Below are 71114 nucleotides of genomic sequence, written 5' to 3' on the forward strand. Positions count from 1 at the left end.
TTATGACTCAAATAATATGTGGCGGTTGAATCTTGGAATCAATGAATGTTTTGGATCATCAAAGAATTGATATCTATGAAATAAATCTGATTCAACATACTTTTGAACGTCCCATAAGGGTATATATTTATAATGGATAGTGTTTGGGATGAAAAAAGAATTGAAAAACCAAGTGTTTGAAGGAGAACAGATTTCTGAACGTTGACTCGTCGCTCGAGCGCCAAGCCAACGACAGGTGAGCGAGGGTTGAGCAACTGTCATTATTTTTATTATAATTTTCTTTTCCAACGTCGATTAAAGTAATTAAAAATGCGTTGAAAAGCTAACTCAATATCCTACAATTCTTTTAGAAGTCAGCTTGTCCAAATTCCAAAGTTTTCAGTGTGAAAAATGTATTGCAAGTTGCAAATGAGAATTTGGAGCAGAATTTGTGCAACTCTTTAATACCTTTTAGATTACTAATTGTATTTCCTCGATCATATTTGATCTTATTGGATATCTTTGACATTTTCAACTCTTTCAAGAATTGTACTACCAATTTTTATTTATTTTGACTTTGATTATAACTCGATAAATACCTAATACAATTCAATTGGGACTTGAGATTGATAAGTGTCAAAATTTTAATAGGAATAATCAACTGAAAACAATACCTCTCTATTTGTTTATACCTTGATAGAAATGACTGGACACAAACTTGATTTGAAGTAGAAGGTCCCTTTTTTGTAGTTATTTGTCGATCATTCATTAATTACAGTGGTTTTTTCTATGTATCCAACTATTATAAATTACTCTGCTATCAGCGCTTCTCAAATCTCGAAGTTATTGGAAATTACAAACTATTTTTATAATTTGATCACAGAACTAGAAGTACGGTAAAACAATTATGATACTGCCATACCGGGGCTGCGAAAATGCAATATATGAAAGGTTGAAACTCAACTTTGAAGCCTCTCACCGTCCTGTCCTTGAAGAATCGTGAGGGAGGTAAATCACGAGATGTGTCACAACAAGCCAGAAAACAAGAGCTTGTCTGTACACCGGTATCCACAAAGAATCCAATTTCATATCTCAAGAATTGAACTCTCACACTGCGGTTGCCAACAAGGTTGAAACTATCTCACTCTTGTTTTTTACACTACTGGGTTATGTCCCGAGAGGCCAATATATGTATTTTATAGAATGAGGACAGAGATCAAATGTGCTCAACCTCACAGAAGCTTGAATCTAAAATGGGGTTGATCTAGGATACATCGAAATTTTAAATATCGAACATGTTTGAAAATTAAAAATCTTCAAAAAATTTAACTAAATATTTTAAATATTTGAAATTTTGGATTAGGAACTGTACATCATTATGGACTTTTTTAACTAATAAATAACTTAATTTTTAAGTTTCAAAAAACGATGTACAAAATCATAGATTTAATTCTTATACTGCAATAAAATTGACAAGTGATTTAATGTTAATTAATATAAAAATAAATTACAAGATTAAGGCAAAAGAGGAAAATCTGAAGGGGTCAACCTACTCGTTGGCGTAATTTGCCTCTATCTCTAGCTAACTAAAAATTTCTAAAATTCAAGATTAAAATTATCGTGTTTTGCTTCAAAATTTACTGGTTCCATGATAGATTTTGCTGGTTCTTGTTGCTCAAGAGTAATTTTGGTATGTACATCGTCTCGTAGCATACTTTTATCAAAAAATAACAATTGTGATTGTCATATCATCTAGGTTTAAGCCCTTTGTACAGAAAGGATTGTACAGAATTCCACCACATAACTCACATGATGGGTGGGTGATAAAATAATGCCCAAAAATTATCCACCCACTCCATGTTGTGTGTTGTCTGATCAAATTCTGTGCAATATTCTTCTATACATGTAGCTCTATCGTATCGTCTTACACTTTGTTTCATTTTCGACCAACCTAAGGTTGACAATAGGATTAATTGGTTGGTTTTCCAATGGTCAAAGAGTTCTAGGATTTGACAATGGGATGAAGAAACGTATGAAATACTTCGATAGTTTGAAGGTTTCTAGGAGTGACCTCAAATCTACGCGATACCTTGTCGTGTAAGAAACCTTGCATGAAAATATATACACACAGTATAATTTATATAGAACTGCGATGGCGTATTTATTAGGTCCTCGATTTACGTGAAAATCACCTGTAAAATCCATCTTAAGCGCCTTCAAGAATGGTTATATATATAAAGGTCACTGAACTTCAAGAAAAATTTCAAATTGGTCATTAAAGTTAAATAATATTAAGTAATTGGTCCCCATTTAGCCGCATCCACACCGATCAATCGTCGGCCTATTAAACTTTGACACCAACTAACAATTGTGGTGTAAATTACATACCTTTAAAATAAAACTCAATTCTTAGAAAAATACTTCGCGTGAAGCCAAAAAAACATAAATCGCTTCCTTTATCTCTAACCTTATTTTTCATTGGACGCTAAAAAACACGACAAAGCTAGTACATGAGGCTAGCAAGAAGGAATCTGTCGCTTTATCAGCCACCAGTTCACATGAAGGTTTAACAGAGTACTACATCAGATATGGCACTAGTCTAACTAACAGAGTGACCAATTATGTAACTTTATTTAACTTTAGTAACTAAATGAATCGTAAAAATACTTTAATAACTCATTTAAATTTTTTATTGAACTTCAGTGACCATTAGTGAAATTAACTCCATAGTAAAAATTATAAATTATTGACAGAAATGGAATGAAAATCAAGAAATCTACGATTATTTTATGAATTTCCAGCTTGCTAATGTTGATGAATTTTATGGTGCCGAGGCTCTATATATTGTAGCTCATTTCATTCAGTTGTTACATATAAACTTGGGTGCAATAATACATATAAATTCATATATACTGTTTGCAATCCATATACATCATTGAACTGAAATGGAGAGAGAAGGGTATTTGCTTTTCTCTCTTGTCGTGTTCGTGGGGGTGTTGAGCTTGCATCTGAGCCGTACCGAGGCGGCGATAGGGCTGCCGCCGGACGCGAAATATCTGACACGGAAGTACTACAAGAAGCTAAATACATGTGCAAATGCGGAGGCGTTCGTTAAGCACCAAGTGCAGGTGTATTGGAATAAGGATCACAGCATCACTGCTAAGCTGGTCAAGTTGCTATATGCAGATTGCATGGTTAATGTAGGTTCATTTCCTCACTTAAATGCTTTTATCTCTTCGTTTGACAAATTGCAATTCTGCTTTCTTTTTTAATATGTAAACTTAAAAATGTTGACCTGTTTGGTACGGATTGAGATATGTTGTCTCCATTTCACCATCCTTCTATTGTCGACTTGCTATTTTCTAAGGAAAATGCTAAAGTAACCCAAAATGGTTGACAGAAAGGATGATCGTCTCTCACACGTCATGAGTCCCACTTGAATAAAAAACTATTCCTCCCCTCTATTTGTGGGGCCTGTGTTAGGGAGACTGTCTTCCTCCCAGTTATTGTAGCATGGTTCATTTACCAATGCTCTCTAATGTGAGCAAAATAGGGAAAACGAAAGGAGAACAACAGATGTCAACTTGCTTGGCACAACTCCTTTCTAGTTTATTATTGATGAAAATATTACAATAAATTAAACTCCGTTTTAGCTGTCAATTTAATAATTTATAAATGATTTATAAATTTAGTCACTCAATGTGTTTTCTAAATTTGTCATTAAGATTGTGTTTGGTGCATTAAATTACAGAGGATAAGATGGAGTCAAGTAAGAGAGGTAAGTAATAAAATTTGTAAGTTGTCTTGTTTAGTCGAGAATACAAACCAAAAATGCAAATATAGTTCTAAATTGGACAAGAAAATGAGAATTCTTTTTACCAATCAAGTATTTCCTTACTTCATTATTCTTAATTCTTGAAACCTCCTTAATATACAAAAAAACACATATCCCACATATCATATTTTGTACAACTAGGGTTACATTTGGAAAATTATAAAGTTCAAAACTGATCCTAAATCTAAGCCTCTATGTATGGTATGTTTCAATGCTCGAGGCCATCATTTTCTTCACTTAAAACTTTAATGTTTTTACTTGTTATGATATTAAATTATGCTTAAACCACTTCCCAATCTTAATAAATTAAATTGAATACGAGTTTAAGTGAAAGAGGATGTATATGATCATCTGCTTCTCATGTTCCGTCAATAGTCGGAACATTACGGAATATCCAGAATAGTTAGCATGATGGTTCTTGGCTAACTTGTCCCTTTGAAATCCTTTGCACATGTACTAAAAAAGTCCATTAATCGGGTTTTGATAATGCACTCCAACCATTAAGATTGATCACTACAAGAAATTTCACTTTCGACATCGTCCAAACTCCACATTTGGAGATGTATTATAATACATGCTACATGCAGGGTTGTGATGCATCAATTCTGCTAGATGGTCCACATACGGAGAAAACAGCCCCTCAGAATGCAGGTTTAGGAGCATTTATAATCATTGACAAAATCAAAACTGTCCTCGAAGATCGATGCCCAGGCATCGTCTCTTGCTCCGACATTCTTAACCTTGCCGCCCGGGACGCTCTTCATCTTGTAAGAACTAACCCGCTTAACTCTTTTTCTGTATATGTACACACCTTACAAAAAATTTCACTTTTAACGACAAATTTTTTTCAATATTTCGGTTTCGAAAATTTTTACGACGATCCTTTTTTGACAAAACAACATAAAAATGACTTTTTACAATCAAATTTTCTTTGTCAAAAGTGAAATTTTTTTTTAGCGGTACGCATACATTACGGCGAATGACTGAAATTGAATATGTACTAAATGATTATACAGGCAGGTGCACCATCATATCCAGTGTTATTGGGGAGAAGAGATGGGTTTGAATCAAAAGCTGCATGGGTGGATCTTCCATCACCCTCAATTTCTTGGGAATCTGGATTGGCATATTTCCAATCCAAAGGTTTAGATGTGCAAGATTTTGCAACCCTCCTAGGTATTCTATTTCTCCATTCAATATATGCACCAGCAATATGGTGATTTATTTGATAGACGAATCGATTCTTTTTTAAATCAAATAGTTTAACATGATTTCAGAGCAGGTGCTCATGAGTTCGAGTCTCACCGTCCTTAATTAAATGAATTGTGCACGTGTTAGGTTTTGATAAGAAAAAAGAACCAACTTGCACGTGAGGGAGCTCACCAAAGATAATTTTAATATGTAATCATTGTCCTCTGATACCTTAATATGTGCACTTGTTTATCTTCTTCAGGAGCACATACAATGGGAATAACTCATTGCAACTACATCAGGGATAGGCTGTACAATTTCAACAACACAGGCAAACCAGACCCTACCATGGACACATCCTTGCTAAATAAACTGAGAGAGCAATGCCCACAAAAAATGAACAAGATCCAAGAGCAGAATCAAACGGTTTACTTGACACCAAAAAATGGCCCCAATTATTGGTTCAACACTGCCTATTACAACAATGTACTTTTACACCAATCTGTACTTGGAGTTGATCAACAGCTATTGTTCAATTACGACACGAACCAGTTGACGCTCGAGTATGCAGGCAGCAACGAACAATTCCGCAGGCGATTTTCTCTGTCAATAAGCAGGATGGGATCTCTCAAAGTTTTGACAGGAAACAAGGGGGAAATACGTCGAAACTGCCATTTTACGAATAAGAATAACCCCCACATTAAATAGTACGCGAATTAAGGCCTTCTGTGACGACTAAAAGGGGTCGTAGAAAGTCATCCACGTATGAGTAACAAGCCACCATTTTTTTCCCTTCAGTAGAAGGAGAATAACATTGATTAATAAGACTAAAATCTCATATTTTCTTCGAGTGTATATTAGTTCATATAATGATCTATCATAAGACATTTTATTTTTTTGCAAAAATGCCTGTATAAATTTTTCTTTGTTAATGCATAATACTTATCCAAATATAAAAAAATGTTTGCACAGAAATTCTAGACATGATAATTAAACTGTGATAGGGATTTTGAATTGCATTGAACTAAAATACACATGGAACAATAGGTTGACTCGAGTAAAACAAGAAGAGGAAAAACTTGTCTTCGGCTCGTTAGTGAATTAATTACAAAAATAAACCTCAATTACTTTTCTTCTTGTTCTACCAAAGAGTATCTTTAGTCACAGATTACGCGTTAAGTCATGGCACAATATCGAGAAATGGCCACCATCGCTCATTTTGGGTCACTCTTCGACACACCCTCTCAAGGGTTACTCAATTAGAGTTAATATGTATCTAAAACGAAAATAAATTTATATCAGACAATTTTTTTTATTAAATAAACAATATACATCCTAAATGTTTTTGTATTTTAAACTTATACAAAATTACAGTACACACGGTTTAGGTTACTGTGCATAGAGCATCCTATTTCTTCCAACAACTACAGCGTCAACAATTATTCTATGTGTAGAACCGACAATATGCATATTCAAAAATGGCCCCTTTCTCCAATCCATGTTACTCCATTTTGTCTACTTTGTTTCTCATGCGGGACTCTTGCTGGAATCAACCGTGACAAATCATCAATGCCATCGAAGCTGGATGTGTATGAGTCATTCAGTCAGTAGAAGAAAACCTCTATTAGAATCAGTAAGAAAACCAGGTGATTTAGGTTCCGCAAAGAGATTTATACCTGTGTATAGCAGATCAAGAGCCTCCTGCCATGAAACAATTGCTTCCACCTGAGCTCCCAATGGCACAAGGTATATCACGAACAACAAACTTTACACTGTGAGTGTCCATGAAGTCCAATATTTCGAGGCACTCCTGCAAATCAGAATCATTTACCAACAACACCCATTCCTCTTCATCATCAAGATACTTGATCTGGAAGTGCCCTGTATTTAGTTTGAACCTCTTTGCTATTTCTTCATATAGTTGAAGACATCCAGCAGAAGGCTTGAATTTGAATCGGACTGTATCTTCTTTATAAGTAGCTTTGACTGTAATTTTTGCCCCACTTTCTCCACAGCTTGCCTCAGTCTGAGAATGCTTCCTTTCACCACCACTTCTCGAGCTTGATGAACTCCCTTTCATTGTTAAGCCAGGCCCAGTGGATGAGTCTGTCATTCCGGAGGAAGTGGGCTGGTTATTTTCCAAAACGGCATCACCATCCACCCCAACATCACCTTTAAACTTAGTGTTCATATCATCACCAGCGGCAATGGAGATTGAGCTTCGAGAAGAGAAGTGACACTCAGAAGCCTCTTGTTTCATGCTATTATTTAGCTCCCGTTGATTGCATCCTTCTCCAGTAAGGAAAGGATCTCGTGGAAATTTCCCAAAAGACATCCAAGGCACGGTGTTCAGACTAGCAGGTTGGGACGACCCAGTATCTAGTGCAGCCAATTTGGAGACATCACAGCTTTCTGGCATAAGAACATTTATTCTACGTTCTCCTGTGCTGCAAGAGTTTGGACTGAACACATTTGACCTTGGCACTTTATATTTGTCCACAAAACACCCTTCTTCCATTTTCACGGATGCACTCTCAACATCAGTGCAAGATGGAGGAGCTGGGATTGCACCCTGGATAATCGAATCAGGATTTCTGACAGATTGACTTCTACTGTGGAAGAGAGCACTTTTTTGCGGGTAAAAATCTTGGTTAGAGCTTGCTGCCACAAGCTCCCCAGTGTTTGGATCATACTTCAGTCCACCTTCCACTCCCTGAACAGAGTCGAGGACGCTTTGTATTTTCCTCAAAGAACGATTCACTTTGTTTATCTTGCGGGATGGCCATCTCGAGATGCCATGTTGTCTACATATCCGTTTGAGTGTAGTTGGACACACTGCAGAAACAAGAAACACAATAAAAACTCAGGCTATCCCTTCAAGAGTTCTTCAAACAGCCCTTCATACTGAGTAGGCCAAATCATATATAATTGATGCCACAAGCTTTTCCCATTTAATAATGAATGTGTTCAGTAAAAAGTACCAGTTCGATGTAATATGTACTTCCATTTTCCTTCTGATTTCAGAATAAACAGTTCAATCATATTCCTATTCTGGAATGAATTAACATTTTATTGCACAAGTATAATAATCCAGCAATAATAGTTAAGACAGCAGCCCAAAAGAAGGCAAACAATCATCAGATTACGCTGTATATAGTATTTGAAATTCTCTCAGTGAATGATATAATCTGGCATACGCCCTTTCATAAGAATAATCAGTGTAGTTACCAATCCTTTAGAAGCCAAAATTACCAATTGCTCATATAACACACCACACACACATATAATGATCGGTGTTAGTAAAAGCCTACTATCTCCAAAGTACTAGTATCTGACCCCTTGTTTGGTTCCTTGAATAGATATTGATACCAAAGATAATTCTCTAAAGTGCATGCACTCTCATGATAAACATTTTGTGAAACAAGTTAATGCTAAGACTTACCACCAATGCTTTTGGCTGCATCCTTCAGGCTACCAGAAAAGTATTGATGAAGAACACTTAAACTGACATGCTTCTCAGCTGTGCTTCGTTTCTTCTCCATCCGTCTCCTTGATCCAGCTATTGTCTGCCGTAATTTTAACAAGCTGTAAGAGATCTGTTCTCTTATCTATTGAAGACACTGAACAAGGAGATTCAGAAAATATATTTATAGGGAATAAGAAATCAATGAAAACATCAAAGGAAAATGTATACTATTCGTCCAATAGAGAAGTTTGCATCTTGAGTTCCTTGAACACAAGAGCATGTATGCCATTTTCACTCGTCGTTCTTGTGGCAATTAGCCGAAAGTTCCATTGCTTGAATCATTTTAAGCAGACATAACTCCTCTTATAAAATAATATTGCTTTCTTCATAAAAGAATATCTTCATAAAAGCACAAAGAATGTAACTTTGTTCATTTCTTGACTTCATTCTAGGGTTCATTTAGAAAGGTCAGTTGCATAGGTTCTGAATTTTTTAACCACAAGCATTTACATGTCATCAATTGTTTTTATTTTCCTGGGCCTCAATGGAAGCACAGGCATAAGCTCTAAGACCAATTAATGCCATTTTTTTTCACTGTACATCCAAAAGTTATAGCCGAGGGAAAACCCATAACATATTTTCTTCCAAGCCCAGCGAATCTATTATTTTCTATCAAAATCCATTTATCTTGCAAGTAAGAAATTGAAATGACAATAAACACTCACTTATTTGAAATAATCAGGTAGAGAGTAATAATTCCCAATGTATATTCAAACTGACCGGATAACGGATAACTTACCTCCTCAAGACTGACGATGTATAGTTAATTGGCTCAGTGAACCCCTTAACTAGAGGGATGATAACGTTAGTGGGCCACAACCCTCATCTTCAGCAACGACAACAAAAAAACAACAAACTATGTGAATCCTTCTTCACCACTCTGTTTCTGTTTGTAGCTAGATTCAATGGGAGATCTAAAGCAACTAGATCCTTCATCTATACAAGAAGAAATTTCTCAAAAACCAGAAAGCAGTTGGTAACTTTCCAGTTGTTTTAAACCGAAAACAGAAACCAAGAATACAGTTTTTTTTTTTTTTAAAAAAGGTGAAGTGGGGGCGTATTTGGGGCCTAGACTTTGTGTGATTATGTTACCAATTTAAGGGGAGCTGTATATTCATATTCAGAAAGTATATTTTCGAAATTTTCTGGGCTTACAGGTTATTGCTGTCCTTGGAATTTAGGGGCAATATCTCGTATGGTTTACTGTTAACTTACCAGGACATTATAATGTTGTTAACGTGGCTATAATTTGATGCTGCTTAAAATGACGTACAGTACATCCACTAATTAGAAAAAATAAGAATTTAGTGAAACGCTACTCAAAAACCATGTTCAATGATTAGACGACAAAAAAGAAACAAGCAGCAACAGCAGTTCCTACAAGCACAGTAAAATCACGTGCTATAAAATTTGATGTCTGAAAACTCGCTGTACGCCTAATTGCCTATCAACATAATTCATGGTAATATTGGTACTCTTTGAAGCAAAAATGCTAGAACAGACAGTCATAATGCAGGAAAAAGAGGATCTCAGAAGTCAGATCTCAAAAATGCGGTGTTCGGAAAAAAGGTGAGATTCAATAATAGCAATTTAACAAACATAAATCCAAAAGTACCTGGTCAGGAGGACCATCGGCATCTATTCCAGTAGTCTTTGAATCTGATACATTTAGGGGTACTTGATCACCAGAGTTTAAATTTCCATCTATCAGTGACTGTTCAGAGCTCCTCCTGAATAATGTACTCGGTGGCAAGTTTTGGACTTCATTATTCTGTAGCCCAACCTTAGAATCTAGCCCGAGTAATTCTGCATCTGACACTGTTCTCAAACTCCTGGAGATCCTTTGCATTGTATTGGAGAGATTATTTAGCAAGAGCTGCTGTTCAGTACTCCCTTTCATGTTGACAGGGAGAAATAATTCTAGTATAAAGTCATCATCACCAGTATACGTACTTCTTAACCTAATAGCAACAGCAGCATTTAGGCCGAATTTCCGGGCATGATGAACAAGTGGATACTCACTAATGTGGTATTCCTTTACATCACGGTAAAAAAAGGGGTGATTGGATTGAAGAGCTTTCCCAGCAATACCTTGTCCCTCCTGAAGATAATGTTCCCTACATGCATGCAAAAATCCCTGCATAGCACTGTCATTCACATAACAGGCTGTACTCGCAATGCATAGTATACATTTTTCGTGAGAACTTGAATTGCATCCTCTAACTTGTACTCTTATCGCGTCATCATCTGTCCCCTCTCTATAACTACAGGGAATCCATGTTAGAGCGAGAGGCAGTCTGTGTGCATGGCAAACAGCTCGTAAAACATCAGTTATCTCAGCTAAAGCTGCCCTTTGATTCTTTGAGAGAGACTGCATATTAACAAAAAGAGAATTTCAGATGGAAGCAAACATAAGAACATACATATGACTATTCAACTGTCTATTTTTTCCCATTTTGATATTAGAGATACCTGGGATTGAAGTCGGGGTACAGTGCTCCTTAAATTCACCGCCTGCATATGTTTGTTAAAGTGTCAGTAGTAAGTCATACTGATCTGCAAAATATAATTTTTAATAGGGAATGAAAAGAAATACACGTAGGCAACACTTATATATGTAAACCCTTTCAATGCTAGAAATCAAGGTGGGGGAGGGAGTTTGTGATGAGAAAGAACAAGATCTCAGCTGCAAGCTGATAAGAACTCCTGCACCTCCAAAAAATCTTTAAATAATAATACTATTACAATGGTTTTGCTATCTAGCGCTTGACTATCTTTAACGTCATGGAACATGACATTATTAAAGGTTCAGGTTCCTTGTCAACTGGTAGAACTATCTGATCAAGGGGAGACATATTATTTTAAGCAAGAAACAGTAAAAAGGATGCTGGAAAAGAGTACCAGAAACTGACAAACTGACCTGGAGGGCACGACAAACATTTTCCATCTCTGAATCAAAATTGGGTTTCTCCTCCACAGTGACAAATTCTAGCACTGCACAACAAGAATTTTCAAGTGAATCATCCTCAAAGACAGGTAAGGCAACAGATCCACGGACTTCATGATCAACCGCATATTTTACTCTCAAGTACTCTTCTTTATTGTAGTAGACAACATTGGATGTCCACTCTGGCATCTTCGAGGTAAAGACACGACCAGGAAGCCCTGGGAAAGAACCTGGTCCCGATTCTGCTGCAAAAGTAAACAATCTAGACACTTCACGATATCCAGAAAGTGTCTGGTCAAGTAAATAAGGTTGCTCACAGGTGCTTAAGGTGTACACATCCCCATTCTTTATTGGAACCCAAACTTGTGCCAAAATACCCCCTCCAGACAATTCTTTGAATAGATACAATGCTTTGAGCATTTTCTCAGCCAAGGATTGTGAAGGAAGTCTAGGGATTGTACTGTGCACTATTTCAGCAACCGCATTCTGCTGGCCCGAGCTATTGCTTCTCCTCTGGATCACATCAACCCCGTCATTAACAGAATCCCCTGGGATATGTAATTGGTTATTCATCTGCCTAAAAATCATTCTATCTCCCATGCTAGACAAACTTCCCACAATGTCACCATCTTCCATGGGAACACCGGGACTATACTGCTCTGCGAAGTTCAATCCATCAAAGGGCAAAAAATTTGTAAACATCGAACTATGAGGCGACATGGCAAAAGAGGGAAACAAGTGATCTGACACACTATTGGGGCTGTAGCACCATCCACCGTTCGAATCAACATTCATGAGCTCCGCAATATTACTAAATGAACCATCCAAAGTCGAGCTCTGTGTGCCATTCTCCGTATATGTCATATCCATACCCTCCATCTGACCCCTTGGTGAAGACCAATATTCAGCATCCTTCTCTTTACTCGAAAAAGGGTAATCCATCTTATTTAAAGACCCGAAAACAAATCATCTACTGCCGGAAATTCCTACCATATTGTATTGAGCACCAGCTACCATAATCCCATAATCATTTTCAATTGTTCACATAAACTACCCCTTTCTCCCAATTCTTTTAAACAAAACCCAGCAATACCCATAATATGAAGTTACTCATTCCTTCTTTCACACCCTCAGATAAAAAGATAAACAGGTATATGTATATGTATTAGCGTCAATTATACAGTAGAAATAAAGACAAGAACTTTGAGAACTGACCTCAGAGATTCAGAAAATTTCGCGGCCGTAAGCAGCAGAGAATAATTGCAGAGAATAAGCCAAAAAAGCTAATCAACCAAAAAACGCATCGCCCCACAAAAATCCGAGAATTAACTAACTAGACAGCGAATCAAATCACCAGAAGAACCAAAAACCAAAACCCAGCTCAGATTCATCTCATCATAACCAATTAACATAAAGCTTGTACTTGTATTAAATGAAAATAATAGAAAAGAAAAACCCGTATATCAGCATAAAGGGATAAGTAAAATTTCCAGCGGAAGGTAAACTTTACTGTGTACTTTCTATATATGTTTATTCCCGTCGAAAGGACAGGAGAACTGATCAAACACGTACGGAATCCAAGGACCAAAGGGGACGATAAAAAGATACTTTTTTGAGGGAAATTTTCTATAAATGGAAACCGATGAGACGGAGAGGGATGTGGTCGGATGGGCATGGGCTGGTTTTTAGTGCAACTAAAAATCGATTTGGATAAATTTCAATTCAAATGGATCTAATTCAATCGTTGAAATCAAACGGAATCAAATCAAATCAAATAGATTAGAATCTGTTTGGTTTGGTTTAATCGGTTTGAAACTAGTTCGAGTAAAAGAAAAAAAAATTGTATAGGGTTAAAATTATATATATATGTATATATATTTACGTAATTCATATCAATAATATATATAATGTAAATTGTAAAAAATTAATTTTTTTAAAAATCAAAGTATATATAAATTCGATGGTTATCACTTATCAACAAATAATTACACCAAAATGAAAGCAAAACTACAATCTAAATTCGAAATTTACATTAAACACTTTTTCTTCTTACTTTCTTTTCTTTTGATATTTAGAGTTTTTGTAGAAAAAATATAGACAGTAAACAAATTATTAAGATAAAATCATATTTGTGTTTTTATTATTTTATTATTTATATTTAAAAAGATGGATTTTAAAATACAAAAAAAAATATATTTGCAGATTGGGTTGGTTACTTAAATCGAAACCAATCCAACTCGATTTTTTAATGATTAAAATTAATCGAACCAAACCAAATTTTTTGTTCAAACCAACCCAAATGAACTCGAGTCAGTTTGGTTTGATCAGTTTCGTTGGTTTTTTTGCCCAACCCCAAGGTAATATTGTATGGGGCAGTTTTATTTTATATTATAAATTAGTCTCTCTCTTTTTTCCTTTTTTATTTATTTATTTATTTATTGACCCAAACCTTTTATTTCAAATAGGTATTTTTATCCTAAATCATCATTTTCACAATTCTTAGGGAGATCGATTTGATCCTAACGTCAAACTCTAAATTTTGAAATATTAAGAGTAGTTTCTGATGAACCAATTGAATCTAATTCTTGAAAAATATAATATCATCAAGTGCTCAACGCATATATCAATAGACGAGAGTTATGACTTTATGAGGGTTTGTTTAACTATAAATAAGCCAGAGAGAGAAGGTTTACTTTTTAATTTACTTTGAGATCCTAAGATGGTAACAATAATATTTCCCTCAGTTTCCAAGGCAAACTCCGTTTAAGATGCTTTGAAAAGACTATGCCCCTATTTGACCCCCATTACGTGGAGAAATTAATGTGTGGAATAGTATTTTTTTTTTAAAAATGAGTGGTTGAAAAAGAATGAAAAGATTTCGATTTACGTATAATATTATTTTATGGAAGATTGTGTGGTTGAAAATAGGAGAGAGAAAAATGAAATGTAATGAAATTTAATGTAATGAGGCTCAAACAGGGGCTATTATACACATCGTTGTTTAAAAAAATCATTATTATTCACATATTTTTTAATAAAATAACTTTACATGTAAATAAAAATATATATATTCTTACTTTTTAACAATAAGCCCCCGTTTGGCCTCCATTTTTTGTAATGAAAATGGTAAGAATAGTGTTTTTTCCGAAAAATAAGTGGATGAAAAAGAATGAAAAGTTTTCAGTTTATGTGTAATATTATTTTATTAAAGATAATGAGGTTTAATATAGGAACAAGAAAAATGAAATGAAATTTATGAGGACCAAATGAAAGCTAAATTCTTCAAAAAATTTCTATTCAAAAAATTCATTCCCCCTCACCCTCCCCCCGAAAAAAAAATATAAATAAATAAATAAAATAAAAAATTGACTCAAACAAGGGCCTAACCCTAATGTTAGTTTATGCAAATTGCGAGGCATAATTATATGGCGGCCAACCAACTTTCACTCCAATTGCAAATAGATTATTGAACCTTTTATTGGTAGTTAACACCATGATGACATAATCATTTTAATAATTATATTATTATTGAGATAATTCTTCGTCCTTTAATTCTAACTCAAAAAAAATATAAATAAATAAATAAAATAAAAAATTGACTCAAACAAGGGCCTAACCCTAATGTTAGTTTATGCAAATTGCGAGGCATAATTATATGGCGGCCAACCAACTTTCACTCCAATTGCAAATAGATTATTGAACCTTTTATTGGTAGTTAACACCATGATGACATAATCATTTTAATAATTATATTATTATTGAGATAATTCTTCGTCCTTTAATTCTAACTCTCTATTGCTTTGAAACTAATGGACTACTGATTTGAAAAAAAAAAAAAAAAAAGTCTAAAACCTTGACAAGTAAAGTTTTTCTTTAATAAGCATTTCTTAACCTTGACAAGTAAAGTTTTTCTTTAATAAGCATTTCTTACTTACAATTTTTCTAAGTATTATTTTCGTTTACAGTTATTATGGCATGTAAGTAAATCCACATGGATGGCCATGTTCACGGCCATTAGTTTCAATTGTTAAGTAAGCATGTTAGACGGAGATTGACAGAATCCAAATAGAATGATTTAAAAACAATTAAATTGAAGTTATGCAATTTGATTGCTGTCAATTAAAGTTTAGTGATGTAATTACAATTGATGTAAAAGTTGAGTGACTGCATATACAATTAGCCCAAGTTGGGAATACAAGTCTTTGGTTTGCATTTTTGTTTTCAATTTTAAATTCATTTTCTATTTTCTATTTTGAGGGATTATTTTAAAATTACACAAAACGTGTTTTGTTTGTTATTCTGAAAAACTGTTTCTCAAAATAAAAAACTAGAATATGCGTTTGGTTTAAAAATTTTAAAAATAGTTTTATGACCTTTCAATTTTTCAATTAATTTGATTATTTAGTACGACATCAATTTTATGTAAATATGTAATTAAAAAAATAAATTTTAAAATTGTATTTGGGTAGATTTTATGTGATTTTATTAATTATTTTAATTAAAAAAAATTTTTAAGTTCATTTTCCTTATTTTGAGTATTTTCATTGAAAATATTCAAAACGTTAAAAAGTCATTTTTAGTTTTATGGTATAAAATTTTCCCTATTTTCAAAAATACATTTTTGAAAATAATATACTAAACACGTTTTGAGTTTTTTAGAAAACTAAAAATTGAGAATGAACTCGAAATAGCAAATCAAACACACACTAAACTTCTGGGCTGAAAGTGAAACAGCCGCAAGTGATGTAGATTGACCATAATGGGCATGTTCAATGAAAAAAAAAATACATCATTTAATTACAAAAAAGAATCAAATGAAATATTTTGAGTATTCTTAAAACCTTTTAACAATTAAATATTGTCATTTTAACTAATCTTTTTATTATTATTTTTCATATTAAATATGTTTGGCCAAACAAATAAATTAGGCTCGTAAAGAAGCCGATTTGCCCAACCTCACTTTTGTTTAAATAATAGTAACTTTGTTATCTTTTAGTTGATCTTGTAAAATAAAATTTTGAATCTACATATACTCCGATGGAAAGTTTGGAATTTTAACTTGGCTTCTTTATTGATATATAAAATTAGTACAAAAAAAGAAAAGAAAAAAGAGATGTAAAAGCCTTTCTTACATCTAATAGTACGATAATAAGATCAAGGAATTCACGTAAAGTTATACTTACCAGTAATACATCCTTTCAAGGATACTGACCATATCAAGTAAACATGAAAGTACCGTTTCTGTTAGGACGTAGAACTACTATCTCGAAAAGACAATAAATTTTGCCATACTATGATTAATAAAATAAATCTTTGATTTAAATATTCTAGATAAGACTAGTAATACAAGATATTAACAAAACAATAATATATATCGCAAAAGAGAGTATAATTGACTCAAGGTAAATCATATCAAAAATTACAATAAAAAAATGGATAGTTGGCAATTGTGAAACGTAGAAATTAGAAAACTGAGTTATTTGCTTCTGGACTTATTATTTTTTTTTAGTTATTTTGAACTAGGCAATTAAAGTTTCTCAAGTCTATTTTCATCAATTGTTTGGGTTTAAGTGAAATGATGTATTATTGAAAATCTAGCATTAACCCTCTAGTCTAGGAATCAAATTAATAGGTAATTAATTAATAAAGCAAGTAAAATTCAAAAACAATAGTAGGGGTAACTTAGTGATTATCATCAATGAGAAGGAAGGTCAGAATAAAGACTTTTCCTTTTTGGTACTTGGAATCTTTGGGAGCATTAGATTCCAAATAAATACATGACATCTCATGCAACGAAATCAAAGGCCAAAGCTGTCACCTTATTACAAATTTTCAACTTCTATTTTTTATTTTAATTTATTTTTATTCAGATTCCAAGTGCAACACGTGGCACGCAAGTAGTCCCTGATGACATCATCATCCATGTGTGGGCTCCTCGAAAATGTCATTATATTCAAGGAGAATTGTAGCAACGGTCCTGAATTTTCGAATTTTTTGTAGACTTTATCCTAATATTCATTTTGTGTCATCCACAACTTCAAACCTTTCATAAATTCGCAGTAGAGGTTCAAATGGATAGAAACTGTCCAATTTGATCGTTAGCTGACCAATAAAATTGAACTTTGATCAATTTAAAAGGGTAAAATAATAATTTGCTATTTAACCACAAAGAACAACTAAAATAATTTAACTAAAAGAAAAGGGAAAAAGCCAGCCACGATTGACCCACCACGAAACCAGCAGCCCCTCAACCACCAGGCACCATCAAACATCAGCCCCTAAGCCACCAGCTACCATGGATCCACACTGTCGAAGAAAAGCCTAACAATGGTCGACATCACCGTCGAAGAATAGCCACAGCAAAACTATCCACCTCACCCCAATCTAAAATCCACCCTCACGTTTCACCGTGTCGGTGTCGCGATCCCCACTACCCCACCACATCGTCACCACCACAACCACCATCGGCAACTCCACAAACAACCCACAACGCATCGCAAGCTCCAGCACACTGTGAAGATGATGAACCCAAAAGCAACAAACATGGAGGATTTTAAAAATCAACGAACACCCTTCTTCAATGCAATCATTGGTGAACAGCCTTATTAAAAAATCTATACGCCGTTTCTCGACTGGTAGATTTTAAAAACCATTCAAATATCATGACAGCCTTGTGATTTGGGAGATTTTATAATTTCAGGAAAGGGGAAAATTGAAATCTAGTGGTAATAGTAATTTGGGGATTTTTATATGGGATTGTGCATTTGGTGGATGTTTAACAGATTTTAAAATGAAGCAAATTTTTCTCTTCAACGAAATTCAGACGGAAACCATGGATTTAAATGATGAAAATGGTTGTAGTGAAAGAAAGAGTTCCTACTTCAATTTGAAGGTCCATTGGAAAATTTATTCTGATTTGCCATTTCATGGGCGTGATACACCAGGACCTTAAGCTGGAGAACTTCTTGGTGTCAGACAAGGTTCAAGCTTCTGCACATGAAGGGAGGCTGAATACGTGGATGCGAAGAATGGGGAAGAGACTGGAGTATGTGAAGAATATGGGCAGTGGCCGAAGGTGGTCCGGTGGTGAGTTTTGTGGCCGGCGTGGGGGTAGGCGTGGGTGTGTTGAAGAAGATGAAAGATTTCGGGTGGGGTTGGGGATTGGAAATTTTATTTTATTTTATTTTTTTCCTTTTTGGGTTTAATTATTTCATTTATTAATTTGTGATTGACGAAAATGTCCTTGTTTAAATTGGTCAAAATATCCATTTTTTTTTTTTCATTTTTGGGTCAACTAACGGTCAAACGGATGGAATCCATCCATTTAGACCCCGGACGCTAATTTTTCAAAAGTTTGGGACAGTGAGTGGTATACAAAGTGAAGTTCATGATAAAATTTGTAAAAAATTCAAAGGTTTGGGATCGCTGCTGCAATTTTCCCTTATATTTATATAATTTATTTAGGTGTCTCTGTCTATTTGCATAGATTAATTGCAAGAATTGTCCCAAAAGATCATTGGCGAAGATTCACGGAATCGATATCACTAATTATTTCCTTGATTCGAATCTAATTATTTATTATTGAGTACGAAGGTCCCAATCGGAGTAGGAAATTGGCATGGGTCCCGTTGAGTTTTGTTTCATTTGATTACTAGTACTTATTGAAGCATATTTATTTATAAATTTGAATTTATTATTCGTTGTATAGAATTTATTTTCGATATTGTCGAAGCCTTTGTTTGGCTAATTTATAAATTGTCAAATTTCATTTTCAACCACATTCATAAGTACTATTTATAAATAATTAATAAATTATCAAATTTCATTTTTAATCATATTCACAAGTATTATGAACTTATCCATCATTCATTTATATCTATTTATAAATTATTCTTAATCATGAAAGCTAAGATATCAGTATATTGTTGTACATCAAACAGATTATAGCGTTGCCCGAGGTATTTTCGTTAGTATTTGTAAAAATCGTTTTATTAAATATTAGTTGGTCGTGTATTACTAGACTTTCGTTCACTTCGATGGGCAAATTGAGGAAGAAAGCCGAATTACATGACGGTTGGCAAGCGAACATAATGGATGTAAATAAATTGAATTCGTTTATTATCTCTTTTCGGAGCTATGTTTAGCACCTTGTGAACAAGTATTTTGCATATCGACCATCATTAATATTGTCTAATTTCATTTGGTAGTTAAAATTTTAAGAGCTCGACTCATCTTCATACTTTAATTGAAGTAGGGACTTTAGATGGTTAACTAAATATAACTTATCTTCTATCTCATGCAATGAACCACGATGACCCTATTTTTATTATTTTAAGACTATTTGAAGAATCGTGCCTTGTTATTCTCTTTATGAATTGGAGGTGAAATCAGATGATTGTGATTTTTTTAACTTAATTTAAGGACGTTTGTAAATAAATATTTGAGGGCATTTGGTAATTTATTCTTATGTAAAAACTTCTTCGTTTATTAGCTCTGTTTGTAAAAAATTATTAATAACTTTTTCGAAGGAATGACAGTAGGTCTCACAAAATGTGTAAATAATAATTTAATTGTTATTATTGCGTAGTTGAATTGATTGAATGGAAAAAAATAGTAATTTCTTGAGAAACATGAACAAAGTCGTTGTGTATGAGGACTTTTTTCTTTCTTATAAAATCCATTCTAAGTTAAGTAGGAATTTTTAAGCATATTTACTTAAATATAAATAAAAAGTTTGACATTATCGCCTCTGCTGGTATACTAATTGTAAAAAGATATTTAGACAAGAACACGCCACGCTACCTTGAATATGTAATATTATGAGTTGAATTATTTCTCATCACTGTTTGGTTCAGATAAAAATTAAATTTTTAGTAAATTTTAATAAAAGTTGATGAAATAAGTTGTTAAAAAATTATAGTTTTCATAAATATGTTATTAAAATTAAGTATTAAATTTTAATAAAAATTTAAACTAAATCAAAGGGGAGCATAATTTGAGATGCAAAAGTAAAGATCGATACATGGGTAAAGGAAGAAAAACCTCTTCCGTAGTCATATAGGTGGGTTGAGTAAATAATGCTAAAGTTATTTTTTAATAAAAGTTACAAACAATTATTTGTCACCATTTTATATTAAAAAATGGCGCCACTCCCTATGTGCAATTCATTTATGTTGTCCATCCACTTTACTCTAATCACGGCTAAACATGTTTGCTTTTGATCAGGGGCGGAGCTACGTGGAGTCCAGTGCGGGCATCCACCACGTGGAGTCCAGTGGACTTTGAATTTGACACAGGAAAATCCAGTGTGCCTACACTGGACCAAGAAGAAGAAGAAGAAGAAAAGGGAAGGAAGAAGAAGAAAAGGGAAGGAAGAAGAAGAGTGTGTCCTCTGTTTGCAATTACTCTCACCCATGTTTCATGAAACACTTTCCTCGATGGTGACCTTCGGCGATTACCATTTCGGATGTTATAAATAATTTATGCTTCTCGTTCCATCTGGTATTTTTTTCGGTTGACAGGTTCCTTCTGGACTTGAGGTGCGTACACAGTGGAGTGTGGATGTTAATCCTCAGTGCGCAACATGAAAGGATCATTACAATTTGTGCTTCTTCTGTTGACGTGACCAACAAATGGTGTGCCACAACCGAACTCAAAAGTTAATTGCAGTTTTAGAAAAAGGGCAAGAACAATTAATTCGATAGATGGAAAGATGGACAATTGTACCAGATTATTGTATGGATCCATGGTGTGAAAGAGTGGATGAATAGGTGGCACAAAGTGTGGTCAACTGGAATAAAAAAGGGTTAAGCCGTGGAATACTGTACTTGGCCACGACAGGGGCTCCGCAAGAGACGCCGGATTTTGCACTTGCTGGTACTTGAGGGTCAGAAAGAAGGCAAAGACATGAAGATGGGCAAACTCGTTGGTCCACTAATGGTGTCCAAAGGTTGTCATGCTCACTGAAATAAGGCGCAGGTCGAAAAAGAAATTGGAGGAAGATTCAAGAAAGTGAAAGTGGTTGGTTGGCCAAAATAAAGGATGCAATGAGGAAAGGGCATATTTGGTAATGTACAATAAATAGTATATCTACAATAATTTGTTTGAAACTTGTCAGATGTCATGCAATAAAAAAGGAGTTTTATCGATAATAAAATCTTGTAAAAAAAAAAAAAAAAGCAGAGAGAAAGAGAAGAGAAGAACCACCAGATAGGGGCTAAATTATTTTAAACCAATTTACCCAATATCGTAGTGTTTGGATAGAATAGTTTTCTTCTTCTTCCTTCCCTTTTCATGAAACAGGGAAGAATAAGGAAAGGAGGAAGAAAAGTTAACTTGAGCCAATTTTTTAATTTTTAGATTTTGGGCATTCTCTTTAGTTAGGCTTTTTGAAAGAAAAACAAAAGGCCCTATCACAAATTTACTGGCCCATAAATTTATTGTTTGTACAACGAACCCCAACATCTTATCTATTGTTAAAAAATGTACTTTGTATTGATCACGTGAAGCTTTTTTTGTTCATATACTAATTTCAACAAAAAAATCACCGTAGCCGACACTTAAAATTTTGCCCGCACTGGACGAAATCTCTGGCTCCGCCCCTGCTTTTGATACCCTTGTTTTCATGTATTTATGTTAGGACATAATTATTGCACATAATGATATTCATAATGTGATGTGACAATTATCTGATTATTGATGTGCAAGTGTGAGATTTAAATTAAAGGTTGGATCCAATGTCACGTGTAATTATGGACACTATTATGTATATATAGCACTTTCCTGTTTGTTTTTGTTTCTCTTTCTTTCTAACACCAATCACAAATTTTATAGGGTAGTTCAATCCATTTTACTCTTTTAGCTATAACTAAATTTGTTTGTTTTGAATTATTTATTTATTTATTTATTGTAAAATATTTATTTAGGATACAAGTGCATGATGAATCTCAGGTAGATTGGTCGATAGTGTATATATTATTCATTTATTAGATGTTACTTTTGACTAATAATTAGCACTAACAATTGATAAAGAATCCCAAAGAAAACAGCACAAACAAAGCATTACCGGTATGCTAAAGAATCTCATGCTTAATGGCCTAACAAGCGCGGTCATGCAACGCAAATACGATACCAACACTTTGACATTTAATTTTTTATAAAAAAGAAAGACAGAGACATTGACACGGCGATTTACATTCATTAATGAAATCGTGAGTTTATATATTATGTTGTTATTTTTTTAACTTATTTATTTATTTATTTATATATAACACATCATATTGGATGTACTACTTGCTCGATGATCGTTTTTATGTATGATGTATCATTAAAATGTCAAAAACTAAATAAATGAATATCAACACATGCCTTAGAGTGTCTAAAAAGTATCAATGTCTGACCCGACAAGCATGAACACAAAGCTATAGTAAGAATATCCGCAATTCATACTTTTATAGCGTTTTTATTCATTTTGATGGACTAATGCATGCACCTACACAATTGCATGGGTAAAAAACTCTATTAGTGCGTGTGTTTGGATTAATGGTAGCCCATTTAATCGCCCTTGTACATGGACCTATAGATTGGTTGGAGGCCCATTTAGATATATCCAACCTACCTACCTATATATATATACTAGTCTGCGTCTTGTGCGTTACACGAATTTTGTATTTATTTTGATTTTATTAGCGTAAAATTTATAGATTGTACAAAAAGTATTTGGAAATAAGAAATGTTTGTTTGATTCTCATCTTTTGGTCGACTGTATATTTTATGTCATGATAATTTATTTTTATTCTTATAAATAAGTATAATGAATGTTGTGATTGTATATATGTCAATAATAATTTATTTTTAATTATTTATTGTATTTTTTTGCTCAATGTAGATGAAATTTTTTTTTTATCTGATATTGCAAATAAGTTGTAAATTGAATTTTGCAAAATGCTTTTTTTTTTTTTTAACAACTTCAATTTGAGAGGCTATTCTTATAGTTCAAAAATAACTCATGCAGTTATAAATTGAAAGAGAATATCCACATACACAAATATTTAAATAACAAACTTAGGTTCGTACGTAAAATAACTTGAAGTGACACTTATTGGATGGTCAATTGCCTTGTTGGCATAAGAATTAGAATCCTAACAGCGGGCCTATTCTTCGGAAGATACAACAATCACTCCAAAGTTTGTAGGACAAAAGAATTTTAAAAAAAAATTAAATAAATTTTATTTGAAAGAGAAAAGAATTAAAAAGAAATTTAAATAAATTGATAAAAAATAATTATTTATAAAATAATTTTTTCAATTTTAATTAAATAATATTTATATATTTTTCATTTAATTTTCATAACTTTATTTTATTTTTTACTTCTAAATAATTTTAAACGAATTTTTTTACTTATATAAGTAATTTTTACATATATTAGAAATATTTTTTGTTAATATGTTTATTTTTAATTTTTTTTTTTTTTACCAAAAGTGATTTTTTTTTTACTTATAAAAGTGGTCAGCACGAAGTAAGACGGGAGGTATGAAAAGTTGCGTGTTACATAGATTCACATTGTCTCTCCTACAATATATATATATAATATAATAATATAAGCAAATGAGTTGATTTGAAAAGGCAAGGTCATAGCGTATGAAAATGAAGAACGAAAAAGTAAAAAAAAAAATTTGAATAATCCTCCGTGCACGGAGACCACACTATATATAATTTTTCGTTAATTCTTTTCTCTTCAATTTTTTTAACCTACAAATAACTTTTTCGTTAAAACTGAAAAATTAAGTTTTATTTGGAAGAGAAAAGGATTAAAAAGAAAAAAAATTGATTTCTTTTAAAGAAAAAACAACTTATACGCATTTGTTAACACATACGTTTAATCTCCGCTTAACTATTTTCGATATTTATTTAGATCATTCGATATCTCTACGATATAATTCTCAAAATGAGTTTCGAGAGAATGTAAAACATTTATTAATTCGACTATCGTACAATTATCGATAAATTTTTAAAATTAGCTTGTTATCGAAAATTTTGAAATATAGTTGGAAAATGCCTACTTTGATGTCCCATAACATTTGCTACGATTGACCATTTCACGCACCGTTAACGACGTGCAATACTATGCCGTGAGTACTTCAAAACGATATTAAGAATGTAATATTTCAACTTCGTTTGATATCCCGTAATGAGCCTGAAAATGAACACAAAAACATAAGTAAAAAAAAATTCATTTCTCACTGTGCACTGATATTAAAAAAAAAATTATAATTTAAACAACACAAATATTAAAAAAAAAGAATTTACTCCGTGCACGAGGAGACACAAGTCTCCGTGCACGGAGGCAAAAAGCCTCTGTGGACGGAGAGATATTCTTAATTTTTTTTTTATTCAGGAATTGCATTCTTAAATAATTTTTTTTTTACTTTAAAATTTTTTAATTCTTTTCTTTTCATAATAAAACTTAATATTTACTTTAAAAATATTTTATTATACTGTAATAAAACATAATCAAATGAAGTCGAAATATATAAAAAAAAAATTTTTACTTTAAAATATTTTATTATACAGTAAGAAACTGCTGCAACACTTAATTTCCATACCTCCCACGACTCCATGCTCAACCACTCATATTTTATTATACTGTGAGAAACTGCTGCAACACTTAATTTCCATACCTCCCATCGCTCTATACTCAACCACTCTTATATAGATATATATAGTAGAGATATAAGAAAAAAAATTACTTTTCTATAAAAAAAATATTTTACAAAAAGTTATTTTTAAGTAAAAAATTTGAAGAAAAAAGAATTAAAAAGAATTTTAATTTTTGTTGTTCACATTATAATTTTTTTTTCAATTTATAATTCTTTTCTCTTAATAATTCCAAATAGAAACTTAGATTTGAGAATTTTTTTCTGTGTAGTTTTACGTTATAAATAATAGTTTTTTCAATTTAGAATTCTTTTTAATTTTTTTCTTCAAATTTTTTATTATTATTCAGTATTTTTTAATAGTTTGAGATAAAATTTAATTTTCTAGTAATAATTCAATATATAAAATGATGGAAAAAAACATATTCACTCCGTGTATGGATAAAAAAATTTCTGTCATACCACATAAATTTTTTGAGCAAAATAATGTATTGAGAAAATTGTTGCAAAAAAAGAATAAATAGTAATAAAATAATTGATTTTTTTAAGAAAAACGACGTATACGTATTTTTAATACATACGTTTAATCTCCGTTTAACTATTTTCGATATTTATTTAGATCATCGATATCTCTACGATATAGTTCTCAAAATGAGTTTGGAGAGAATGTAAAACATTTATCAATTCGACTATCGTACAATCGTCGACAAATTTTTAAAATTAACTTGTTATCGAAAATTTCAAAATAATAATAAAATAATTGATTTTTTTAAGAAAAAAAGACTTATGCGTATTTTTTAACACATACATTTAATGTTTGTTTAACTATTTTTTATATCTATTTAGATCATTCGATATCTCTACGATATAGTTCTCAAAATGAGTTTAGAGAGAATGTAAAACATTTATCGATTCGACTATCGTACAATCGTCGATGAATTTTTGAAGTTAGCTTGTTATCGAAAATTTCGAAATATAGTTTGAAAATGCCTACTTTGACATCTCATAACATTTACTACGATTGACCGTTTCACGCACCGTTAACGACTTACAATATTATGTCACGAGTACTTCAAAACGATATTAAGAGTGTAATATTTCGATTTCGTTTGATATCCCGTAATGAGCCTGAAAATGAATACAAAAATATAAGTAAAAAAAATATTTCTCTCTCCGTGCACGAAGTCCTTCCTAATTTTTTTTTCCGTGCACGGAGATATTACTTTTTTTTTGCTGTGTAGTTTTACGTTATAATTTTTTTTCAATTTAAAATTCTCTTTAATTCTTTTCTCTTCAATTTTTTTACTTACAAGTAATATGTTGTAAAAAAAATTCTGTCGCTTATTATCTCTATCTTTTTTTTAATATAAAAGTGATTTTTTCTTATATCCATACTATATATATCTATATCAGAGTGGGGGAGGAATGAAAATTGCGTGTTACAGTAAATTTGGAGGCAGTGTATAATAAAATAAAATATATATCAAGCAAACGGCGTCGTTTTTTTACCCCTAATTGAAAAAAAAAAACAAAAATGCTACAGTAAAGATGGATCAAGACACTGTTATTTTCTACAGTGCCCTCACATTCCCTTTTTTATATAGTAGGGAATATATATATATATATATAGCAGTCTTGAGTTTGTGTGTGTGTATTTTTCAAGAGAGGAGAGTTGAGGGAAGAGAGGCAGCCAAGTAGAGAGGTGATTTCTTTAATGATATTCAACCATTGTTTTAATGGGTAGAGAGAGGCAACCAAAGGTGCAATGTGGGTTGAGCCTTGGTTTGTGGCGTTCGTTTGATAGTTTTTCTTAGTCGGAAGTCAAGATTTCTCGAAGATTTCACAAATGGTGTGTTGAGAAATTTGTGATTTTTGGGTGTCAAAATCGGCTAAAAGTGGCAAAAAAAAAAAAAAGAGCTGAAAAAAGGATAGAATTCTCCAGTTTTGAGTTTATTTGGCCGAACCTATAAACCCTTTTTTGGCCAAACTAGTGGCCATCTGAGAAAAACTATATTTGGTCCTGACGGCGTGCACGCGAGGCCCTAGCAAGTATGAGTGGTGACGTGTGCTGTGGTTTTCGACTTCGTCATCTTCAGATAGAATGTTCCAGAAGGCATGGTGGACCCAACGGTGGCATCCATTTTCTGTTTTGAGTAATACGATAAAATCTAGATAATTTTGCCTTTGGACGTTCAATGTTGAGTGTCATTTGTAATATCGCGGTTACTGGAAGTTTCAGGATAAATAGTGGCTGCCTAAAGTAGTGAATTTGCATAGCTCCTAATTTACAAACGTACATATATGGTCAGTTCGGTATCGTGTTCTTTCTTTTTCATTATTACAGTTTATGGTTATCGTGTAAGATAACAATTTACTTTTCCTATTAAAAGTCATCATGTAAAGTAATATTAGGATTCTGGTTATTTTGAAGGGGTAACCATTGCCTATTGCTAGACCTGTAAATTATTTGCCTTAAATGCTTTGTGAATTTGTTGCCACTATTAGAATTGCAAGTCACCTTAGGAAAATTTTGTTTGACTAATATGTGTGAATTGTGTTTGTACTTTCTTTGTGGTCTTGTTGGTTGTAATTTTGTGTATGTGCATTTTTGGTAAAATGACAATGCATTTTGAGTTGTGCTTTTTTAATGGAAAAAAATGTGATTTTTCAATTTGGCAAAACGAAAAAGTTCTTTATAAAACTTTTGATGGCATATGTATTTCTAAGGTAAGTGCAAAGAGTAAAGGTTTTTAATTACAGTATTTTTTGGACATGTTGAAAGAGATTGTTTTAGAAGAGCTAAGCAAAAGGGTAAGATGGGTGGTGATGAGAATGTGACTATAGAGTCAAATGATGACCTTAGTGAGGTTTATTGAGAGTAAACTTAGTTACTGCATGCGCATCTGAGTGTAATCCTTTCTATATGTGTGTGATTGCTAAATTCTATTGCATGGTTATATGTTGTATTTTAATATGTTTGATATGTACATTTGCATAAATTTTGAGAGCAACATGATCACTTGGTATAGTGTATTTGCATGCATAGTGGGTTAGGATGTATTGGCAATAAGTGTGTTGTGTGTCTTTTGGTGAGATGGAGTATAGATGCCTAAGGATACATTGATGGTATTTTATCAGGGATGTGAATCGTGACATTTGAATCTCAAGTGAAATGATGATTAAATGTTGAAATCCTTTACTTGTAAAGACCTTCATCGGGTGAAGTGTGAAATAGACACTTCTATTTCTTTTGTTAAGTGGAGACCCATTATCCACTTAGGTTGGGAGAAGTAAAGCGGTAATAGAGAATTATCCCATGGACTTAGGATCCATTATGATTACTAGTTAGACATGAATTTGGTTAATAGTCTAGCGATCAAGATGTGTGATGATAAGAGATGTGTTCTCAAAGTGTGAGCAAAATGAAATGAGATATGATAAGTATGGTAAGATCTTTTTGTGAGGTCATTTATGTATTTGTTGCATGCGTTGGCCATTTGATTGGCTAACTTGATGTCAGTATGTTGTTCTGCGTGAACATGTTTTGAAAAGATCTATATGTTATTCTATAGTATATCTTTATCGTACGTGTTATTTGCTCTTGATTGGTTACTGTAATTATCTTTTCTACTTGGATGTTTTTTCCTTTAGTCCTAGTGAGTACATGGGGTGGCTATAGTGAGTGTTTCAAGTCTGAAACACAAGGTAAAGTCTGTGATATCAATTTTGTTTGGTTACTTTGATTATGCAAATATAAACTGTGTGTTTTGTTTGTTTGTAGATTAATTGGGTATCAAGGTGGAGAGTTGTTAGGTTTTGATACCCAATAAATTCGGCCCAATGATTTAAACACGGATGTCGAACAAATTATCGACACTATAAACTTGGCTCGACTTGGAAATAACTTTGCACTCTTTAGGATGAGCCATGAGTTTAGCTCCAACAGTGGTTATTGTGTTGGGTTATTAGATTGGTGGTTTGGATTAATGGTAGCCCATTTAAATGTATCTAACCTACATGTATATAGATTCGAATAATGCTTGTCGTACCAAGTTGGGTTACAAATTTCCTTTACAAAGTGATGTGTACGGCTCAGATGGAAGGAAATGGACGGTTCGGATTTTAAGTTGACAATAATGGAAAGTGGTGCCAAATTGGTTTTCTTGCTACTTGGTATTAAAAAAACAAAATTTTTAAAATGGTGGTAATTTCTCTCTCTCTCCCCATCGTGCTTTGTCTCCCCAGCTCTCCCAAATCAACTCACAAGATTTTGACAAAATTAGAGAGTGGAGGGTTGCGAGTGTAGAAAACAACAAACCAAAGATAAATCAATCAAAGGACCAAGTGAAGAATGGAGAGGAAGAAGGAACCGATTGATAGCAGCCTCCAAACTTAGGGCAAACACATACAAGATATAAAGGTTTATATAGTACAAAACTAAGGAAATGTAAAAGTATAAACTACCCTTAACCTAATCTACTTAATACATTAATAGCGAGTTGGAGCGAAATTAGGGGTTTTGACACTGCAGGAAGGTATAGTTGAGCTTAGCTTGAAATTGGTCTGAGAATCCAACAGGAAGGTGGTGGCCAGGCAACAAATCGGGTATGAATTTATGGATTATGACCGAATCTGTCTGTGATGAAGTGATAATGCAATGTTTTCCATTGTGTACTAGAAAATCAGTTCGTCCATTTGAGTCTGCCAACCAAAAGGGGAAAGAGGAAATCAAGAATCAAATTGAGGAGAAAGGAAAATACTTAAGACTCCTCATCCCTAAAAACTTGAAAAAAATGCTAAAAGTTTTTCCCTCGGTCAGTCGGTCATAAGTCAGCTACTACTTGCTCCTTTCCTTCAAAAATTTTGCTTTTTCTTATTTTTTTTTTCCAAATGATTCAAAAAATAGCTGAAACATTTACCCTCATGTGCACTTGCATTTCCTCTTTGAGCTTATATACTGATTCCATTTAACCGAGTGAATTTCCTGCTTTCATGATATCCACTTAGGAGAGTAATGTTAGCTGGGTATCTGCAGCAAAAAATAAAATAAAATAAAATATACATTAGCCAAAGGAAAAAATATCGATTCATTTAGGAAAAAACAATAGTGTAGTTGTTAATATTCAAGAATTCATTGCATTGATTTGTTGAAGGGATTATATACCGGAAACTTTCGTGGTTTTGTATTATAAATTTGTTGCCAAATGGGATTCTCAGTGTTAGATACAAAATATGTTGTAATGCTGTGTTGGGAATAGCCAGTACTTAGATGACATTCCAATATTGTTGACCTGTTATTTATGTACCTAAATAAACCACTCAAAGTTGGGCATTTTGAACACGTAAATATTGGTTGAGTGTTAATGTTTTGCAGGGTCAACCAAATATGGAAGAGGTTTTGTCCGTTGATTCCGAAAATGAGAATGTGGAGGACAATATGAATGTCGTGGAAGATGAGATGGTAGTGAGAGATGGTTTGACTGTCCCTGAGGTTGGTGCTGCAATGCGATATCAGTAGTGCTGGAAGGGATATCAATATTGCGATATTAGTAGTGCTGGAATGCGATATCAGGACTGTTGGTGCAATTAGGAACCATGCTGGAATTGCAAAATTCTTGGTTGTAGTTGTTAGTTGGGCTATGTGAGATATGTGAATATAATTAAATCTTGTTTTGTTTAATTGATGAAGAGCAAATGGTTCCAAATGTGGTAGCTTAGTTCGAACTATGTGGTGCATTGCAATTGTAGTCTCTCTCCTGTTGTGGTACTTTTTTTGTTAAAACATCAAGTTTTAGTTCATTTGTTTAGGTTCAGCATAAACGCATAAATTTCACTCATGAATGAGAGCTATCATGAATGCATATTGTTTTACTGAGTTTTACTGAGATCAAGCTAACTTACTGCATGCTCATAGAAAGTTAGCATCTCATTTAAAATATACCAAAACTAGTGGTCTTGTTTTGCACACATATGTTGCTGACTGGTCTAACACGTTAAAATGCTATTATGTAATGCCGAAATAGAGTTGTTACTTGAAACGCAAAGGAGTAAATTCTTTAGGCTTCAAGGAATAAAAATAAAACACATACAACAGTTATAAAAATGGTGCAGAGCTGTTCTGGTAAACATCTGTCAAATACTTAGTTGCTCTCAAAACACCATTTCTTGATAGCAAATACAAAACGAACACAACACAATTACAACTCGTTCGACAACTAACTACTAAATATGCTGTGTTGGGTCCTTTCCTTTCCCAAACTCCTCCGCACATCCTTTCTCCTTGTGAAATGTCACATTCACTGAAATCTGGACGTCTCGTTCATCTCATATATCTGTATATTAAGATAGACGATATCTAAAGAGTTCCACTAATTAGTAGGGAAGAAATATATGTTAGTACTAGGCAACATTCATCTCAAGCCTTAAAACATATTAAAGTAGGGGATTCCCTCTAAGGAAATCAACCAAACAACTTGTGGGTCTATTCAGTTAAAAACACTCAAGGAAAACATAAAGGGAAATCACCTATATGTCTGACCGGCCACAAGTTCTTGACCCTTCCATATTTGCTCATAACTTGAGAAAACAAACAAAAGTAATAAATTGATCCTAAATTGAACCATACACATTCAAAGAGAAACAAAATGATCAAAAAACTTTAAAGAACCAACAACTTCAATTCAATTGGATAAATTAACAAATCTAAAAAAAAGGGTACCTCGCAGAGAGTGTCTTCAGTTGTGAGGGGAGAGAGACGACCTACAAAGAGAGTGCAGTAAGAGTCACCAATAACGTTCGGGTCGCCAAAGGGGTTGTCTGCAAATGAAAATAACAAGAAGAATAATGAAAACATTCGGACAGAAGAATTTGTCCCTAAATGGGGTAATACAATTGGGAGAAAATTACTGAGGATGCAAACTAACTAAAGAAGATGCAAACTGAATCCATTCCACCATTACCCACCATTCGAAAATAACCCATATTCCCCCAACATTTAGAACCCTTCTCACCTGGTTATTTAAAAAAGGAACAGAAAATTAAAAAAATTACCCATAAAAACTACAAAATTGAGCTGATCTGGAGAGAAAAAGTTGAAGCTGTCGAGCTTAGATCTCTCTCTCTCTCTCAAAACTAATATACATACAGGAGGCTGTATGTATAGCTCTGGTGGGTATTTTTATTTTATCTTTCCACTTTTGATTTGGAGTGGGACGACATCGGGAGCTCCAACCAAAAATTCACACCGTACCCGATTTCGGAGATGGAGAAGATGGACTAGAGGCCGGATTCGTCGATGAAACAAGAAATGTGAAAATCGATCGCAAATGGGAGGAAATGTTGTTTGAATTTCTAAATGGGTCAATAAGATAATTGCCAAAATCTAAGCCGTCCAGTGCTCTTAAATCTGAATTGTACACGTCACTTTGTAACCTTCCTTTGTCAAGCTACTTCGTACATGTAGCATTATTGGTGTGAAAATTAGGATCAAACTTTTCAACATTTTAGATGGCATGGTTTGGGTCAGTTACCATGAAAATTAAGGTTTTGAAACCCCCATATATTTAAATCACTAAAAGACATTTGCTTTTACCTTCTAACTTTATATCCCATTATCTTTTTAACGTCTACATCGACATTTTTTGTGACGTTGACTACTAGAATCTCCTCTCGAAGGTTAGAAAGTTCTGCCCAATTTTTCCCTTAAACCTTGTTACCGTTGGTAACAAATCAGTGTTTGGTCTAGGCTTACGAGAATATACGCTACTCAATATAACTATACATAAAGAATGCATAAAATTTAACTTTTTCGTTCACACCTTAAATGGCGCTCCAAACAAGCAAATAGAAGAAATTAGAGATTCATATTAACAGTCAAATCAACCTATATAATTTCAAGAAATCCAACATGCAAATACCATATATTCCTCTTAATTGTCAACTTAGTACGAAAAATGCTTGAACTACATTAAGAAGTGGTGTAATTGTTGTAAAAGGTAATTTTATTAGGGTTTACAGGTGAATGACAATTATACCCCTGCAGCTCTATTGATTATTATTGTTGTATCCCTGATTCTGTCTTATAAATACAGGGCTTTGGTTATTAATGAAATGTACACAAATTTATTGACTCTTCTCTTTTCTCTTCTCTTTTCTTCTCTTTTCACATGTTATTGATACGATTTTCTCAAAAGCAAAGTGAATTAGTTAGAAAGTGATAATTTTTATAAGTAAAATCATCTGTCAGTACCAAAACTAATTTGGTGCCATGTGAATTCTTTCGATGTACATATACTGTTAGACCCAAGGTCGATCCTAAACAGTTATGCGGAAATAAATTGTATTGAAATACCAAAAATCTTATGGATCGATATTTTACCTCCGGCCATTGATGGTGATTTCTAAAAGCTTCTTCCGTTTCAGGTAATGGCACTTCCAAACTCTAGACACTGCAATTTGATGGTGTATATTGAGTTTTTCGAGTCTTGAGCTTGGGGACCAAAACCAACGTATATATAGCCAAATCCCATCAAGTTATGACTTCAGTTACCACTTCTTTCAATGGTAGAATTAAGAATTTTATTCATGTTGAAAAAATTGAAAACCCCATGAATGTTGGACCATTAATTTGGCTGTTGAAGGAATTTGGAAGAAGAAAGGTTTTCTGTTACATTCTCCCACTTGGTCCATACATTCATCTTAATATCTCAACTTAATCCATTGATTGTCCTTCTTAAGAAACAAACACATGAATCATGACGATGAGTCCTCTAATAACGAGTATAATCTTCCATGTATTACGTTGTATTTAGTTTCTCAAGAATTATTTTTTTATACGGTAACAATACTTAATGAAAAGATCATATGTCTTATTCTTGGTCCTACATATTTTCTCAAATAAATTAAAGCGCCCATGAATATGAGAAAATATCACAGCATATAAGAGTTTCGTACAAAATTTTTGTATATACAATTACATAGTGGAATCAAGTCCCATTTTCTCCACATGATCCTTGAATTTTAACGGTAGCATGCCTTTAGTCAAAGGATCAGCGATCATCAATTCAGTGCATACGTGCTCAATGACCACTTTCTTTTCTTTAATACGTTCCCTTATAGCTAGATACTTAATGTCGATATGTTTACTTCAACTACCACTTTTGTTATTCTTAGCCATAAAGATAGCAGCCAAATTGTCGTAGTAAATTCTCAATGGCCTAGAAATGGAATCCATAATTCTAAGCCCAGATATGAAACTCTTGATCCATACACCATGCGATGTAACCTCAAAACAAGAAATGAACTCGGCTTCCATAGTGGAAGTAGCAATTAAGGTTTGCTTGGCACTCCTCCATGATATAGTTCCACCAGTCATCATAAAGATGTATCCTGATGTTGATTTTCGTGAATCAATATAGCCGACAAAGTCTGAATCTGAGTATCCAATCACTTCTAGATTATCCGTCCGTTTATACATAAGTACGTAATTTTTGGCTCCTTGAAGGTACCACATTATTTTCTTTGCTGCTTTCCATTAGTCCATACTTGGATTACTTTGATATCGTCCTAACATTCTTATAGCAAATGCAATGTTAGATCTTGTGCAGACTTGAACATACATCAGGCTTCGGACAGCAGAAGCATATGAAATGTTCTTCATTTGTTCCATTTCTAGATCATTTTTCGGGCATTGGTTCAAATTGAACCTATCACCTTTTACAATGGGAGCTATACTTGGTAAACAATTTTTCATCCGAAATCTCTCTAAAACTTTGTTGATATAAGTTTCCTGAGACAGACCCAAAATACCTCGTAATCTGTCTCTATGAATCTTAATTCCAATGACATAAGATGTCTCACCCATATCCTTCATATCAAAATGTTTAGAGAGGAATTGTTTCACCTCATGCAACAAACCCTTATCATTGGTTGTAGGTAAAATATCGTCAATGTATAAAACAAGGAAACATATTTTACTCTCACTAACCTTCTTGTATATACATTGATCCATGGGGTTTTCAACAAATCCAAATGAAGAAATTATTCCATACCATTGACGGAATGCTTGTTTTAGACCGTATATAGACTTTTTAAGCTTACAGACCAAGTGCTTACCATCATTAGAGGGAAATCCTTTAGGTTATTTCATATAAACCCCCTCCTCTAAATCTCCATTGAGAAATGCTATTTTCACATCCATTTGTTGTAATTCAAGATCAAATTGGGCTACTAATGCCAAAATAATACGTAGAGAATCTTTCTTAGATACCGGAGAAAAGGTCTCCATGTAATCGATTCCCTCATTTTGAGTAAGTTCCATAGCAACAAGTCTCGCCTTGTATCTCTTGATATTGCCTAATGAATATTTCTTACTCTTAAAGACCCATTTACAGCCAATGGCTTTGGCACCACTAGGCAACTCAACAAGATCCCAGACTCCATTGCTCTTCATAGAACTCATTTCTTTCTTTATGGCATTGTACCATAATTCTGACTCTTTACAACTTATGACCTGTGAAAATGATTCGGGATCATTTTTGACTCCAATATTGTGGTCAGGTTCTTGTAGATACACTTCATAATCGCTAGGAATTGCTGACCTTTTGGTTATAGTAGATCTTCTTAACGTTGTACCATTATCTTCCTGAGAAGCTTGTTGTTCAACTATTTGTTTAGGAGGTTCTGGTAATTCCTGAATTACCTGATCTACTTAAACATTATCAGTAGTTTGTGGAATTTCAATGATTGGTTGTTCAACACTTGTTTGTACTTGAGGGGTGCTGTGATCTATAATCAATCTGTCATTTGAGGTGGGAGGCTGAGATTCCAAATGATCATCCTCAGGAACTATGTTCTTGATTTGATCGCTCCCACTAATCAAGTCATTCTCAAGAAACTTAGCATTTCTTGATTCCACAATCCTAGTGCTGTGAGATGGATAGTAAAATATGTATCCTTTAAACTTTTCGGCATATCCAATGAAATACCCACTAATGGTCCTCGAGTCTAACTTCTTCTTTTGTGGATTATAGATCTTCACTTCAGACGGACATCCCCAAACGCGAATATGTCGTAAACTTGGTTTCCAACCTTTCAATAATTCAAATGGTGTCTTTGGGACAGCCTTTGTTGGAACTCGATTTAATATATGCACTGTCGTCTTAAGTGCTTTAGTCCACAAGGATTTAGGAAGATTGGAGCTACTAAGCATGCTCCGCACCATGTCCAATAATGTCCTGTTTCTTTTTTCTGCTACACTATTCTGGTCTGGTGAACTAGGCATGGTGTATTGGGCAACTATCCTATGCTCTTGAAGAAATTTAGCGAACGAACTAGGTGCTTGTCCATCCTCTGTGTATTTACCATAATATTCTCCATCTCTATCTGATCTTACGATCTTAATCTGCTTATCATATTGTTTCTCCACTTCAGCCTTAAAGGTTTTAAAAGCATCCAATGCTTTGTTCTTATTATGAAGTAAGTAGAGATACATATATCGTGAATAATCATTAATAAAGATGGTGAAATATTTCTGACCATGTTAGTCCATGTCTGGACTATATATCAGTATGTATGATTTTTAATATGTCCGAACTCCTGTTGGCACCCTTTTTGGAGTTGTTGGTCTGCTTCCCCTTAATGCAGTCCACACATGTGTTAAAATCAGTGAAATCTAGAGTACTAAGTATACCATCATTCACTAATCTTTTAATTCTATCTATAGAGATATGTCCTAATCTCCAATGCCACAACATAGAGGAGTCTTCATTAATATTACATCGTTTAGCGCTAGTATGAACGCGCATTGAACTATTAGTGATATCGTTTTGTAAATTAATATGATAAAGACCATCAGACAAAGTACCATTCCCAACACAATCAGAATTATATAATAAACTGAATGACATGTTTGAAAAATTAAAGGAATATCCCAAGGGTACAAGTCTGGAAATAGAAATCAAGTTTCGCGAAAAAACTTGGAACATAAAAGGTCCTTTCTAATTTCAAAATAAAGCCACTACATAAGTTAAAATGCATGTTCCTATAGTCTTCACTAATCTTTTGATTCTATCTATAGAGATATGTCCTAATCTCCAATGCCACAACATAGAGGAGTCTTCATTAATATTACATCGTTTAGTGCTAGTATGAACGCGCATTGAACTATTAGTGATATCGTTTTGTAAATTAATATGATAAAGACCATCAGAGAAAGTACCATTCCCAACACAATCAGAATTATGTAATAAACTGAATGACATGTTTGAAAAATTAAAGGAATATCCCAAGGGTACAAGTCTGAAAATAGAAATCAAGTTTCGTGAAAAAACTTGGAACATAAAAGGTCCTTTCTAATTTCAAAATAAAGCCACTACATAAGTTAAAATGCATGTTCCTATAGTCTTTACATGTGAGCCCATCTTGTTTCCGGATAAGATATTCTGCTAACTTTCCACTGGCTTCCTTAGGTTTTGTATACCCTGCAAGGAGTTTGCAACATTGATTGTGGATCCAGAGTAAATCCACCAGGTTTTAACATTTACATTAACCATATTAGATTCATAACAAACAAATGAGGTTGGATTACCTTTATCCTCAAGCCATTTTTTGAATTTGGCACAATCTTTCTTCATGTGTCCCTTATTTTTATAGAAGTAACACTTGGCCTCTTTCTTAATATCAACGTAGGGTGGGATTTTACCTTTCCCTTTCTGATTGGCTTGAGATTTTTCCTTCCTATGAGTTGTAGTCAAAATTGCACTTTTATCTTGTTCCATTAGTAGTCTTCCTTCTTCTTAAACACACATAGTCAATAATTCATTAATTGACTATTTATCCTTATGTGTGTTGTATGAGATTTTGAAAGGTCCAAACTCTTGTAGGAGACTATTCAAGATGTAATACACAAGGAAGGATTCAGACATCTCAACCTCCAGCTTCTTAAGTTGAGCCGAAATGTCTCTCATTTGCATGATGTGCTAGTGCACACCTTTCACACTTGTGAGCTTTAAGGATGAAAACTTCATTATAAGGGTGCTTGCCAATGCTTTATCTAAAGTGACGAATTGATCGTCAATAGCCTTTATCAAGTCTTGGACCTTGTCATGCTGATCGACAGAACCACGTATACCAGCAGAAATTTTAGTTTTTATGAACATCACACTGAGGCGATTAGATCGCTCCCATTTTTCATAAAGCGCAATGTCGTCTGCAGTGCTGGCATCAGTAATTTTAGATGGTTCGTCTTTCCTAATAGCATAATCAATATCCATACACCCTAAATGGAGAAGAATTCTCTCCTTCCATACTTTATAGTTGTCAACCTTTAATTCGGGAATATCACAATGAATATCAGAGAAATGAGCAGGTTGTGAAGTTACATAATATAAAAAATTGCTTATGTTAAATTGAGGCTTAATCGAATAGATTGCATGTTTTACCAATATAATTCATGTTGAAATTGAATATAATGACATAAAAATTGCATGGGGGCTAAATTTTTAATTCAATTATATCAAATTATTCCTTATAATAGAATTATCAAAATATGCACTTAATTTATATGACATCAATTCGATATTCTATCCTAAGGTAAACTTTATAATAAAACTATCAAATTATGTACTCATTCACAATTCATGTGGGCATATTATGAGATAATTTGATATTTTATTCTAATTAATCATAAAAATATAACAAAACTCCCGTAAGATAAATTCATTATATGAAGTATAATTAATTACAATTTAATGTCGTTAATCCTTATGTGATCCTCTTCTTAATATATAATTTTACTTAATTAAAGATGTTGTGGCTAATCCTTAAAATAAATAAAATTATACGGATCACTCGACAATATCATTTTATACTTAGACAATTAACTTAATATGAAAATAAGTCTAATTGCATAAAATATTCTCATAATCGTTACATATTGCATAAAAATAAATTAAACACAATCAACTTATCTGAACTAAATATGAGTATTTAATTCATTCTAAAATTTCGTATATTATTCTAAACATGAATAATTAACATATGCAAAAATTAAAATAAATACTTAAGAATTAAACTGCATAATTGGCCCAACAAATAAATTCATGTGCCCAAGAATTAATTGGCCCTACAGACCATATGTGTCCAACAAATGATATGCCAAAAATTCGGCCTAGTACAAGTACGGGTCTGCCCCAATTAAAAATCTGGAAAATGTTCCAATATCCAATTTTATATCATTTCCATATGACACAATCACTTGTGTTTTTAAATGGCCAAAACAATTGAATATACAAATTTCAGCCCAATAACGGAATGTAGGGAGACCTAAAATACTTAATTCCATAAGTAAACACTTTATAACATATTCTGGCCCAAGAAATGAGTAATTATGATTCAAACGGTCCAATAAACAATTACTTTCCAAAAAGGCCCAATTAAAAAAGTTTATTATTTTTCAAATGGCCTTAAAACTAGTTACCCAATATTTAAATTCAAATATTGGTCCAAAGGAAATGATAACAGATTAAATGCATTTCTATGTGGTTATAATCATGGCCCAAACAATTAATTGCAAAGAGGCTTCTCCTTTATTAAAATAACAGGCCCAATAAAGTGATCCAATTGGCCTAACTTATCCCATAAATGACCTGTTTCTGGAAAGAAAGGCAAAAACGAGAGGCTTCTGTCATCTTCAACCTTCGGCCGATTCAAAACCTCCCTCTCATTCAACTCTCCCACCATCAAAACTCAAGTTTATAACCACATAGAGGCTCGAAAAGTAGTTTTATGCAAAAATCCAAAGTTCATTTTCAAAAGGGGAATCGACCAGAGAAGAAAAAATAGGTTGCAAATTATTGGTGAAACATCAAGACAGAAGTAATTTCAAGCTCTGATACCAAATGTTAGACCCAAAGTTGATCCTAAACAATTATGCAAAAATAAATTGTATCGAAATACCAAAAATCTTATGGATAGATATTTTACCTCCGGCTATTGATGGTGATTTCTAAAAGCTTATTCATTTTCAAGTAATAACACTTTCAAACTCTAGACATTACAATTTGATGGTGTATATTATGTTTTTCGAGTGTTGAGCTTGGGGACCAAAACCAACATATATATAGCCAAACTCCCATCAAGTTATGGCTTCAGTTACCACTTCTTTTAATGGTAGAATTAAGAATTTTATTAATGTTGAAACTGAAAACCCCATGAATGTTGGACCATTAATTTGGCTGTTGAAGGAATTTGGAAGAAAGGTTTTCTGTTACATATACATCATAACGATGTTGTTTTTTCATCTCGACATTTCTTTGGTATGCGTATTAATTCTAATTCATGTTTGTATGCGTAATTTGTATACATTAATTCATGTCTTTTGATTCACATACCATCAATTTTGTCACATATTATTCACGTATTAATTTTGTCTTTTGAATCTGCCACGCATTAACTCCATCTTTGATTTTTGTATATGTAAAATTTATGTGCATGTTTAGTATCTTTTGCATGTTGGTAAAAGATTTAACCAATTTTGTTAACTTCTATGTATGGAGATTTTTTTTTTCTAATACAAGTTTGGTAATTAATTTTTCATAACTATATGATAATTAAATATTTTTAGATATTCTTCTATAAACTTTAAATTAATAATTTATCATGTTGCTTCAAAAGTAGCATAACATTATAATTAATATTTCAGAAGAATATTGATTGTATATCTATTTATTATAAATAGTTCGTTGTTGCTCATGAAGTAGTACAATATTATTAATATTTTTGCTCATTAAGAGCTTAATATTATAATTTCAATATTTCAGAAGAATATTGACTCAATGCTCTTGAAGAAGCATAATTTAAATTATATTTATTTTTAACGAATATGGTGTTGATGTTCTAAAAAAAACACAACTTACGTTAGATAAATATTTCAAAAGAATATTTCATTGTTACTCATGTAGAACATAAATTATGTTGTTTAGCTCAAAAGTAGAATGAATCATTAATATCAATATTTTAGAAGAATATTATATTTAACTTTCGAAGATTATATATCTCATTGTGTTCTTAAAGAAAGCACAGTTTAATATAAATAAATAAATTTGTTGATGTTCTTAGAGAAACACAATATTATTAATATTTTAAAAAAAAATTAATTGCTTCAAAAGAAAATGATATTATAATTTTAATATTCTTCAATATTGATCGGTTCTATGTAAAATCACAAATTAAATTACTCTATTTATTTACATATTCATTATTCTGCATACCTATTTAGATATTGACGTTCTGATTAAATTTTATTGCTCTTAAAGAGTATAATGATATAAGATCTAACATAAAATTATGTTTTTACTCCAGAAGAGTACATCTTTACATAATTATTATCAATAATTCCTCTTCATAGTATTCCACCAGATGGCAGCATTTGGTTCGTCAATATGTTTTCTTCTTTTGCCATTATTCGACAGGTTGTAGCCAAGTGTCTTCTGGTAAAATTCTGGCAGGTAAATTCTGTACATGCAACAAATCTCAATTATTATTGTAAACAATAATATTTTATTGCTCCTAAAGAGCACAACATTAAAATTCTTCACATTTCATAAGAATATTGATTTATTGTTCTTAAAAAGTCAATAGTAAAATATAATGTGACCTTAAAATAGCACATTATAATTTTCATTAATATTCTAATGAGATCTTACTCGATCTCGAAAAGTATAATTACATACAATCTAATATAAATTATATTTTTACTCTTGAAGAGTAAATTATTTTATAATTTATTATAATAATATTTGATTGCTTATGAAGAGTTTGAATTATAATTTTCAATATTCCAGAAAGATATTGACATATTGCTTTTGAATGAGCTATAAAAAAAAATACAACATGCTTTCAAAGTAGCACATGTTTCGAATAATGTACAATTTTGAATTCATATTTATCCCTGAAGAAAAACATAAAATTAATGTTGTGAGAACATTGATTAATTTGACTATTTGAATTTGATTTTATTATTTGGCGTGACTAGTTGGACCATTATTGGATCAATAATGATGCGAAATTCAAATTTTTCGATATATGTTCAATGAAAAACCAGAAGATTATTCAATCGAATGAATTCCTATATATTATTTGTTATCTTTATCGACATTTGATTATTAAACATTACTAACTAAAACAGGGATTGAATTCCCTATATTTCTGAAAATTAATTAAGGTAATACATGAGGCCCCATCACCCACCACATTGATCATCTAATTGTTATTTGTATCTAATAAATTTGATACAAATACTAAATAATTGCATGGTCTTGTTAGTGGGCATAATTCTCAACATTTTAATAAGCGTTAGTTGAGATGTCGATATATGATTTACACTATTGCTTGTTAAATGCCTCAAATTAATTTAATTAAGAACAAAATACTTCCCATGTTTGTTCAGGAAATGCTATTACACATCATGCCAATATCATTGTTCTCCCAGTTATAATTGACTTATGGTCAGAACTCAATTTCTTCATCTTATTATTTGATAGTGCAATTAATTCACCATATTGTATCCAAACAAAAAGTAAAGAACAGTAAAGATAAATGTATAATTTGAACCCTTATCCCAAATGAGTGATATTTTATAATGCTGAAAAAATTATTGTCAAATTGATTGGACAAATCTCTCAGCATTCAGGAAGAGGAATTAAGAAGTTGAAAATAATGTATGAATGCATCATCATCTAAATCCTTGCTAAATATCATTCGAACCAGAAATTTGAAATATAATTTATTTAGATGCATTCACTAATAAAAGAGATCAACAATATCCCACACACCAATTTTTAATACTCCAATACGAATTGATATCCTAGGGGACAATTTGTTAGCATTTTATTTGATATATCTATAGCATGCCTGAAGCGTGATAGTGTTTGATTCTAATACAAAAATCTTCAAACGAAAATGAAACAATTAACAAAGATGATCTCATTAAGGAGGCATATACTCTTGATGAGTATTTAGACATAACAAATTATAAAACCCCAGAAGAGGTTCAAGTACCTGCTTATATTGAAAATTGAAATATCTAAATAAGTTATGTCACTGTAGAAAAAGAAATAGAATCAAACAAGAAATGAAAAAAGTTGTCGATAATATTTTTACATATGATATACTACATCATATCATAAATAGTGAGGAATCGAAATAAATGTGTCAAAATATATTGATCGAATTAATGTTTAGCCAAATAAAATAGATGCAATCCGAAATTGAATTTACTAGAGAAACATATTTTTCATTTTTGTGGCTAAATAATGGGAATCAAACGAGGGCTTAATTGGAAAAAAAAAATTAAAAAAAAAAAAAAAAAAAAAAAAGAAATGAGAAAAATGAAGTCGTAATGTATAATGTACGACTTTCAACATAGTGAATTTCACAAATATCGTCATAGATGAAATCACGAGTCCATATAAAGTTATCTTGACAATATATGAAATTTAAAATACGTGATAGTCAACTCATCTGACATGACTATTAATATTACATTTGAAAGATTTAATATACCTGAAACATAGCTCAAATGATACATGACCGAGAACTATGTTCTCAATTAAATTGTAAATATCATTATATGGATTAAAAGAATCCGAACACATGTGGTATAATCGCCTTAGCGAATATTTGTTGAAAGAGGATTATAATAATGATAATATCTGTCCATGTGTTTGTATAAAGAAAACAAATATAGGATTTGCACTTGTTGCAATTTATATTGATGATTTAACTTTTATTAGAAGTCACGAAGTGTTAAATAAAACTGCTGATTATTTGAAAAATGTATTTGAGATGAAGGATTTGAAAAAAAATCAAATTTTATCTCAAATTGCAGATTGATCATTTCACAGATGAATTATTTTTTCACCAATCTACGTATACAGAAAAAGTTTTAAAACATTTTTTTATATGAATAATGCACATCCATTGTCATTACCTATGATTGTTCAATTACTTGATATAAAAAATGATATATTTCATCCGCTTAAAAATGGAGAAACGATTCTTGATACTGAAGTACTATATCTTAGTGCAATTAGAGCATTAACTCATTTTGTAAACTGCACTCGACCCGACATAACTTTTTCTGTAAATCTCCTTGCAAAATATTACTCTACTCCAACTCACAGATATTGGAATAGTGTTAAACATATTTTTCGTTACCTAAAGAATACTATTGATTTAGAATTATTTTATTCTTAAAAGTCGAAATCCGCTTTAGTGGGGATTTGCAAATGCAGGTTATCCATTGAACCCACATAAAGCTAAATCACAAACAAGATATATTTTTACATGTGAAGGAAGAGCTATATCATGAAGATCTGTGAAGCAATTTTTGATAGAAGATTCTTCAAATCATTTTGAAATTATTGCAATCCATAAAGCAGGTCGATAATGTATGTGGTTGAGAAACACGACCCATCATATGTTTACATGTGGATATGCAAATGCAGTTTATTTATCCAATCTCCATAAAGCTAAATCACAAACAGAATATATATTGACATGTGGAGGAATAGCTATATCATGAAGATCCGTGAAGCAATCTTTGACAGCAGTATCTTCAAATCATTTTAAAATTATTGCAATCCATGAAGCAGGCCAATGATGTATATGATTGAGAAATACGACCCATCATATCCAAGCATTATGCATGTTAACTTTAACAAAAGATAGTCTAACAATTTTGTATGAAGACAATGTAGCTTGCATTGCGCAACTCAGAAGAGTCTATAGCAAAGGTGACATGACGAAACATATTTCTCCAAATTTCTTTTATACACATGAGTTTCAAAAGAATGACGATATCGATATCCAACAAGTTCATTCAAGTGACAATGTGACCAATTTATTCACAAAAGCATTGCCAACATCTACACTAGAGAAATTAGTTCATGAGATTGGATTGTGTCGACTCAACGATCTTTAGTGATCAATATCCGGGGAAGTAATTGTACTCTTTTTCCTTCGCACAAGTTTTTTTTCCAATGAATTTTCTTAGTAAAGTTTTAATGAGACTAAAATTTATTTTTAGTACTAAAAAACCACCACTCTTTTTCCTTCGTTTAATTTTTTTTTTGTCCCATTGGATTTTTATTAAATAAGATTTTAATAAGACAGATATTTTGTAATGTATCATTCAAGGGGGAGTGTTGTAAAATATAAGTTTATTAGGATTTACAAGTGAATGACAATTATACCCCTATAACTCTAGAAATTATTACCGTTTTATCCCTAATTCTGTCCTATAAATATATGACTTTGGTTATTAATGAAACACACATAAATCTATTGACTTCTCTTTATTCTCTTCTCTTTTCACAACACTAATACATTTGTTATATGTACCATTACTATAAGTTGATAAAATATACGTCTGCCTCCATATTCCCTGTATGTCACGGTAGAGATAGTAGTGACCTACATTTTGGGTATTTGTAAGAGCAGTTTCAAGGGATTTGCTTTTGACCATTGAATTTTGAACCTTGGAGGTTTCCCATGTGAGGAAAATGTTGGCATTTGGTCCTACATGATAATATTCAAGATGGAACTCTAGAAGACATTGACAAAATTTATCAAAGTGTTGAATCTTGTTCCCTGAATTTTGGCATCTTGTTTAGAGGTGTCAAAAAGAATCGAATAGCTAGAAAACCCCACCCAACCGTGCTCCAGCCGGTAGCCATACTCTTGGCTGTGTTGGTCGTGCATCGGTGCATGCCCACCCAGCTCGGCACAAGATATTCACTTCAACTCGTCAAAAAATATAGGACGCATCATCAACATGACACATCCATCCCAAAACATCCAAACTATTTCCCATTACTCACAAACTTAAAAATTTAGGCAACATCAAGTCTCCACCCGAAATATTCATTTTTTTTTTCTGGAATTCATTTGTCCTTTCTATATTTAAGTTAGATATTTTAGTCTCTTATAGTATGTGTCTGAATCTATATTGCCTGTATTTATAGGTTACATCATCATCATTATTATTATTTTTTCAATTTATTATAGAGATAAATTTCGTTACATTTTTTTTCGTACATAAATTTAGTTCTGATAAGTTCTAAGCACACATAAACAACTTCCATAGTAATCCTCCTTGCCATAAAATAAACTCGTTTATAAAACAAAAAGTGATTCCAGTAGTAGAAGAAAATAAAAACAAAAGATGCCAAATGCTAAAATAATGTCAGGTCAATAAACTATAGGACACTTGCTCATCACATGCCTCATTAACTCGTGCACGCCAGAAAAATCAACTAAGCTCCTGGTTTTCAGCAGTCTTTAAGAACCAAGACTATTGTGTTCGTATTTTGTTAAAAAATTACTAATAATTTTCTTTCTTTATCCAATTAAAATCAAACTTCAATTTCCATCAAATATTCATAATCACTGTACATTTGTTATCCACACATTTCGTGAACCCACTACTATTCATCTTCAAAGGTTATTTATAACTTTAGATGAACAAAGAGGATGGAGAGAGAGAGAGGGGGGATGAAGAGTGGTAGAAAAGTTTGTGTAGTTTACTATCTCTGTAGAAATGGGCAGCTTGAGCATCCTCATTTCATGGAGGTTTCACTCTCTTCTCCAGATGGTCTTTATCTTAGAGGTACATGAAATTACTTACATCAATATAAACATAAATGTATGCACGTGTATATACAAGCATGAGTACAGAAAACCGTTTTTTACCTATAAATTCGATTGATTTCAGATGTGATAAGCAGATTGTATTTACTCAGAGGAAAGAACATGGCTTACATGTATTCCTGGTCTTCAAAACGGTAACACTAATAAATATCTTTACGTTTTCATTCTCTATCGAAAATATATAGAGATAGTAAATAAATTCTCATCCTCACAAGTCCTCTGGTTGCACACACATTCTTATTAAGGTGGTGTTTTCATGATCGGTACTCCTCAAAAACTCTAGGATCGTCAGACCACACACCATTTCCTCTATATATATATATATATTATTTATTTATTTATTTATTTATTTTTTTAAGCAAAACATCAACGTAAGCTTAGTGATTTTTCATGCTCCACCAAGGAAGGTTGATGGGAATTAGGATACCTCGAACGTATATAATATATGCTTAGATACACTTCTCAGACAAGTGTTCATCGTGACCTATAGAAAAAACTAAAAAAAGATCAAAATAAAGATAACATAGTTTTAATGAATTTTAAATCACGGTAATCATATCTTACTTTTTTGAAAATTACGTATTGTTCCATGCATCTTAGCATGGTTCAAAGGTTGTAAATTTGGGCATCCACCTAAGCATTTACGGAAATGTAAATTTGACTTAAAAAAAAGAATCGAGTTGCATGCTAAGGAGCTTTGATGAAAATTGTGCAACTAATCATGCCTTAGATGAAACTAACCACAACTTGCACATGAAAAGGTGATTTAGAGGATCCGATTTCAGTTATCAAATTTGTTCTCTTTAGAAATTCTAGCTTTTAGATCACTTGGTTTAAGAGAACAATCTAAAAGCTAGCAAACTTTTCTTTTTCTCAAGTAATTTTTGGTTAAAACAAGCATATAATGATGCAGAAGCTACAAGAATGGATATGTATGGCATGACTTATCTGAAGACGACATGTTACAACCCACTAATGGTAACGACTACATTCTGAAAGGATCCGAGCTTCATCAAAGCTCTTCCACATTGCAGTCAAAAGCCCTGAGTTCAATCTCCGTTTCTGCAAAAAGGAAGAAAAATCAGTCATGGAGCTCATTTGAAAACCCTCAAGAGCAGGACAACTATAATTACAGGGTAATCTATAAATCTGAATCTAGCCGAGAACTTGGTAGGAAGTTTGATGCTGCAACACAGACGGAGGACACAACAGGGAGAAGGAGGAGAAGCACAAACATGAAACAAGTGGAGGAGAAAAAGACTGTAGAGACGATCAGCTCAAACAGTTTGAACTATGAAAATGGAAACAGAGAATATCAAAGTGCTGATAATGGAAAAATGAAGGCTTCTCAAGTTTTTATGAAGTTGATTACTTGTGGATCATCTTTCACTATTAGTAGACACATATAACAATGATACTTGAAATAATATATAGAGTTGCCTCCTACAAATGCATGTCCTCAACTTAATACCAAAATCATTATCTTCTAGTCTTATGTATGACTTTAACATTGAGTTTGTCTTAAAGAGTTTCCTACCACTACTGATGGTCCCTGTGTTGCTTCAATGTTCTCCAAGGCAATGGTTTAATTTCATAAGTTCTGCATTCATGATAGAATGTTGTCTGCTAGTTACCATCACATTGCTTTGACTGGAACATCTGTTGACCTTAATAATGACGATTATCTGCTTACTTTTGACGTCCACTATGAACATATATACTTCAACAGGATTTACTATGTTTTGTTTCGTGTTTCTTCAACATGGCTTCCTATACATATCATTGCTTGAAATTAATTTGTTTGTTTGATAGGTAACCAAACTTTGAATGGTTTTTTTTCCCCGATATAGCAAAATTACTTCCTTATGTTGTAATCATATATTTCTGCAGAACTAGTCTACCATGCTAGTCCCTTGTGCACCTCATCATGTGGATGCAATAGATTTTTTTTGTTGAACAATTGCATAGTACGCTGCTATCAAGAGCACATTATTGACATTTGATCCAAAAGAATGATCTTCCCCTTCAATAAGAAGTTGCAGTCCATTTTACTGGAATCAAGTTCTCTTAACCAGGAAAATGATGAAGACCACAGATTAAGTATTCCCCGCGGACTTGTAAGACCTTTCATTGTAACCACACTTTGATAATCAATAAACTACAATGCCTCCCTCTCAATTGTTGTATCTCATCTCTCCCTCTCTTATTCTTTCCTAATTCTACCCCCTCTTCCTCCTCCCTCTTTTACAATTTTAAGTTCTCATCAGTCTTCATCATAACTAGGCACCAGAATTTGATCCACTTAACTCTCCAAGAAGAGAAGGTACAATAACAAAACAATCTTGTATCATTATCATGAGAATAATGCTATTCATAGTCAGTGACTATAGTAGTGATTCTTACGTGACAGTTTGTCATTTGAAACATTAGCTTATTATTTAAGGCAACAGAAAACTAATGTCTCAAATAGCAAGCTGCTACATAAAGATGAATACTGTAATCGCTGACTATGAATAATATTATTCATATCATAATTAGAAAGATTACATGTACAAAACAATACCCTCTTTACCCAGGTGGCATATTTTCTGTAATTCCCAAAACCATATAATTTTTCCTGTTGTTGTGGCACTGAGAGACAAAACATATGACGATGAGCAACAATGGAGCACAAGCCGAGTGGAATGAGTGAATAAAATTTCAGCCAGACCATATGCCAAGATAAATGGAAAATGACTAGCTGCATAGACAGGCCTTTTTCCAGGCTGAGGTTTATAACAGATTTCATTCTTTTTCAGATAGACTTCTATTGAAAGAAGGCAAGAAGCAAATAACGGCAAAACAATACTTTGATGGAAGGAAGAGATCAGAACCCATGTCTGGTAGATGTAGAAAATGGCGGTTCTCGCACAGATTTAGGCAGCACGGGAAACGTACTGCATAGAGTTGCATCCACACAAGGGCCACACAAGGGCATGCTCTTGCATGTCAGCCATTGGACTCAAATCCCTATAAGAGAGACAAAATAAAGTTTCCATGGGTAAAAGTCATGAATACATGTCCAAAGCAAAATCATCAAGAAGAGAAAACCCTTTCCTCTTAGGTTGTTCGCCCTTACACGTGCAATTTAGGAGATACAACTTATTCATGGACGGCAGAAGTTGAAATGCTGCTTTTCCATGACACACAACTATACACTTCCACCAGGTAATTTTACTGCACGGCATTAAAAGATTTTTTTGGTGAGCGAAATAAGAGAATCTATTTCAAAACTTTGCAAGTAATCAAGCTAGACTCTTTTCAAACATTTTGAGAAGTTTTGGTGTCTCACACAAGTTATGTGTAAACTTGCCTAGAGCATTGTTTTTTCTAGCACTCAAGGAATGGCAAGAGGATACAATGAACTTCAAGTTATGTAGCCAAACCACATGATCATCAACACGACAACACAATTACCTAGGGTAAAGGAATTCAGTATACCGGACTTTTACGGTTTGAAGTGAATCTAATCTTAATCGAAAACACAAGTGGCCAATGCAAGTATTGCCATTTTATAAAGTAAGCATGAAATGAGCACCAAACCTTCGTCTTTTCACCTCTGTTAGAGAACAATCCATCATTCCTCAAGTCCTGAAATCAAGAAGAGTTCTTCCCTGTACTGGGCATGCTTATCCCTCTTTCAAAAAGGTCGAGGACCCCAGAATAAGGGAATCCTGCAAGAAGCCATTATTGAGTTTTAAAAAGTTTGTTCAATTAACATACAAGCTTCCCTCACTTGCCCATAGGCATATACATCGAATCAACAAAACCTGACCCTGAATAAATTTGTAACTTTCTCAGAGTACTTAAACTAAGATATTATAACTAATAGAAACTTAAGAAAAAAATTCGAACATAACAAAATTTGTATATTTTGGTCCTCTAATTCATAGAAAGAACTGAAATTATTAAAAAAATGTAATAACCAATGGGGTTTACCATATGAAAACCTCATATATACATGGCTAATGGAGTCACAATTTAAGTCATCCCCTGCATGGATTTGTATTGATAGCCATCCCACTAAAAGAGTAACTTTGTAGAAAAGCTTGAACCTTGGGACCAGGAGACATGGTGAAGTCGGCCCAGTTTTCACAATGCTTGCCTCCTACCAAATTTTCCACTATAATAATGCACAGTCAATTCCAATTACTTGCAACATAAAATTAGTATCAATATACGCATCAAAACCACAAGTGTTCTCACCCGGGGTGAAATCACCCAATGGTACTACCTAGAAATCCTGAAAATCCTTCATATTATAAATTCAATCAAGAATGATGACCAAATTAGCTTCTAATATATGCAAGGGAAGGTATTAATATTTACATGTAAATCTGCTAGGGGCAATCTAAAGCCCTTCAACTAAAATCAACCCAGCACTCCGCAAAACCTTTTTATAACAATAATGTTCCAAAAACCAAAAAAGTAAAAATGGGTACAAAGAGATCTGTCCAACCCCCACGATAGCCTGCATTAGAGATGAACAGAATATCAGCCTTTTAACCACTGAAAATATCAAATAATTAAGTTTTCAGACATCTTAGCCATTCAAGAAAAGAGAAAAAAGTCTTCATATTTCCAACCAAAAAGCAGGGGAAAGTAAGTTATGAGGACCATGACTCAGAAACAACAAAACATAAAGTTATTACACCACCAATGTATTTATCAGGCAATTGACATTGCATTCAGCTACCAAAAGTGCAAAATTTGCAGATGGGAAGCCATCGGCTAATTAGCTATAGCATAAGCATTTCTCTCGGAATGTGAATCACAAAAAAAATCTTTTACTGCTCTGCACTAAGTCCAGATTTGACAGATCACAATTTTAGGGATAAGTTGAGAAAACACGTAGGTTCTTCACATCATAATTTCAACCCTCATCTTTCTTCAGTCCACATATTGAAGAATTCCAAGAAATGTCAGTGAAGAAAAGTATGATTAAACAATAGTTTCAGAGAGTGAGAATTGTGCTAGAAAACTCAGTGCGGATATACAGGAACTACTTTTCTGAAGAGATGTGAAGTTACGCAAAGTATTCAGAGTGTGTGAATGGATTCAAAAAAGGGAGACTGGGAAAAGCTGATACATAGAGCCGTGCATTTAACACCCGTTGATGTATAAAATTACACCTTGAATATTTCCTCCACTACTGACTAGGTGGTACTTCAGAAAATATGGAAAATGACCTAGCAATGTCCTATGACGAAGGACTGCATTGCTTGATTAAGCCAGACAGTTTACTGTATATATTTCTAATAACTGTTTGTGATGAAAAATAAATTAATGAGGTCACAGCACACACATAAAATGAACGAAGGTTGTATATCAAAATAAATACTCACCAAGGTTACTGAATGTCTTGGATGTTGGTAGTGCTGGCAGGGACATCTCTGCAAATTGAAGAAAAACTCATCATAATATCTTCATTTATGAATTTGTATGATCATCAACAATTACATTACGTCTTTCCAACCCCATGAACGGGGGATATTTTTTCCAGGAAATCCCCAACGAAAAATACAAACTATCTCTTCCTTTCTATCGAATCGATCATAACCACTACCTACATTCCAGGAAATTGTGCACCACAAATAGGAACTAATAAAGAGACCTGCGATCCCGTACTTCCCCTCCAAAGGGCGATTTTAGTAAATAACCAAATATAATACTTGGGCTAAGGGTCAAGTTGGTAATTTTTCTTACATAATGAAAAGATTATCATATAGTTTTTCAGAACCATTACCAGGAGCACAAAGAGATAATGACGTGAGAGAAGATGATGAAGGCCATGGAGCTTCAATATTGTCATTCAAATCACAAGCAAAGCTTAAGCCTGCTGACTTATCATACACCAAATCTGCTGGCAAGCTTTGAAGCAAACACCCTGAGTCAATGTGAAAGTATTCATCAGCAAGAACTATATATTATTTTACCAACAATCTCCTAGAAGTGCCATCTCTCGATCTCATTTAAGAAGATATGTCTCAGTCCAGCATAAGATAGAACAAGCAGTTGTATATAATTATAAATATGCCGTTGGCTACAAAGGTTCTCATCAACTGAGCCTCCCACCTTCAAATTGTATGACCAGTAGAACCAAATCAGAAGTTTTAAACCTTTGGTTCTTGAATAAAGAAATCTTTCTTTTTAATTTAATTACTTCCCTTTCTGGAAGAAAAGATATGCAGGTGAAGACCACAACCAGCTAAAAAACTTGGTCAATCAGTCACCAAAATCCTTGAATACTTTCCAAATTTATAGCAGACATGCTACATTCTAAAATGTTTCCTCGAAATTGTGCACCGAAAATGACAGGAATTTTTTCAAAAGATTTTCGACAGAAAATAGAATCCTTGAAGATTGAGGTTATTAAAAATAGAAATGCTTAAGACTTAGAAATATAAGAAAATATGTCAGCACCATATACACATAAAAAGCCAGTACACATATTTTTATCTCTTGGTAATCTTGATGAAAAATCAAGAAGAAATATTATAAAAATATGGAAAGATGTATTTCCCTATGTTGAGTGCCAAGTGGCTATTAATAGGCAGTTCCAACTACCATTTTACTAAAATTAAAATTTTGTAGATAAAATGTAGAGTGACAAACAAAATTGTGATTAAATCATTAATATGGTGACTGATTTCTTGATAGACATCTGAAGATATTATCAATATAAAATAAAGGCAAAGAGGCAAGGTAAAAGCCAGGACTTTGCGTTCGAAAGAATCCCATAATATCCTCTCTATCCCCCAGAAAGACATAATCTATAAATGGAAGTCCAAAATTTATTAAATAGCTTGTAATAGGAAACCTGAACATGCAACACAGGGAAAGAAGATCCAATTAGGCAACATAAAAGTGGAGGGAAAAAAATGACCTTGTTGTCCATCAGCTGCTGCTCCAGCAACAAAACAAAAGAGAGAGAAAATTAGATCCAGGATACTAATAACTTCAATAAAAGATTCTAAAATGAAAACCTTAATTCAAACGCATACTTTGGAGACTAAAATCTTTCAAGTCCACATCACAAAGCTCAAAAATATTGGTCATCACCCCACCCTTCTGTAGCATGTACCCTAACCTTGTTGCACAGATTATTGCTTGGCGATTTGTTATCAACATTTGCTTTTGTATTCCCGCGATGTAAGTATTTAATGAGCTACAACATGAAGGGCTTGGAGCAGGTACATTTTTACATGCTACAATGACTTCTGATGGCTGCTTTAAAGCCAATGGACAAGCTACATTCAAGAAAGTAAATATTTATAGGAATATATAAACAGAACTACAAGCAAATAGTACATCCACATCCTTTAAAGGGCTGAACCATAAAAAATAAACTGTCATGCATCTCCACTCATATTCTCTTTGTCAACAACCTGTCGAGCATCTTATGAACAGCCCAGACATTTTTGCTATCTTCCTTCACTAATAATAGGCATCTTAATATACATGTTAGTTACTATTTCATACTGTAAGGGTGCACTTCTGATTAAGATAACCAATTGTCGATTGCTTCATAAACTAGAACACATCTTAGATAAGCTGCATTTAAAACTTCGCAAAGGGTGTATTACCAAGGCTTACAAGTTTCTCTCTTCATCACCGGAAGGAAGCTAATTACAAAGACAATACAAATGGTTGACATACTTAAAAAATAGAAGAGAATTTAGATCAGCAGTACTTTTCAGCAAGTAAAGTAATATCATCAATGTGAAATTCTAGTTCTGAAAGGAAGTTTGAAGGAGATAATAACAGTTATTTTTAAACTCTTCCAGATCAATGTCACCAGCGATTTATCTACAATTATATTATGTTATTCCATGATACTTGAAGAACCAGATATTATCCAAAACTTAAGAAGAAAAATGGTTTTGGTAAATGTCTAACTTGGGTAAGATTACATGTAATGATGAATAGATGTACAACAAATGAACGATATGATTAGTAAAGAAGGTGAAAGGAGCATAAAGCATTCTCAAAGACATGGCTTGTAACAAGATAATTGAACAGCCAAAAAATCCCAATAAAGCACACCTTTGTTAACCTTGCAGGCAGACAATATACGGTATGCTGTATCAGCAGCATCGTGTGGAAGTGTCCTAGACATCCATGAATACACCACCCCTTTACAATCATTAAGCATGTCAAGATGATTTGTATCATTATTCACAAATGATTGCGTCCCAGATATCTTAAGTGCAGCCTCGATAATTGCAGGCTGACAAATTGGTCTGCAGCATTCTTTAAGTGGATCGACTGCTGTGCAAGCATCCAGTAATTTGCTTGTGTTCACTATTTTCTCGAAAGTATTTATGTCCTTCACCGGGCAAGAGCCACCTGTGAGATTTGAAGACTTTACAGAGCAGATGGAAGGTATCAAGCCACTCGCTCCTCTGCTGGCTAATATATTGATGATGTCTTTAAAACAATCATCGGCAACTGCATTTAGTAAAACTAAATTATCAGAACTAATGCTGTAGAATCCCTGGAATATGTGGAGCAAGCTACTGAACTGTGGGCAGCATATAACATTTCCTAGTACAGGTGCAAAGACTTGATCACAATCAGATGCTGTTTTGTTCATGATACTTGAAATGGCAGAGAAATTTACAGGACACCTTCCAGTTAAGACAGGATCATAGGTAGGTGGAAAAGTAGGATACATTGGAGGCAATGATTCCCCGGGAAACTGAGAATGCGGTATAAAGGCAGGTGATATTTCTATGGGCTTAAAGACTCCAGTTTTTGGTGGGCTAGCTTTTAGCATAGACACAGAAGAAATGCGAGAGGGCTCAAGAGCTGTCTGCAAAGTCAATACATTCTGATAGATAGAGGACACGATAGCAAATAGCAGTAGCCAATGACACCAAGAACCTGCAACATAGTAGATAGACATCCAAAATAAGGACACAGGTATCTCCATAAATAATTAATTGCAAGGTTGTTTTCCAAGATAAAACATCCCACCAAATGAGCATGGTTCTACGGATGGAAAATTGGTTATTGTCAAATGTTGTTCAATATGGTCATCAAGTGCAAATCTTATACTTGCAAACTCGGAAACCAACCCTTTTCTCCACATTTAAACAAACATTCTTTTGCATATTCAGGTAAGTTAGTAGCACTTCAGGAACAGAACAACCATATTGAAACAGACTAGAAAATCTTAGATCAAGAAATTTTACTTCAAAGCAAAGAAATGTTGAAAAGATAGTGTGAAGATTCATTGGGTGAGCGTAATGGAATCAAAAGAAGATAAAAGCAGAGACAGGTCCTATATGAACCTGAATCCATTAATTTATTATAATGATGCGAATAAACGTTATATTACAACTTTAGGTGCTTCAAACACCAACCAGCTCTTCAAATTGTTAGCTTTATGCCAACTGATAACTAAAGTGAAGTCATAAAACAAACAATTTCTTCAGAAAGGTGAGGAAAAGTTACTATACAATAAAGAAGCAGTTGAAAAAGTTCCAAAATTATTCGGGGTTAGGGTTAATCATTGTACTGTGTGAGACACAAATACACAATCAATTTGTATGTTAGCTGCACGAAAGAAGTTCTCTTTAATAGAGAATAAACCATGACTTCATGCAAAATGGTCATTTGAATCCCTAAAACTGGAATATTTTTCAACATTAAGTGTTCTACCTTCTACTCCTCAGGGGGGGACTACATTCCTCTTTCAGATAAATCTACACATTTCCTTTGCATAGTCTACGAATTTTGCTATAAAAAGTGAAAAACTAAGGTTTATTCTTTCCTTTATCCACTGTTATCAAACTGAATCTCTCTACTATTTTGGATATTCACAGCAAGACCTTGAGATTGCTAAAATCCATATGATCATACTTCAAAATGATTTGAGTTGACTACTGAATCAAGAGTCTTACATCAATGAAACTAGCCTATCATTTTTTATATCAATAGGAAACATATGCCTTTGTCTATCCCTTTACAAGAATTCTCCACCACCCTTCACCTTACACAATATATGTAGATGTAACATCTCTGATATTTTGCAAAGTAGCACTTGATATTGTACGAAACACTGTCTGGAAAAAAATAATTTCAAATAGCAGTTCACAATGTCAAGTAGAGCTCAAATGTACTTGAAATTACCTTTCCAAAACCATGCTCCACATGCTCTCAAGGAATACAGGACTCATTGACTTAAATGCATGTTTTGCACATATGCTTCCATGTCAAGAAAGATAGCACTTATAGATTCAAGCATATAGGAGTATCTCATCTTATATATGATATAGGGCTCCTTTAAATTTAGAGAACGAAATTTTTATATACTCCAATAATTCTATCTATTTAGGCTCCTCATTTTGCTTTTTCGATAAATTTTTTTATTGATTTCTCATTATTCAACACACATTTTATTTATTTATTTATTTATTATTATTTTTATGTCAATGACCAATCAATTCAAATTAAAATGAATAATTTCAGAAGTGGAACATTGAAATCTATAACTTACTAAATGCAATCATTATAGAGTAAGTCACATGCACTCTACTTTAAAAAGTTAAAATAAATATATCTTGAAGCTTATTTTTTAGCATTGGCTCTCTAAAATAGAGAACATCTCGTATAAAGAGATTCTTGAATATGTTGTAACTCGTCAATCTTTAGTCAATTCATCATAAATGCATAAAGTGTAACATTCGAGTGCAAAACGTGATTTCCAACACGGAAAAAATTTTAGGTTGGAAAATATAGTAGGACTAGTCAAGATAGTGAAGAAACGAGAGCAAAGTCGAGACTGAGTAGTTTGGAAAAGATTATTTAATTTTAGTGGATGGAAATTTTCCTATTTATTTTGAATAGCTTCAATTTTTCTCCATTTATTTTTGGTAGCATTAATGACGACCATATAGTTGAGCGTCAATTCATACATTTATTTTAATATTATTTAAAAATGGTAAATTTATCTTATATATTAATGGCCATTACCACTCTTCTTTGACGAAATACACATGAGATTAAGGTTTTTGTCGTCTTCATCTTTTATTATGATGGGCAGAGTTCAATTGTCCAAAATTGGAGGTAAAACTTGCTGTCCACCCAATAATTCATTGACACATCACTTTAAATTAACATGTCCAATGTTTCTTTCATTGCTAGTTGTGTTTAAAAATAGGTGTAAGATAACGTGCCAGTGAATCATTGATAGACAGCAAGTAGGACAGTCAAATTTGGATGGTGGATCTCAACTCGTGATGCATGTTTGGCTCAGCTTACATATAAGAAAAAGTATTGTCTTCATTTCCATATGTGAATATTTTTTATTTCTTCTAAGTCATTTTAAGTGAACTTTTTAAACTCGCATTGTACGAAATCCTTGTTTGGAAACAAATTTTGATGTCGTGAAAATTTCAAAAACTACGAAATCCTATATTTGGAGTCCGGAAACGATTTTCTTCTTAATTCATTTCATCCTTAAAATAAACCAAAAATTTCAAAACTTCTATATCACCGTTAAAAATTACAAAACGAAAATAATATACTTTTCACTTGAACTAACTTTTTCTTGATTTCCACAATAACCAACAAAAAGATACCTTTTTTAATGTCTTCATCTTTTTATCATAAATACAAATTCATCAGAAGCAGATGACAATAAAAGAAAAATAAACTGAAACCATAAATACTATCAAACCCACATCTGCAGCACCAAAAATAATAAAATAAAATAAAATAAGCAGGAAATAAATAAACAAACAGCTTCGTTACAAAAATAAATAAACCCCAAAAGATCATGTCAGGAAATGCAACTCAATGCTCCCATTATAAGCAACTATTAAAAACTAAAAGAGCAATGAAAATCAAATTCCCAAGATCCAACTTTGTAAAGTGCCTAGCATCATTCAGGGGGAAAAAAATTTACTATCGACAAACACATATTAAAATACCTGAAGCGAAAGCCCAGACGAAGCCCGAAATTTCCCAGATCATTTTCGACTAATGAAGCTTAGGGCTCGAAATTAGAACCCTGGGTTGATTAAATTTCATTATATGTAACCCCTGATCGCAAGATTTCTTCATTGGCGGTGGCTTTTTGGTTTCAGTGAAACCTGTTACTACTGGAATGGTGGTGTGGGTGGCGGGGTCCATCTAACCACCTTATTCCGCCACGGAGGACTTTTCTGGCAAACCTGATACGGGCCCGCAACGTGAAAGGTGCAATTATTGGGCCTTTCGGCCCGGAAATTTACTTTAGACTTGAATAGGGATCGCAAAATCTCTTGAATTCTCACATCCCCAGTTGCATTGTATAGGATGGGAAATATGGTCTTCGCCTAAAATTATTCGGGAAATTTGTAGAAATTTCATAACCAAGAGAATAACTATTACACATTTCAAAAGTAAGAATACAAGTTTTCAAATTTCAAAAATCTAATCTTCATTAAATTTTATTTATAATTTAATTAATTAATTATATTAATGTCACAAATATTATATGTCACAACTTATTAAATAGTCACAAATTATTAATTTTTTAGATCACACATTATTTTTTGATCACAATTTTTTTATTAGTTGGATTGGTCACAGATTAACTAATTTAATGGTCACAATCAACCAATTAACCCGTGACCATCACCAAACAACAACTGCCACCAACACCACCGTCATTACGGGAACCCCCATCACCATTACCCTACAACACCACCACCAATATAATGACCTAGACATAGATAGAGATTCTGTTAACCATACCACTACATCTCCATTTGAAAGAGAACAACATATGACACCCTACAACATTAATAGGATTCTTCTCTTTCACAAATTTTTAAATTTATGAAGAATCTTATGTCAATTTTCTTTCAAATATCTCAGAAGGTTTGAGAGAGGCTTTTGAATCTCTTCTTTTTGACCAAAGAGGTTCATTTGACTCCACAATCCGAGCAAAAAAATGGGAACTTCTAATTTTCGCAACAAGGATTCAATCTGCCTTCTATGGTCTTTTCACTCTGAGGAGAGATTCACCTGCAAAAACACTGTTTTGTGAATTTTCTTTCATTATCTTTTCACCACATCCACCCACCAAACACAATCTTCCCACGCTATCGCCAAACACCCCCACACCGCATAGATCTGCCGCCACCACGCAACCACCACACCACATCTTTCCCTCCACAACACAGATCCGTCACCACACAAACAAATTAGTGACTGCTATGTTTTCTTCAGGGAATAGAGCGAGAGACGAGAGACGAGAGACGAGAGAGAAATATAGAGAGAGAATATTGGGAATTAATTAGGGTTTGTGTGTATAATGGAGTATATATATTTAGTAAAAATATTTATTTTAAAAAAATATTAATTAAAATAAAACTTCTGATTTTTGAAATGTTAAACTATCCATCTTATTTTGAAATTGTGAATTTTTAAAGTAGGGAACCGTGTAATTTTCACAAATTTTTTATCGTTGTTTGTTCAATTGGACCTCGCATGTGCATGTTAAAGTCAAGAATAGTGGGCTGATTTGATGGTTAAACAAAATTTGGCCCAAATAGGGGCTTAAACTTAAAATGAATTTAAAAATAATAAAATTATATTAAAAATAAATAATAAATATATAAATTAGAATATGTTAATTCCTATTCTGTCCCACTCAACCAGCTTCCTAGAAATTATTGATCTAAGTGGAGAATGAGGAGGACCAACTTGGATCCCATTGCCATCATTAGGTTTGGAGACGGTCATGAGAGTTTTGTTTTTTTTTTTTTTTTTTTTTTTTTGTTTTTTTGGGGGGGGGGGGGGGGGGAGGTGGGGAAGGAATCAATAGAAATGAAAATAAACAATTTGAAAATTAGAAAGGCTACAGAGAATGAAAAATGGCTACATTTCTTACATTACTTATGAGAACTTCTTTTAATATCTGTTTTCTGTAACTAAAATTCATCAATGTAGTTGTGCGTGAATTGAAATAAAGATAATTTAAAAGGAGTGTCCACAAAAAGAAGAAGGTAAAATTAGTCAAAAATAATTTAAGGAACTACTTGACTCTGTAATTGAGCTAATCGAGTACATATATAGTTTAATGTAATGTAAATTTCATGAATATATATAATTATGTTCAAGGATAAATTTTGTTTAAAATCGTCGAAGTTTTATGCATGTGTGTTATAAAGTGGAGGGTACCTGTGAAAGAAAAAATCAAAAATTACAGTTGAAATAGTGAAATAACAGTCAAAAAATCAAATTCTTGGGGTGAAAAATAACTCCCAAACGGGGATGAATCCATAGCAATAGTACTATCAGAAAGGTTACAGAATTTATTAATAACATATTGAAATTCACAATTATTGTTTGTTTTTAAACAAAAGACACTACAAACTTCACGTAGTCAATGAAGTTTTCTAGCATTTTGTCTTACTTAGTAAAATAGATTGTACAGTGTTAAACTTTATATAAAAGGACGTTGAAATCTAATTTATTGAATTGTTCAATCTTGTTTAATACTACGTTTGAAAGTTACTACGGATGAGGTATACACTGTACATTTGCTGGTGCTTTGATATGTTTCTGGGTAACAATAGTTACAATTTGATTCAGATTTATTGCAATCTCATTTCCGTTACAAGTAGAATGCACTGTGAGAGCTTCCTCGAGTTTTGTACTTTGCTTTCTAACATATTTGGAATTGGTAAAACTGCAAATACATAAAATGTCATCCATTACATAGCTGCTTCAAATCAATGTTGAGAAAACGATGCTCACTAGCAAGATCGGAATTTCTTTGAAATTTTATTATCTGAACTCAAACCTATCAAAATTGCATAAAAAAATTGTCTGTTCCGTTATATATGTTTGTGTAATTCCGGCACCCTATTTTATTTTTTATGGACTTGCATTTTATTGGTCATTTTTGAACCCATAATGGGATGGCCCTTTTACTAATGCGTTTTTGAGGCCCCTACTCTCAACCCACCTTGTATAGGGTAGGCCCATTGAATCCTACACACACACACACACACACACACACACATATATATATAAACTTTGGCTTTTTTGTCCTCACAATTTTTGAGCAACAAAGAGGACAGCTCCAAGGGCTTGAAAGGGGTTAGAGAGTAGTTCTCTCCATATCAAGTTTTTCATCTTCTTTACAGTCAGGAATCCATGAACGGTCAATCACAAGCTATGAGAAGTATGTTTTCTTTTATTATTGGTGAACATGCTATGACAATAAGGAGTTATTGATGTTTCTATAGATTTTTAGCAAATGGTATCAGAGCCACCTTCTCATTTTCATGGCTGTGTGATTCTGAGAAAGCCAAACATTGGCTTAAAATTTTTGGAACAAATTTTGACTGTCTTGTTGAGTGCCCTTTTTGAAAGAACTTGCGGTAACCATTATCGAGAAATGGATTTATTAAATTTTCTTTTTTCTGCCTCCTTGGAGCTGGAGGTTGCTGAAATTAATTTATCCAATCACCTATGCGAGAAACGAGACAATCAGATATACATAATCACTTGAATGATGTTTTGGCATTCTTTACAGCATTATGTATTGTCTTTAATGGTCTTGGTGCAATGAGCTATGTGCGTCAGCTTGTTTTGTGAGATTTTATACCATTGGACCAAATTTCTTGGGATTTTGTTTTTACGGATGTATGTTTCTGATTATTATTCCTTATCCAAAAAATGTTTCTGATTATTTTATATATATATATATATTGGTTGTAATGGATAAGGTCTTTTGTCGAGAGTAAATTTTTTTTTTCCATGTGAGTTAAATCACCTTGTTGTAATACCGATGTTTTGGAGTGGCTATGTACTCACCTCTTGTGGGTCTAGTTATGATAAATTATTGGGATTGTTGTATTATTTATGTTTCCGCTAAATGACATTTTACTAAGATCCATACGAATAGTAAATTTGCCTGTCGGTAAATTATTATTTCGTAGGATGCTTAGGACGACAAAGATAATAATTAAGTGCTTGGTACTTAGTGGCCTAATTCTATCCTCTTGGTAGTGGGCCATCTTAAATCCTTGTATTTAATTATTTTGTTTTGTCATGCGTAAGAGCCTTGAGTGTGTCTTGGGCTCTAGTATAGTTCGTAAGAGTTTATTTTGAATAAATCTCTAGTATGGATATAAAATTGCCTAGTGGATACATTTATGGGTGCATGTTTATCATCTTATATGTTTAATATATTTTTTACTGTATTCTCCTCAGCATATGGCAATGGAGCTATGTCTCTCTCTGTATGTCATCAAAAGTCTAATAGGGACCAATTATGAGGATTGGCATGAATCTCTCACTATTAATTTGGCTATTATGCATTTGGATTTGGCTTTGAGGGTTGATGCACCTACGAAACCCACTAGTGAAAGTACTGCAGCTGAAAAGACTCTTTATAAGCAATGGGTGCATTCTAATAGGACTTGTCTTATGATCATGAAGTATACTATTGATAAGTCCATTAGGCAGAGCATATCTGATACAGATAATGCCAAAGAATATCTTGAGGCAGTTGGGAAGAAATTTACTAAGTTTGACAAGGCAAAAGAGGGAACTTTGATGAAACTTCTTACTACCACAACCTATGATGGGGTTAGCGGAGTTTGAGAGCATATTATGAAGCTTACTCATTTCTTTAACAAGCTGAAAGGAATGAAAGTTTACTTAGCAGATAGTTTTCTTGTATGGCAAGTACTTGAATCCTTGCCATTGCCACGCGATTTATATAACGTGATTTTATACTGCAAGCGCACGGTATCAAGTTTTGTAGTATATTAAAGAATTGAAAAGTGTCGAACCCACAGGGATTGATATTCGACTTCCACTGAGTACTATAATTGTGTTCGCGTTTACTTTATCTAGACAATCGGGTGTTAAACTGATATTTGAATACTAAACTAATGTCAATGAATTAAATAATACAATAAAAGTGAGGCAATTTCTAAAGATTAAATCAAAATTACGTAATGTCTAGGGAGTGATTTCACCATATTCTCGACATAATTCCCAATTCCTATAGATATTTCCATCAACTATTTCCCGAATTCATAGGCAAGAATCCTAAATTAATTCTATTTCCCCCTTTCGAGTGTCAAATAGAACATATCTCTATATTTTAACCCCAATATCTCTATTCCGAATTAAATATATAAAGATTATCACGCAATTGGTTCTTGTTTTACCCTCAAAGATTTGCACCTTCTCTCGAAACCTACAAATCTAGGTTATATTGTTCTTAGATCATGCCTAAATTTCCCTCTCTCGAGCGTGAAATTTAGAACATCAATTCATTCAATTGGTGATCAGGCAACCAAAAGCATTAAGCAAGAAAATAAAAATCAATTCTGGAAAATTAAATGGAAATACTATAAAGAAATTAAATCATATCTCAAATAGGTTACATCAAACCCTAGATTTAAAAGTTTAGTTCATAATTGAGAAGAGAAACACAATAAAATACAAATTTAATATCATGGAGAAGAAAAAGATAAGAAAAACTCAGTTTGCTGTTTGATTTCTTTTCCAAATCTGGTGAATTTCCTCTCAATTGATGTTTCCTTTGCCTCTTTCTCTTCAGTCGTCCAACCCCTTGAAATTAGGTATTTGGAATGTATTTATAGTGTGTAGGAGTTTTGGAAAGATTTGGGGATGAGTTGGGCAGAGAAAGAATGGTAAAAACCCAAAAAATTACTCCCGCAAGGCGGTGCCTGGGTGCTGACTTTCTGTAAAAAATTACAGCAACATGGCGCCTAGGCGCTGAGGGATAGCGCCTGGGCGCTTGTGACCACTTCGGTTGCACCGCACAACTTTCAGTATTTTTATCATAATTCTTTCTTCCGATATCCAATTGAGGTGATTTAAGATGCGTTGAAAAGGTAATTCAAAGGGCTACAACTTTACTTCAGGCATCATTCTCCAATTCGATCGTTTGCTGTGTCGAAAATGGGTCTGAATGTGAGACTAAAAATTCGGTGCAAAACTTTTTGGTTGGAAAATGATTTATGATCATATCTTGACTAAATTTGATCCCTTTGACATCTTTCTTCATCCAATTGGCTTCCAGAACTCTCGTATCTTCATTCCAAGTTTCGACACAACTTTTGATTATGTGCACCTTAGTCCTCGAACTTTGGATCTTTTACATTTTGGTCATTTCATCCAATTTCACCAACTTTTGCCTATTTCTTTCATTTGGCCTCTTTTATCACTTGTTTCTCCACTTCATCCATCTTTCAAAATAGCATGAAAACCACATGTTAGCACCTCTAAACTACATGAGAATCAACTAAATAATAAGTTTAATGGCCTTGATATGAAGAGTGAAATATCACTCATCAAACACCCCCAAACTTAATATTTTGCTAGTCCTCGTGCAAACACCAAAACATAGAAAGTCATTAACAAGCACACAAACATAATTAAAGCACACAAAATCACTTGAAAAAAAAAACACATTATCTTAGACACCTTGCCTTAGGATTAAAAATATAGCGTCAATTGTATGAATTACTTTAAAGTTATAATGCACGAGCCAAATTCTCACCTATTCAGTGCAAAACGAGCGCGTGTGTGAAGAGTTAAGTGCTACGCTGTACAATAATAAGTTGACCCAATTCCCGACCTTAAATATTTCCTTGCCTCACTCGTGGGATTCACACACCCCCACACTTGTTCTTTTTTTCGCTTCCCAAGGTGTATTCTAAAGTTAATTTTTAATACTAATATCTTACACCGCTCAAGTTTGGTTAGATTTCACTGATTGCAGCTCAACATATCAACAAATGAGGACTCTCCTTATTTTTGACTGCTTCAACCTCTAGGAATCAATCAAATTACCAACCCCTTATCAAAGGTCTAATCCTTTAAAATAAGTTTTCAGGGCTTAATCAAGGCATTTGATATCTAATTTTTTTTCTCTTTTTTCATATATATATTTATTCTTTGATCACTCTTTGTGTGGACGTCTCTCCCTTAAACTTTCTAAATGATTTATGTAGCAAACTTTAGGCCAATAACTCCCAAATCAGATGACTTTAGGGCACCAGGTTTTAAACCTTTGCAGGCTTAATCACTCGAGTCATAAAAGCTATAAAGAAACGCTTCACAATGAGATTATTAAAGCTGTTCTCATTGGGATCTTTTTTTTATGCGATGATTAGTGTAATGCCCCTTATTAAACACCTATTCTCGAAAATCGACATCTAATTTAAGGTTTTCACCCAATTTTAATCCTATTGGTATCAGACAATCCACACAAAATTTAGCATATACAGAATCCTCATTTATCTCCAAATTTCCCAACAACAGTGCAATCATCCAAACATCATAAGTTTGGTTTAAGGGTATTGTGATGTTTAATGGTTGTTTGGGTTTCTGCATCTAAGTTCTCTATTTCAACCTACAAACGTCAATCAACCTACAAACGTCAATCAACCTACTCATGTACAATGCTACCATCAACTCATGTGCGAAAATATTTTCCATTTCACATGAACAAGCAAAAATCTAACTCAAATACACATAACCTATTCATAATCCATGAATTAATGCATGTTCTCAATAATATATATTATTATCGGCAAGGCTTTCTAACTCACACAAGCATGCAAAAACACGAATTTTTATTTTTATTTTTGTTTTTATTTGACAATGTACACAAATAAAAATTAAATAAATAAATAATAGAAAAAAAACGAACAAATATTTTTTTTTGAAAAAAAACACACAAATGAAAAAAAATTGCTCACAAATCAGACAAAACCAAAAAATTTAGGCAATTAGACATTTTATAATACACTCCGCTCAAACTTGAACTAAACATTATCCCCAATGTTAAATTAAAAGAAAAAGAGGAGAACTTCCCTGAATTGTCTGAATTGCCAACGATGGTTTGGTGCACTAATGTTGAATTTGATGGATGTTTCTTCTAGCTTTCCCCCCAAACTTGAGATTTATCCAGCTTATCCTTGTCAATGTTGTTTGATTGATCTACGACGTCATATTCCTGAAAAATCACATTGTGGATATTAAACTCATGGAACAAGTGGTACTTAGCTCAAACATTGATAACCAACTTGATTTTTCAAAAACCTAAGGGACGGGTAGGGTTGATGAATTCCTAAATAACAACTCTGAAATAAAATAAATTATCCTAAAATTCAAAAACAGAATAAATAAATAAAGATGAAACCTTGGGTTGCCTCCTAATAAGCGCTTCTTTTACGTCTTTAGCTGGACGTGAACGTGGTGTTAAGTTGGTTTATCAAGGGTAATTTCTTCCACATCCTTATTTTCTTCTCCATAGTAATGCTTGAGGTGTTGTCTATTTGCCTGAAAGGTAGACCCATCCATACTTACTAACTCCACTGCACCATAAGGGAATACCTTACGAATTACAAATGGTCCCGACCACCGGGATTTGAGCTTTCCAGGAAAGAGTTTCAAGCGAGAATTGAATAGAAGAACTCGCTCTCCTGCTTTGAAATCCCTCCTTAAGATTCTCTTGTCATGCCACATTTTTGTCCGTTCTTTGTATATCTTTGCATTTTCGTATAAATCATTTCGAAATTCCTCCAACTCATCAAGATGCAACAAACGTTGTGGCCGACCAATTTCATATCTAAATTCAATTTCTTCACAACCCAATAAGCTCGATGCTCCAATTCCACCGGCTGATGACAAGCTTTTCCAAATACTAGACGGTAGGGTGACATTCCAATTGGTGTTTTAAAGGCTGTTCGATATGCCCAAAGAGCGTCATCCAATTTGAGAGACTAGTACTTTCGATTGGTATTCACTATCTTTTCCAAAATTTGTTAATCTCTCTGTTAGACACCTCTGCTTGCCCATTCGACTGTGGATGATAACCAAGTGCCAACTTGTGCTTGACATTATACTTAGCTAGAAGAGAATTGAACAGCTTGTTACAGAAATGTGTACCTTCATCACTTACTATTGCTCTAGGTGTGCCAAAACGCGTAAAGATATTTTTCTGTAGAAACCTCAAAACCACTTTTGCATCATTTGTTGGTGTAGCAGTGGCTTCAACCCATTTAGATACATAGTCAACTGCAAGGAGAATGTATACCTGACCAAAAGAAGGTGAAAACGGACCTATGAAGTCGATACCCCACACATCAAATAATTCCACCTCAAGCATATTAGTTAATGGTAGCTTATGATGCCTTGAAATGTTTCCAGTGCACTGACAACGGTCACATGTCTTCACAAAAGCATAGCAATCTTTGAACAGATTCGGCTAATAGAAACTAGATTGCAATACCTTTGTAGCAGTACGCGTAGGACCGAAATGACCTCCATAAAGTGAAGAGTGGCAATGCTGCATGATTGATTGTGTTTTTTCACCAGGGACACATCGCCTGATTATTCTATCAGCACATCTTTTGAACAATATTAGATCATCCCATAGATATGACTTAACATCATGGATGAATTTCTTCTTTTGATGAAAGGTCAAGTCAGGTGGCAATCTTCCAGACTCTAAGTAATTAACAAAATCAGCATACAATGGGATCTTTATTGATACAGTTAGCAAGATCTCGTCAGGGAAAGTTTCTCGAATTTGACTGTCATCCACCACCTTTTCATTCTCTAACCGTGAGAGATGGTCTGCAACGATATTCTCATTGCCTTTCTTATCCCGAATCTCTATATCAAATTCCTGTAATAGCAATATCCATTGAATTTGGCGTGGCTTAGCATCCTTCTTTTCAAAGAGATAACGGATTGCAGCATGGTCCGTGTAAATTATCACTTTGGTGCCAATGAGGTAGGATCTGAATTTATCACATGCAAACACTACTGCTAGCATTTCATTCTCTGTTGTGGTGTAATTTAGTTGAGCTCCATTAAGAGTTTTGCTGGCATAGTAGATTGCCCGAAAAATCTTATCACTCATTTATCCCAAAACTGCCCCTACTACGTAGTCATTAGCATCACACATAACATCAAATGACTGATCCCAATCTGGTGCTACCATCACTGGCGCAGTGATTAATTTTGCCTTTATGGTTTCAAAAGCCCGTAAGCAGTCTTCATCAAATACGAATGTTGTGTCTTTCTCTAAAAGATTACATAAGGGTTTTGCCACTTTTGAGAAGTCTTTGATAAATCTCCTTTAGAATCCAACGTGCCCTAAGAAGCTTCGAATGCCTTTGACATCGGTGGGTAGTGGTAACTTTGCAATTGTATCAATTTTTGCTTTGTCCACTTCTAGTCCCCTTGCTGAAACATGGTGGCCTAGCACAATTCCTTCTTGTACCATGAAGTGGCACTTTTCCCAGTTTAGAACTAAATTTTTTTCCTCACAATGTTGCAGCACTAAGGAGAGATTGTGAAGGCAGTTATCAAAAGAAGTACCAAACATAGAAAAGTCATCCATAAATACCTCCATAATGTCCTCAACCATGTCTGCAAAGATTACCATCATGCATTTCTGAAAAGTGACCGGTGCATTGCATAACCCGAATGGCATTCGTCTGTAGGCAAAAGTTCCATAGGGACAGGTTAATGTTGTCTTTTCTTGATCTTCTGGTGCTATAGCGATCTGGTTGTAGCCCGAATATCCATCAAGAAAACAATAGTAGGAGTAGCCAGCTAATTTGTCCAACATTTGATCGATGAACGGGAGTGGGAAATGATCCTTTCTGGTTGCCTTGTTCAACTTCCTATGGTCAATGCACACCCTCTAGCCAGTTACTGTTCTAGTTGGAATTAGCTCATTGTTGTCGTTCTTAATTACTGTCATCCCTCATTTCTTTGGTACCGCCTACACTGGGCTGACCCATTCACTATCTGAAATGGCAAAAATGATTCCTGTCTTCAATAGCTTTAGTATCTCCGCTCGAACCACTTCTTTCATTGCTGGGTTTAACCTTCTCTGATGTTCGATGGATGGCTTGTAAGAATCTTCCATGAGGATTTTATGCATGCAGACTGTAGGACTTATCCCCTTGATGTCAGCTATTGACCAGCCCAAAGCAGCCTTGTGATCCCTCAACACTTTCAATAGTCTATCCTCTTCGTTCCTGGTGAGTGATGAAGAAATGATCACTGGAAATGCAGAGTTGTCCCCCAGAAATGCATAGCAGGGGTGATCTGGTAATTGCATCAGTTCAATCTTGCTGCTTTCTTTATCATCTGACTCCTCTGATTTTTGAATATCTTCACACTGTGATAGGTTGTTTTCAACTGGTGTAGACTCTAGAGCCAAGATGCAATCAACCAGGTCTTTGTTCCTTGCATATTCTCCAAAAGGGCTGATGTCATCCTTTGTTGAACTAAACATCATACACTGCTCCAAGGGATCTTCAATATATAATTTCTCATTGTGCATAGCAGAATCAATGAAGTCAATCCTGTGGCATGTGTCGGTGTCGTTCGAGTACTTCATTGCTTGATAGATATTGAACCTCACATCTTCTTGATTCACTCTCAATGTCAAATGTCCATCTTGCACATCAATTAATGCTCTTCCAGTTGCTAAAAATGGCCTGCCTAAAATCAGTGAGATTTCCTGATCTTCTTCCATATCCAGTACCACAAAATCAGCTAGGAAGATAAATTTGTCGACCTTCACTAACACGTCTTCAATAATGCCTCGTGGGTAAGTGAGGGACCTATCAGCTATTTATAGAGTCACTGTTGTTGGCTTGACTTCCCTGAGGCCTAACTTCTTGAATACTGATAACGGCATTAGGTTGATGATTGCTCCTAGATCACAGAGCGCCTTTTAAAAGGAAGAGCTTCTAATGGTGCATGGAATAGTGAAGCTGCCTGTATCTTTTCTCTTCTGAAGAAGTTTCTTTTGAAGAATAGTGCTGCATTCGTCTGTTAATTTTACTATTTCATATTCCTCTAATTTTAGCTTCTTTGACATCACTTCCTTCATAAACTTTACGTAATTTGGCATTTGTTCCAAAGTATCTGCAAAAGGAATATTAATGTGAATTTTCTTAAAAATTTCTAAAAATTTTGCAAATTGATTATCAAATTTTTTCTTTTGAAAACGCTGTGGAAATGGAAGTGGTGGTGTGAAAATTGGTGGGTTGTCAGGGAAGGATATGGAGTAAGGTCTGTGAGCCTTATTTGTTCCTTTGACCTGCTTTTCTTGCTCTTCTACTATTTGTTCTTTCTCCTTATCAGGTGTGGGGTTGCTATCTTTGGTGGGTTCACTTTCTCCAACTTGCTTGCCACTCCTTAATACAA

The 71114-nt window shown here is 33.5% G+C and overlaps 5 protein-coding genes and 1 long non-coding RNA gene across 13 annotated transcripts; 3 read left to right on the forward strand and 3 right to left on the reverse strand.

Annotated features, from left to right (window-relative positions):
* The first annotated feature begins 2872 nt into the window (after positions 1 to 2872).
* On the forward strand, positions 2873 to 5909 carry LOC111366456 (probable peroxidase 61). The gene is made up of 4 exons (XM_022987212.1): positions 2873 to 3179; positions 4402 to 4581; positions 4831 to 4990; positions 5268 to 5909. Exons 1-4 carry the CDS (start codon positions 2925 to 2927, stop codon positions 5711 to 5713), a joined length of 1041 nt encoding a protein of 346 aa, XP_022842980.1. The 5' UTR covers positions 2873 to 2924; the 3' UTR covers positions 5714 to 5909.
* Positions 5910 to 6297: 388 nt separating this feature from the next.
* LOC111367350 (protein NLP9-like) lies at positions 6298 to 13259 on the reverse strand. Of its 2 annotated transcripts, XM_022988167.1 has the most exons (6): positions 11452 to 13253; positions 11004 to 11045; positions 10147 to 10902; positions 8448 to 8571; positions 6682 to 7840; positions 6335 to 6586 (listed from the first exon to the last, which is right to left on the reverse strand). In XM_022988167.1, the coding sequence occupies exons 1-5, from the start codon at positions 12418 to 12420 to the stop codon at positions 6696 to 6698; spliced, it is 3036 nt and encodes a 1011-aa protein (XP_022843935.1). In that variant the 5' UTR covers positions 12421 to 13253; the 3' UTR covers positions 6335 to 6586; positions 6682 to 6695. The 2 variants fall into 2 exon arrangements, with proteins under 2 accessions (XP_022843936.1, XP_022843935.1); XM_022988168.1 differs by having other exon boundaries at positions 6298 to 7840; positions 11452 to 13259.
* A 17906-nt stretch (positions 13260 to 31165) lies between these two features.
* Positions 31166 to 32517, reverse strand: LOC111367352. Of its 3 annotated transcripts, none has more exons than XR_002697800.1 (3): positions 32184 to 32517; positions 31852 to 31949; positions 31166 to 31742 (listed from the first exon to the last, which is right to left on the reverse strand). It is a non-coding gene; the product is annotated as an uncharacterized LOC111367352 (long non-coding RNA). The 3 variants fall into 3 exon arrangements; XR_002697799.1 differs by having other exon boundaries at positions 31166 to 31709; positions 32184 to 32514; XR_002697798.1 differs by having other exon boundaries at positions 31166 to 31949; positions 32184 to 32516.
* A 12837-nt stretch (positions 32518 to 45354) lies between these two features.
* Positions 45355 to 48407, forward strand: LOC111367354 (protein UPSTREAM OF FLC-like). Its single transcript, XM_022988174.1, has 3 exons — positions 45355 to 46800; positions 46906 to 46975; positions 47755 to 48407. The coding sequence occupies exons 1-3, from the start codon at positions 46665 to 46667 to the stop codon at positions 48248 to 48250; spliced, it is 702 nt and encodes a 233-aa protein (XP_022843942.1). The 5' UTR covers positions 45355 to 46664; the 3' UTR covers positions 48251 to 48407.
* A 2699-nt stretch (positions 48408 to 51106) lies between these two features.
* Positions 51107 to 59195, reverse strand: LOC111367353 (uncharacterized GPI-anchored protein At1g61900-like). 5 transcript variants are annotated; one of them, XR_002697801.1, is made up of 8 exons: positions 58820 to 59195; positions 54927 to 55766; positions 53885 to 54130; positions 53701 to 53784; positions 52627 to 52767; positions 52226 to 52273; positions 51210 to 51351; positions 51107 to 51123 (listed from the first exon to the last, which is right to left on the reverse strand). XR_002697801.1 is itself a non-coding variant. In XM_022988171.1 (7 exons), the coding sequence occupies exons 1-7, from the start codon at positions 58860 to 58862 to the stop codon at positions 51278 to 51280; spliced, it is 1473 nt and encodes a 490-aa protein (XP_022843939.1). In that variant the 5' UTR covers positions 58863 to 59195; the 3' UTR covers positions 51120 to 51277. The 5 variants fall into 5 exon arrangements, 4 of the variants coding, with proteins under 4 accessions (XP_022843939.1, XP_022843941.1, XP_022843937.1 ...); XM_022988171.1 differs by having other exon boundaries at positions 51120 to 51351; positions 53701 to 53781; XM_022988173.1 differs by having other exon boundaries at positions 51120 to 51351; positions 53767 to 53781; positions 58820 to 59194.
* Positions 59196 to 61961: 2766 nt separating this feature from the next.
* Positions 61962 to 63692, forward strand: LOC111366457. The gene is made up of 2 exons (XM_022987213.1): positions 61962 to 62067; positions 63102 to 63692. The coding sequence occupies exon 2, from the start codon at positions 63105 to 63107 to the stop codon at positions 63492 to 63494; it is 390 nt and encodes a 129-aa protein (XP_022842981.1). The 5' UTR covers positions 61962 to 62067; positions 63102 to 63104; the 3' UTR covers positions 63495 to 63692.
* Positions 63693 to 71114: the final 7422 nt, after the last annotated feature.

The sequence above is a fragment of the Olea europaea genome, chromosome 18, assembly GCF_002742605.1.
Source record: "Olea europaea var. sylvestris chromosome 18, O_europaea_v1, whole genome shotgun sequence".
Classification (NCBI taxonomy): domain Eukaryota; kingdom Viridiplantae; phylum Streptophyta; class Magnoliopsida; order Lamiales; family Oleaceae; genus Olea; species Olea europaea.

What these genes read in the sequence shown, in the direction of transcription:
- LOC111366456 (XM_022987212.1), top strand. Translation starts at nt 2,925, where the DNA reads ATGGAGAGAGAAGGGTATTTGCTTTTCTCTCTTGTCGTGTTCGTGGGG. An exon ending in ATGCAGATTGCATGGTTAAT is followed by an intron (nt 3,180 to 4,401) that starts GTAGGTTCATTT and finishes TGCTACATGCAG; the next exon opens with GGTTGTGATGCATCAATTCT. An exon ending in CCCGGGACGCTCTTCATCTT is followed by an intron (nt 4,582 to 4,830) that starts GTAAGAACTAAC and finishes ATGATTATACAG; the next exon opens with GCAGGTGCACCATCATATCC.
- LOC111367350 (XM_022988168.1), bottom strand. Translation starts at nt 12,420, where the DNA reads ATGGATTACCCTTTTTCGAGTAAAGAGAAGGATGCTGAATATTGGTCT. An exon ending in TACCCCGACTTCAATCCCAG is followed by an intron (nt 10,903 to 11,003) that starts GTATCTCTAATA and finishes GTTAATATGCAG; the next exon opens with TCTCTCTCAAAGAATCAAAG. An exon ending in CCGATGGTCCTCCTGACCAG is followed by an intron (nt 8,572 to 10,146) that starts GTACTTTTGGAT and finishes AAATTACGGCAG; the next exon opens with ACAATAGCTGGATCAAGGAG.
- LOC111367354 (XM_022988174.1), top strand. Translation starts at nt 46,665, where the DNA reads ATGGAGAGAGAGAGAGGGGGGATGAAGAGTGGTAGAAAAGTTTGTGTA. An exon ending in AGATGGTCTTTATCTTAGAG is followed by an intron (nt 46,801 to 46,905) that starts GTACATGAAATT and finishes GATTGATTTCAG; the next exon opens with ATGTGATAAGCAGATTGTAT. An exon ending in TATTCCTGGTCTTCAAAACG is followed by an intron (nt 46,976 to 47,754) that starts GTAACACTAATA and finishes ATAATGATGCAG; the next exon opens with AAGCTACAAGAATGGATATG.
- LOC111367353 (XM_022988169.1), bottom strand. Translation starts at nt 58,862, where the DNA reads ATGATCTGGGAAATTTCGGGCTTCGTCTGGGCTTTCGCTTCAG. An exon ending in TCCCTGTGTTGCATGTTCAG is followed by an intron (nt 52,768 to 53,700) that starts GTTTCCTATTAC and finishes ACATTGACTCAG; the next exon opens with GGTGTTTGCTTCAAAGCTTG. An exon ending in CAAGACATTCAGTAACCTTG is followed by an intron (nt 51,352 to 52,225) that starts GTGAGTATTTAT and finishes TCTCTAATGCAG; the next exon opens with GCTATCGTGGGGGTTGGACA.
- LOC111366457 (XM_022987213.1), top strand. Translation starts at nt 63,105, where the DNA reads ATGGCAATGGAGCTATGTCTCTCTCTGTATGTCATCAAAAGTCTAATA.